We start from the raw sequence: 72,089 nt of genomic DNA, 5'->3' as shown, positions 1-72,089 counted from the left end.
TATTGGAACCTTGGAAACTTAGAAGAGAAAGTTGAATTGACATGGGGGGAGGGTTTGCTCTATCCATGATATATCACTGGGACATAACTATAAACAGAGAAGGGAGGTTTAAAATACTCTCTGTGCAAAATAGGAAAATAATTCTGTTACTGCTCTTCCTTAGCTTGGAGGCAAGAATAAGATCAATAATGAAGCCTCTCTACACTCAATTTAGGCACGATGATAAGTAATAAAAAATATCTGGAAGGTGTATTGGTGAGACTATAGGAAACTAAGTCAAATTACCTGAACTTTAGCTCTGAGAATCTTTAAATAAATATTCTTTGGTGAAAACATAATTTCACCCAGAAGATAATTTAGTGCCAATTGATTTTTTCGGGGCACTTTTCACATCATTATTCCTTAGGTTGTAGATGAGTAGGTTTAATATATGGATGACAAGTGCATAGAAAACAGAGGTCATTTTGTCTGTGTCCTTGGAGTAACTCGAGCTGAGTCAGAAATACTTGAACAGGAGTGTAACATGAAACATAGCCACAGTGCTTACGTGGGAGGTGCACATACAGAAAGCTTCCCTCAGCTGAGTTCATTCTATGGATGGTAGTTACGAGGTAGCTGTAGGACAGGGGGAAAGAGGTGATGATGCTGTATCCCAGAACACAGCTACCAAAAGCAAATAACACAATCTCATTGATGATTATGTCTGAGGTAGAAAGGTCTGGTAAGGGTGGGATGTTACAGAAAAATTGATTGATGATATTAGAATTAACAGAATAATAATTGAAATGTGCAACAGGTGTGGATTCCTGAATCTACCAAACCTTCAGTATACACAAAGGCCACTAGCTGGGTACAGACTCTCTTGGACGTGGCAATAGTATAAAGAAGTGGACAGCAAATGGCTACACAATGGTCACATGCCACAAGGGCCAACATGAGACACAGTCCACAGTTACAAAGGCCTCCCCCAAAATACATCTGAATGGCACAGAAATTATATGCAATCATCTTTTCTCAGATAAGAAATCAGCCAGCATCTTGGGAGTGACAGTAAAGGAGTAACCAACATCACAGAATGACAGATTGCTCAGGTAGTAATACATGGGTGTGTGGAGTCTGGAGTCTGTCTTGATCAGCAGGATCATCCCTAGATTGGCAAACACAGTTATGCCATAGACAAGCAGAAAGAGCACAAAGAGCCCCTGCTACACATCCTGTCTGTCAGAAAGTCCTAGGAATATGAAGTCAGGAAGCACAGTGAAATTCTCAACAGCCAACACTCAGGTCTGGAAATTGCTAGTTAAGAAAGAAGTGGAAGTGGAGGGTAACATCATCTTACTATCTCAACAGTTAAAGTGCCATTCCTTTGTATTTTTCAGTAATTAGAAAAAGAGATAGACAATGCTAAGTCTATTTTAGGTAAACTGATCTCCTGGAAATATAGAATTACATATAAATTGATAAAATAATAATAATACTGCTTACATTTGTATAGCACTGTAAAGAGTTTGTAGGGTACTTTCATCCAAATTAAACATGTTATTTCTAAACCAACCTATGTAGTATTTACGATAATTTTTGCTACTTCTAACGGATTAAGAATTTGAAGTCTTCAGAGTCATGGCAATAGTTCTTACAATTAGTTGGTCTAGATAATCCACATCTGATGACATGACAGTTTTTGTTTTCAAAGTTCTAGAAATGTTATATCCTGTAATAGAGAAGTATAGTTAAGTGACAGATGCAGGTAATGAGATATTTCTTTATTTTTCCCTCATTATTCAAAATTATGAACAGCAGAGCTATGGCAATTTCCTCTATATAACACATCCCCTCTTCCCCATTAACCCCTCAGGTCCTATCCAGCCTAATGAGGTCCTATTCCCTCATTAACAGGGGATAGAGATAATATGTGATCCAGGACCCACTGGAGAATGGAAGGTGGTGGCTGCTAAAGAAGAGGGTGGAAGGGTCTCCATGAGTGTTGCACCAGAGTGCACAGCAGGAATATGCCAGGGTTAACCAGGCTCCCTCTGACAGTTGCTTGGCTCAGGGACAATTATGAAGAATGTTTTGGACCTAACTGTAGAGATTCTGATAGCACAGATGACAGAGAGGCAAGAAAAGGGATATAGTTACTGTGTGAGTCCTCCCCACCTAATCAGAGTCCACATGATCTATTCGCCAACAGGTCACACAGGTAAGAGACATGATAAAAGTGCTTCTATGTCCACAGTCCCATGATATCAGAAAGAGTCTGAACTGTGCCCCATCCCAACCCTAAAAATTGTAACAATGTTTTATTTTTTTCTTTGATTTCTAGTTCTCTTGACTATCTCTGAAATCTGTCTCCTTTGGTTTAAACGAGTTGGTTGTCCTTGGGAAGATAATTGAATTCTATGTCCTACTGTTATATTTTACCCAAACCAATTATGTTATATATAATGTCATCCATGACCTCCTCTGTTCTGTGAGAATATAAGGAAGGTGGATTTGAAGGCAGATGAAGGACAGAAAAAGAACATCTGAATATTGATCTAGTGATCAATGCGCAGGTTTCCAAAAACTTGGTCTGAACTCACTAACACATCTGTCCCTATAGGTACATCTTTAAACAAATATTTTCCTTAAAAATAAAAATATTTTTAAAGTAATAAAAATGCAGATAAGAAATTTAAAACAAAAAAAATTTCCAATCACCTTCAAAACCCATGATTGCAATTTATCGTAAGCCCTGCAATCTATTTATATATATTTTAAAAATAAAGAAATCAATAGAAGTAATTGAAATAAATTTTGTGTTATATTTCATATCTTCCTTTGTTTTTATAACAGACTTTCAGTCAAAAAAAGATAAAAGGACTGAATAAATCTAAAATGTAAATCAGAGAAACCACAAAAAATATTGATACCTGGCCCACAACTACTGACTTCTTTGTTGCATGCAGTTCTATCTGAAGAAGGGTTCAGTGTTGTCTCCCGTTGACCCGGATTATATATCCATCTCTGTGTCTGATCTCTGGATGTTGAACAGTTGTTCTCTGAGGAATAAGTGACAGATGTAATAGTGTGATTTATCATCTGATATTTTTTACAGTCAAGGCGATTGTGAAAAATACAGACTTTAAAAAAAATCCATTTCATTACTATTTTTCTGCCCAATATTGTACCTATTTACCCATGGTAAATGAATCCAGTCCAAGGGCATCCTTATTTCCAGTTCACCAGCTCTTATATACGCATTTGGTTTCATTTCCATATTTTATACAAGAAATACATGCCCACTCACGCTCACATACTTTCTCAGGTAAACATACACAAACACTCTCCCTTTAAACATATTTACAAATAATAATTTTTGTAAAGACAGGAGCAATTGCTGATAATCTTGCTGCCTAGGGATAATTGTTTAGTTTTTAAACAAAAAAGATATCAGAGTATACATAGTTTATATATAAGAGTATTGTGAATAGAGGTAATATCCCTTTCTATTAATGTATATTAATTGATTCAATCTACACCCTGCTAGTGGCCGCTTGGCTTATATGCAATTCTTTGTCATATAAACCCTGATGTAAGTAAAATTTTACGTACATAATTTACCATAGCAAGAGTCTTCTTTGAAATAAATTCTGAGAAATGGCCTTTAAAAGCAAAAGGATTTAACTTTAAATAAAGGCAATTTGGCATTTTTAGTATAGTTAGATTTTGTATTATCTAACTATTACCACATATTATCATATATTTCATATATTATCACATATCTCCTAACATTTCTCTAATAATCTCATAATATTTTACAGAAATTGAAAACCAGTGGTCCAGTCGCATAGACAGTTTGATCGAATCCATAGAAATTTCTCACAATAGATTCCTGAATACAGTGCAATGAAACAAATTTGTCTGAAAAGATAATTCTCTCAAATATTCTAATGGAATGTTATGGTGAGTTCATATTAAAGTGACATTTTAAAATTCACGAAATTAATGACCCATATACTCCTATATTTCTGAGAGACTATTCAAGTCCCACATCTAAATTAAAACAGGATCTCAACAGCGAGGGAGCAAATACAAACAGTTGCTACATTGGGAAGTAATCCTTTTTGTTTATATCAACTGGGCGCTTGAACCTTATTAAGTTGGTGTGAAGCGAAAGTAATTCATCATCCCAGGAATCAAATAGAAAATAAAGAAATTGACGTCCATTGACATTGTGCAACCTGGCAGCTTAGGAGGATACTCTCTGTATTGCCCATTTATTGCGTAATGTTTTATCATGTGTGTGAATCGTTGCTGCACAGGCATAGATTGCTATGTGTTCTTTAAATGCCTACAGTTGATTAATGTTCTGAAAAAATGTACAATAATCTTATATATTAGTGTACAACTTGAGTCTTACTGCAGTTAATTTAATTGTCTCAAATATGTAAATGAAAATTTGTGCAAACCAGAAAAAAGTAAACTACACAAGGCATGCACCAGATCATACATTCTAATATCTCAGGTACGTTCACCTTTCTTCTGAAACATCACCTGGAGTAAATGGAAACATAGATTTGCAGTTATTTTTGTTTACTTGTTTGTTATTACAGAGTTTCTGCCTGCTTTTAATAAAGTTAAAATATTCTTCAGGTGAATTTCATTTAAATTAACATCGTTTTAATTTTGGTAAAGTGATTTGGTGACAATTTTTAATGCCTTTTCATAAATGTATTGTTGTTCTTTGTGTGATGATCCCAATACTAAAATATCAAATGTGCTCCTGTGGGAGATATTGATGCAAATCTCAAACCTCCTAAGCAATTGCTAGCAATTTTTCACCAGGTAAACTCAAGAAAATGATATATTTGTTGTACCTAAGAGATTTACTACCATTTTCTGGTGCATATTTTCAGGAAGAAGAGTGTTCCTTGGTCACTTATTTCTGATTCCCTTCCACACTAATTTTCTCTGAGGTGCTTTCCTGTCTCCAGTGAGGCTACACTCTGTATAAGCAGCATCCAAACTTAATCTTCTTAAACATGGCTTCCCCTCCAGACCATGAAGTCTAACTCCCACTCCCCATTAAAGCCGGTGCTCAGGCAACAATGTCTTGCTGAAAATTGTATAATCTAAATCATTTCCCAAAGGGTTTGTGTTTTAATAGAATCGTTTTCTTTAACTATGATGGGAAAATACTTACAGTAGAATTAAGACATCAGAGACACCAAGTGAGAAAAAATCTGTATGTACATGGCTTTCCTGGTATCACTGGTGCACCTACCGTAATACTACATAAACAACTGTCTACTTATAAACTCCTTCTTCCAGAAGATGGTTGTGTGGTCCCGAGGCATGGGCCATATCAAATAAGTGCAGGGCATAATAATGTTACCAAGGAAAACCAGGTTCACTAAGTCTCCCTCTTTGAGTTGTCAAAATTGACTTTAGTTAAGCCATTTAGAAATGGACTCAGGGGGGCTGGGCTGGTGGTGCAGCAGCTAACTTCACCCATTCCACTTCAGCAGCCAGGGTTTACTGGTTCAGATCTCGGGTGTGGACCTACGCACCATTTGTCAAGCCATGCTGAGCTAGACGTCCCATATGTAAAGTAGAGGAATATGGGCACAGATGTTGGCCCAGGGCTAATCTTCCTCAAAAAAAAAAAAAAAAAATGGAGTCAGAGCTGCCTTTCCAGAGACTGCCTTGCTGTCTTGAACCTTGGGATGAGCCAAACCTTTGGACTGGACCAAAACAGCAATTGTTACAAGCAATTGTTTGAGAAGTCAGGAAGAGAACAAACATCCTGATCACAAAGATTGATGATTTTGGACTTTCTGAAGATAAAATCAGTATTCAATTAATGTTTAGCTAAGACTAGGTTCTTTACCCAACTCCAATAAAAATTCTTTGTAATACAAATGTCTTTAAAAGCCGTTGACTTTTATTCCCTAGTGGGACACTATTTGAGTTTCTACCTGAATCTGTGCTCCCTGAACTGCTATTCTTTGATACCAAATAAACACTTTGCCCCTTAAACTGATTTCCATTTTTGTAGGTTTGCCGGGAAATGAGAAAAACAGGACCAGTGGGTTTCTCACAACATCTCAATTCTAAAGCAAGGTAGCACATTTTAGTAACATAAAGGATAAACATTTATTCTATAAAAGTTGTTTGTTTTATTAATTGTAAAAGAATATCTTGAAAACATATTTTATAAAAGAAGCTGCTAGAGATTTAAAAATTAATAATGAAATCATGCAGTTGCCTACATTGTGATAGTAAATACTATTTGATTTTAGAAAACCTTTTAAAGTTATACGTATATACATATATTTTTAAAGCAGTCAATTTTCAAAAATTAAAATATGTCTGCATCATAATCCTGACCAGAAAACAAAATACAAAGAGCATTGCAGAGAGTATCCGTGGGCCCTAAAACAAATTAATGTCCAGTATCCTAAGTAGTTCTGTATATACTTTAAAAAATATATAGAAGTGAAATCATTCATTTTTTATCCTTTAAGTCTGAATTCTTTCATTCAACAATATGTATACGAGATTCTTCCAAGTCGTTGCATATGATGAGGGTTCTTTCAATCTTTTTGCTATATAGTGTCCCAATGAACAAATGTATTCCAAATTATTTGCCAAATTACAAATAATGCTACATTGATCATTTTTTGCACAAGCTTTGGTGTACATACTCACTCATTTCTATTGACATAAAACTAGAAGGGCAATTTTAGGGCCAGCTATAGTAGATACTACCATAGAGTTTTCCGAAGCTGGATGTCAACTCCGACTTCCACTGACAATGTGTGAGAGCTGTACTTGTTCCACATCCACAAAAGTGCTTGATATTAATATTGTCAATCTTTTTAATTTTAGCTATTCTTTAAATGAGTCATAGTGCTTCACAGTAATTTTAATTTTTGTTTTCCTGAGCCCTAGTAAAGTGTATAAACATTTCTGTCAAGTGTCTATTAAAAGTCTGAATGCAAAATGAGGCCAGTTAGAAGAGCTGTGTTTAAAAGCATTTCTTCTTTTACAACGCATATTCTGTAGCTGATATTGTTATTGCCATTCAAATCAAATCAGCCTAGAGATAAAATGCAGTTCTTTTGTATGAAAACCAAGCCACTCTTTGTTTAGTTCATTTGTTTTTAAATATCTTCAATAGTGGAGGTAGGTTTACACAGCAGTAGAATCATAGATAAAGAGACATTGTGGGAACTGGAAAGAAACATATGGATACACTCTATGAGGCTCTCCTTTGCAGACAGGGGAATGAGGTCGAGTAAGGAAGAGTGATTTGTGAAACACCACAGTATTTGGAGTTGCACTGGGTGCCTGATTCATAGCATGTTTCCTGAAAGGAATTTCCATAGAGGTTAAAAGTTGCTGCCTCTGGCTTTAACACGAGGCCTCCCATATGGTAGGGCATTGAGCTTACTAATGGTGTATTTTACCAAATGTACTCATACAGGCTACCACCAGTATGTATCTATCTGTTCACTGTGTCATATGATGTTATATTTGGGCATATAGCTCAAATCTGTCATTGATATGCTGTTATTGTCTTTAGGGATTTCAGTGCCCAGGGTAAAGGAAAGGAGTCTAATAGAAGGATATTGATTCTTTTGTAAGTAAGTGTACCATTTCAGCCATGGTCCTTGGGATAGGGCCAAACAGAATAACATAAAATGGGGTAATTTGGGATTAATTATCTAAACTCATTTCTTGACAATGTGAAATCTGGGAGTTAGATGAGTTGAGTGGTTTCAGGCATTTGGCCTGGACATATAAATGGTGTGGACAGCATGGGGAGCCATGAGGAAATCACTGCTCAGCTCTAAGTAAGAATGAAGGCAGTGTGGTCAGTTTTAAAACAAGTCCAAAAGTGGCTGGAAGGGAGCTCCAAACATGACCTGATGCTTCAACTGGAATCTGACTGATTGGATGAGCAGGCCCTAAGGAGACAAAGATGGATCTTGGACACTCCTTTTCATGACATGATGCCATGAACAGTATCATTCTTTCCATCAATGCCAGGGATTTGATTCCTGATGGGGAGTTGGTAGGCTATGTATGATCTTAGCAACTCTCTTGAATGATCATATATACCTGATTTTATATATATATAGCCTATATAATAAACCCGTGATAAATAAATGAGGAAACTGAGGTTTAACAAGATTAACTAAAGTCACACAGATAACAACTAAATGCTAACATACAGACTTGAACTCAGGTGTCTCAATTCAAAGACCAGTTTTTATGTTAAACTGTCTCTCATCATGATCCTTTTCCTAAGATGAACGTAAAATGCAAATAAAACCAAAAGGTCCTGCTTGCCTGATCATGGGAAAAGGCTATTAAATGTGTCTTTAAAGTAAAATGTAAAGTAAACAAAAAGTAAGAGGTATCTTTTTTCCTTAAACACATATGTGAAAGATGGCAATCAAATCCAAATTCACATAACGTGAATAGCTTTAATTTCTGTACAAATGAATATAATTAGTATGTCTGTAATAAAGTACATTGAGTCTAGAAGGAGTTTGGACAATGATTAAGGAATCTTAATATGTGAATTATTCTATGAACAACAAATAATTTTTTGGAGATTATAAAATAAAATATTTAAGAATATCTAGGTATTTTATTCTTTTTGTTGCAATTGCAAATGGGATTGTATTCTTAATTTCTCTTTCTGCTACTTCATTGTTAGTGTATAGAAATGAAACTGATTTGTTCTGGGGGAAGATTAGCCCTGAGCTAACTACTGCCAATCCTCTTCTTTTTTCTGAGGAAGGCTGGCCCTGAACTAACATCAGTGCCCATCTTCCTCTACTTTATATGTGGGATGCCTACCACAGCCTGGCGTGCTGTGGGATCCAAACTGGAGAAGCCTGGGCCACCGGGAAGCAGAATGTGCGAACTTAATCCCTGTGCCACGGGCTGGCCCTGCAACTGATTTTTGTATGTTGATTTTGTATCCTGAAAATTTACCATATTCATTTCTTATTTCTAGAAGTCTTTTGGTGGATTCTTTAGGATTTTCTATATACAAAATCAGGTCATCTGCAAATAGTGACAGTTTCACTTCTTCCTTTCCAATTTGGATCCCTTTTATTTCTTTTTTTGCCTGATTGCTCTGGCTACAACTTTCAATACTATGTTAAATACGAGTGGTGAAAGTGGGCATACTTGTCTGGTTCTAGTTTTTAGAGGGATAGCTTTCTGTTTTTCTCCATTGAGAGTGATATTAACTGTGGATTTGTCTTATATAGCCTATAAAGCCTATATGTTGAGGTACTTTCTTTCTATATTCATTTTGTTCAGAGTTTTTGTCATAAATGGATGTTCTATCTTGTCAAATGCTTTGTCTGCATATTTTGAGATGATTATGTGATTTTTATTGTTCATTTTGTTAATGTGGTGTATCATGTTGATTGATTTGCAAATGTTGAACCATCCTTGAATTCCTGGAACAAATCCTAATTTATCCTGGTGCATGATCTTTTTAATGTGTTGTATCTGATTTGCTAGTATTTTCTTGAGGATTTTTGCATCGATGCTCATCAGTGATATTGGCCTGTAATTTTCTTTTTTAGTGTTTTCTTCGTCTGCTTTTGGTATCAGAGTAATTTTAGCTTCATAGAATGAGTTAGGAAGCTTCCCCTCCTCTTCAATTTTTTGGAAGAGTTTGAGAAGAATAGGTATTAAGTCTTCTTTGAATGTTTGCAAGAATCCACCATGGAGCTGTCTGGTTCTTGACTTTTATTTTTTGGGAGGTTTTTGATTACTGTTTCTATCCCCTTACTGGTGATTGTTCTCTTCAAATTCTCTATTTCTTCTTGATTCAGTTTTGGAAGGTTGTATGATTCTAGGAATTTATCCATTTCTTCTAGATTTTCTAATTTGTTGATGTATTGCTCAATTCACCCAGTATTGAAGACAAGTAACTTCATGAAAATTGCATGTTTTTAGTGTTGTTTTATTTTTATGATATTAAAGTACATAACTTTCAGCACACTTTATACACTAAAGGGTATATAAAATTAGGGAGACCCTAAGTGAAAAATCTTGTATAACCCATTACCCTATCCCCCTGGAACTAGAAAAGAGTGGCTCCATTTCTTTTCTCAAAAACGTCATAAAATGAATAGTCCTGAGAACCTGAATGGTGTTATGGTTTTTATAACTAGAGTAATTGTTAAATTTTTATAGTGAGAAAAACATAAGAAATTAACTTGTTATTGGAATAAAATAAGCATCAATTAACATCCAGCTACTCAGTGAGCACCACTATTAAAAGTGTGTTTAGAGTAAGCTTCTGGTTTATTTCACAGATGCACAGAGAGTGAATATAATTCATTACAAATGGAATACTACTGTATATACCACTTCTTTCTTTTTTTTTTCCATTGAACACATATTTTTGTTGATCACTATTCCTTTAAAATTTAAACTGTATCAATTGGGCTTTTTTTTTAACTTGCATGATTCTATGAATACATCAAGGGAGATGTAGTCCTCATTTCTAGTGCCCTTTGAGAAGGTCTAGGTGCATTATTCCCAACTTCCATTCATGCAGTTTCTGTATAGCTGTCAATAGCACCATTTCTGTACTCCAGAGTTCAGTAAGAAGGAAATCCAGAGGCTTATGTGAAGACTGTGTGGTGCAGTATGAACTTAGAACTTCTGATGCCAAGGATATTTGCTGATACAAGTGGGTTCAAACTGATGGGGAATAGGGGATCTGAGAAGCTCTCTACATCAAATGATCCCTATTCCTGTTACTTATTCAGCCTGGCTCATATGGATTTTGTCTAAGATGAACATACTGGAATAAAGAAAAAAAGGAGTCCTCTCTTTGTTTCATAAATTTACAAAGGCTCGTATTCACATCAATTTTCCAGGGGACACTCATCCATTTATTCAAGAAATGTTTTTGAATTACATCCTTGAGTCAAGCATTTTAAGTAAGAAAGTAGAAATATTGGTGAACAAGCAGGAAAGAACCTTGAATTTATAGAACTTTGAGTTAGGGAAGGAGTTTTTTATTTATTCGTATTGATTTATTTACTACTTATATACTTCTAAGAGTTATGATGCAATATTTGTAAGATGATACAAGTACATAAGAAAGATACAAACAACCTATTTTAATGCACTAACATTCCCTTCTGAATAATCAAGTTAATTAAACTCATTGTTTAAAAGAAAATTGAAACCTTGGCAGGGTGAGTTGAATTGACATGGGGGAAGGGGATAGTCTGATATGATATCTCACTGGATCACACCCATGAACAGAGACGAGAGGTATAAAAAGACATTCATTGAAAAATAGCAAAATAAAACTATTTCTACTCTTCCTTGGTAGAGTTCCAACGTGTAGGATGCAAGGATTTGTAACAGGTTTGGCAACATTATCTTGCTTCTTGAAATAGAACAACAACAACAAAAGAAAACATATTCATGGTGTATGTTTTATGCTTCCTTTCTATCACTGACCAATTAACATAAATATATTACTATTTCATATGGAAGCTTGAACAAGGGTATATATTAATTGTCTTTATCAAGACTCTCTAGGCAGTCTTCATAAAATAAGGGAATGGATTTGTTGTAAGTACTGGGAGCTATTTAGTTTCCTTGGATTTGATTGTTGCTTTATTTATAATCTAAACAAAGAAAAATCAAACCTAGACTACTGTGCATATGAAGAAGTATTATTTTTTCCTCTAACAATTGTAATATTTATTATAAGATGCCCTCATAGACAGGTATTTAATTTAGAAATTTTATAACATAATGTTGATTTTTTTTATCTCTTCTATCATTAATATTGCTTGACTTATTTAGGCATTTTCCCTTTTATGTTCTTTGTGTCTTAAGGAAATTCCAAATTTAGTTAGCAAAATATTGGGAGAACGAATTCTTGCTGTTTTTGTGAAGATAAAGTGAAAACTTGGCAAGAATTTTATATTGCTTCAATGAAATAACTTTAAAAGTTTATATGGTTTTACATTTAAATTGACAAATTAATATCACCTTTTTCTAGTTCTTTGGGTATGTAATGACAACATCATTTTATATATTTACAAACAAATTGTCTTTTTCTTGTCATTTAATTTTTCATTTTGATTACCTTTTCATTGTGCTTTACTTGATATTTAATTGAACTAGAACAATTGTGCCTAACTAGTAGAAAATTTGTATTGACCTTGATTCGAATCAGTGATGGTTAATCCATTTTCAGAGAATAAATCTTTATGTTTCTTTTCTATCTTGGCAAAGGATGATTAAGTTATTATGAAGTCACAGATACAATCTCTTTACTTTTTATTCTGAGGAAATGAAGATACATATTGTTTAAGTGCTCTGATGATTGTTTTAAAATTATTGGGTGGCATAATCAAGACAATAATTTGAGACTTTAACCTCTAGGCCCTAAGACTTTTCATTTAATACTGATGTAAAATTTCATATTCTTTCATTTTCTAACTTTAGGTTTCAAATTATCTGTAGTAACTTGTATAGATCACGATTTTTATTAGTGTCATTCGATCTTTATTAACTCATATGCTTCTTAACTAAATTAATGGAAAAAATCTATAGCACTGCTAGAATTTTCAGGACTTTCAAAATAACTCATCATAAATTTAATTGAAAAATAAAAATCTAATATCCAGTGCATACTATACCTATCTTATGTTTATAATAATTAATTTGTAATATATAAAGCATTACATTTCATATCATTTCTTTTTTTATTATTCTTTTATTCATTATTAATCCACTTTATTAAATGGGTTGAAATGGCTCAATAGTGCTATTTTCTTTTATTTATTTATTTATTTTTATTTTTATTTTTTTCGGATGTGCATCATAGTTCGAATTCTGTGTACATTATATCATGTTCACCACCCGAAAACTAATTATAGTCCATCCCCTCACATGTGAGCCTAATCACCCCTTTTGCCCACCCCTGCCCCCCTTCCCCAATGGAAACCACCAATACAATCTCCAATGTTATTTGTTCTTTTTGTTGCTGTTTTTATCTTCTACTTATGATTTAGATCATACGATATTTTACTTTCTCCCTCTGACTTATTTCACTCAGTATAATACCCTCAAGGTCCATCAATCTTGTCACAGATGGCCAAATTTCATCACTTCTTATTGCTGAGTAGTAGTCCATTTTGTATAAATACCACATCTTCTTTATCCATTTGTCCCTTGATGTCCCTAGGTTGCTTCCATGTCTTAGCTATTGTGTACAATGCTGCAATGAACATAGGGGTGCAAATATCTTTATGCCTTTGTGTTTTCAAGTTCTTTGGATAAATACCCAGCAGTGGAATCACTGGATCATATGGTAGATCTATCTTTAATTTTATGTGGATACTCCATACTGCTTTCCACAGTGGCTGCACCACTTTGCACTCCCACCAGCAGTGAACAAGAGTTCCCTTCTCTCCACATCCTCTCTAAAATTTGTGGTTTCCTGTCTTGTTAATTATAGCCATTCTGACCAGAGTAAGGTGATGCCTCATTGTAATTTTGATTTGCATTTCCCTGACAGCTAAAGATGTTGAGTATCTTTTCATATGCCTGTTGGCCATCCGTATATCTTCTTTGGAGAAATCTCTGTTCAGATCTTTTGCCCATTTTCTAATTGGATTGTTGGTTTTTTTGTTGTTGAGCTGTATCAGCTCTTTGTATATTTTGGATATTAACCCCTTATCTGATATACGATTTGCAAATATCTTCTCCCAATTGTTAGATTGTCTTTTCATTTTGTTGATGGTTTCCTTTGCTGTGTCATTTCTTTTGTCACCACATATTTAAATTCACTTACTCTCCAGAATTGTAGTCCCTTAATAATCAAACTAGCATATTAATTTGCAACAAAAATATTTGTAAATTGACCTCTTATTTCCTTTGTTAGTAAACATATAAGTGATTTTTATATACGCTGAATTGTCGTTATAACAATCATTACCTTACATGTATTCAACAAGTATCTTACAATTTTTTCTAAATTTTTAAAAAACAAAATATAAACTGTCATTAGAAAAACATCTCTTAATGATGTTGTTTGGGATGAATTTCCTTTTTATTTCAATTAGTAAAACTATCCATGGATGAATATTTTTATTGTTAGAATAATATATATTTCAGCACACCTAAACTTGATCATATTATAAAAAGAAGGATGGGAACAAGATAGTGTTTTTTTTGTAGTAGGGATGTTGCTCAATGTTTTTTAGCATCACACACATATTAACTCAAAAACTTCATGAGCCCAGAGGGGAAGATCCAAGATGGCACCATGAGTAGTCCTCTTTGTCTCTCCCCCTTCGAGTCTACAATTATTTGGACACTCATCGTTTAACAAAGGATATCCAGATAGCATCTCAGGACGTCTGAGAGACCCACGCGACTATACATCGGAAGGTGGATGGACTTCCCTCCAGCAGGAGGTGGAGATAGGTGAAAACTCTCTGACCCTGACCGAACCACCTAGTACCTGCAAGTGGCTTTCTTCCAACGGACGCCCCCAGAAGATCAACACACACCTAGGGCAGGAGTGAGCACACACCAGAGGAGCGACGGTGGAAACAGGTGACCAGAACCCTACCTAAACCCCCTGCAATTACTCCTAAACGCAGAGGGAAACTCTAGAGTTACACACTTGAGCCCACGGGGAGAGTCTCGCCCTGCCATTGGCGGGGAGATCCCGCCTGGTGTCCACAGCACCCGGAGGGTCCCAGAGAGAATCACAGAGGGCTTGGCGGCCCCCTGGCTGCCGTTGCCCGCCCCGTGGGGCAAGGGATTGCTGGAGATCTCAGAGAGGACTGGGGCTGGGTGAAGCTCCAGAGGCTGGCTCCGCGCCCCAGAGGGTAAGCTCCAGAGTTCCGCCCGGGCAGCAGACAAAACTCTCTGCCATTAGCAGAGGGGCCATTCCCAGCACTCACAACTCCAGGAAAGTCCCAGAGAGAATCCCAGAGGGTGAGGAGACCCCCAGCTGCCATTGCCTGCTCCATGGGGCAAGGGATTGCCGAAGATCTCGGAGAGGACTGGGGCTGGGTGGAGCTCCAGAGGCCAGCTCTGCGGCCTGGGGGGGAAGCTCCAGAGTTCCGCCCAGGCAGCAGACAAAACTCTCTGTCTGCCATTAGCGGAGGGGCCATTCCCAGCATCCACAACACCAGGAGGGCCCCGGAGAGGAGAATATCAGGCAGGGCAGCAGCTGACAAGCTACCACTGAAATTAGGATCTCCGGCTATCCCCCAGTCAGGGCAAAGGGCTCCCCGAGTTCCTGGGGAACAGGACTGGGGCTGGGTGGAGTTCCAGCGACCTGGCTCCGTAGCCTATGGGGAAACCCTACAGGCTCACAGCAGCCTCAGTGAAAGCCTCTGCACAGCACTAGTAGAGAGTACCCATCCAGCAGCCACAAGGCTGGAAGACCCCGGGACAAAAGTAGCATAGCTAGGTGAGCTAACCACAGACTGTAGAAGATGCCAATAGCTCTGCTGTGACCCATAGTGGACAAGTGAGATTTTGTGGGTGCCAACAGTGACGGAGTGGCAAATATAAGTGATCCTACGCCTGGCTGCTGGAAAAGCCCATAACACTGTTGCAGACCCCAAGGAGGGAGCATGTCTAGGTGGGCTGCAACAGTAGGCACCAGCAGCCTGAAAACCCCCCATGACGGCCCCCAAGGCAGAAGAGGGAATCCAAAGGACCACTGTGACTATGAGGAGGGGCCCAGGCCCAGTTAGCAACTGCGGATAGGGTTCCTGGTTAGTGCAGTATAAACAGCTGCTCCCCAACCACACCAGCAGAAACAAGTGGAAGGAGCAACTAATCTCTATCTCTATGCGGAGGCACAAATCTACAACATCAAGCAATATGAAAAAATACATTAAATCTCCAGAAGAGAAGGAAAACAACAAATACTCAAACAATCCCAAAGAAAATGAAATATATAACCTAAATGATGATGACTTCAAAACAGCCATCATTAAAATACTCAATGAGTTAAGAGAGAATTCAGATAGACAACTCAACTATTTCAGGAGCTATGTCACAAAAGAGTTTGATACGATAAAGAAGAACCAAACAGAAATACTGGAAATGAAGAACACAATAGAGGAGATTAAGAAAAATCTAGATGCACTGAACAGTAGGGCCGATAATATGGAGCAAAGAATTAGCAATTTGGAAGATGGGAATATAGAAATGCTGCAGGAAGAGGAGGAGAGAGAAGTAAGGCTAAAAAGAAATGAAGAAACTCTCCGAAAATTGTCAGACACAATTAGGAGATGCAATGTAAGGATTATAGGTATACCAGAGGGAGAAGAGAAGGAGAAAGGGGCAGAAAGCCAATTCAAAGAAATAATGGCTGAGAACTTCCCAAATCTGGTGAGAGAGATGGATCTTCAGGTGACAGAAGCCAATAGATTTCCAAACTTTATCAATGCAAGAAGACCAACCCCACAGCATATAGTAGTGAAGCCAGCAAAAGTCAACGACAAGGAGAAAATACTAAGGAAAGCCAGGCAAAAGAAACTAACCTACAAAGGAATCCCCATCAGGCTATCAGCAGATTTCTCAGCAGAACCTTTACAGGCTAAAAGAGAGTGGAATGATATATTTAAAAATCTGAAGGACAAAAGCCTGCAGCTGAGAATTCTCTACCCAGCGAAAATATCATTCAAATACGATGGAGAAATAAAAACTTTCCCAGATAAACAAAAATTAAGGGATTTCATTGCCACAAAACCTCCTCTTCAGGAAATCCTCAGGAAAACCCTCATTCCTGAAAAATCAAAAAAAGGAAAGGGGCTACAAAACCAAGAGCAGAGGAGATAAGTAGAAGGACAACAACAGAGAGTAGCAGCTCTTCATCAGAACAGATTAAACCATGGGACGAGAAACAAAGGAAATTGAAGAAAACCGGAAAACAAGACATAAAATGGTAGTGGTAGGCCCCCACATCTCAATAATCACTCTAAATGTAAATGGATTGAACTCCCCAATCAAAAGACATAGAGTGGCAGGATGGATCAAAGAACAAGATCCAACAATATGCTGCCTCCAGGAAACACATCTCAGGCCCAAAGACAAACACAGACTCAGAGTGAAGAGTTGGAGAACAATGCTCCAAGCTAATAATGAACAAAAGAAAGCAGGTGTCGCTATACTAATATCAGACAAGGTAGATTTTAAAGCAAAACAGATAAAGAAAGACAAAGAGGGACAATACATAATGATAAAAGGGATTCTCCACCAAGAAGACATAACACTTATAAATATATACGCACCCAACACAGGAGCACCAAAATTTGTAAAGCAACTCTTAACAGAAGTAAAAGAAGACATCAACAACAATACAATAATAGTAGGGGACCTCAACACACCATTAACACCAATGGACAGAACATCCAGACAGAAAATCAACAAGGAAATAATAGAATTAAATGACAAATTAGACCAGATGGACTTAATAGACATATATAGAACACTTCATCCAAAACCAGCAGGCTACACATTCTTCTCAAGTGCACATGGAACATTCTCAAGGATTGACCATATTTTGGGAAACAAAGCAAACATCAATAAATACAAGAGAGTTGAAATAATATCAAGCATCTTTTCGGATCATAATGCTATGAAACTAGAAAGCAACTACAAGAAAAAAGCAGAGAAAGGTGCAAAAATGTGGAGACTAAAGAACACGCTTCTGAACAAACAATTGATTATTGAAGAAATTAAACAAGAAATCAAATATTATCTGGAGACAAATGAAAATGAGAATACGTCATACCAAATCATTTGAGATGCAGCAAAAGCTGTCCTAAGAGGGAAATTCATCGAAATACAGGCTCACCTCACTAAACAAGAAAAAGCTCACATAAGCAACCTCAAACAACACCTAACAGAACTAGAAAAAGAAGAAAAACAAAGCCCAGAGTCAATAGAAGGAGGGAAATAATAAAAATAAGAGCAGAAATAAATGATATTGAAACAAAAAAGACAGTAGAAAGGATCAATGAAACAAAGAGTTGGTTCTTCAAAAAAATTAACAAAATCGACAAACTTTTAGCCAGACTCACCAAGAAAAGAAGAGCGAAGTCTCAAATAAATAAAATTAGGAATGAGAGAGGAGAAATCACAACAGATACCAATGAAATACAAGGGATCATAAGAGAATACTATGAAAAACTATATGCCAACAAATTGAACAACTTGGAAGAAATGGACAACTTCCTAGACTCCTACAACCTCCCCAAACTGAATCAGGAAGAAATGGAGAATCTGAATAGGCCAATCACAAGTCAGGAAATAGAAACAGTAATCAAAAACCTCCCCCAAAATAAGAGTCCAGCACCAGACGGCTTCTCTGGAGAATTCAACCAAACATTCAAAGAAGACTTAATACCTATTCTTCTCAAACTATTCCAAAAAATTGAGAAAGATGGAGTACTCCCTAACACATTCTATGAAGCCAACATCACTCTGATCCCCAAACCCGACAAGGACAACGCAAAGAAGGTGAACTACAGGCCGATATCACTGATGAACATAGATGCAAAAATCATCAACAAAATTCTGGCAAACCGAATACAGCAATATATCAAAAAGATTATACACCATGATCAAGTGGGATTTATACCAGGGACACAGGGATGGTTCAACATCCACAAGTCAATCAGCGTGATACACTACATCAACAAAATGAAAAACAAAAACCACATGATCACCTCAATAGATGCAGAGAAAGCATTTGACGAGATCCAACACCAATTTATGATAAAAACCCTCAATAAAATGGGTATAGAAGGAAGGTACCTCAACATAATAAAGGCCATGTATGACAAACCCACAGCCAACATCATACTCAATGGACAAAAACAGAAAGCCATCCCTCTGAGGACAGTAACAAGACAAGGGTGCCCACTTTCACCACTCCTATTCAACATAGTACTGGAGGTGTTGGCCAGAGCAATTCAGCAGGAAAAAGAAATAAAAGGAATCCAAATAGGTAATGAAGAAGTAAAACTCTTGCTGTTTGCAGACAACATGATCTTATATATAGAAAACCCCAAAGAATCCATAGGAAAACTATTAGAAATAATCAACAACTACAATAAAGTAGCAGGTTATAAAATCAACATACATAAATCAGTAGCATTTCTATACACTAACAATGAACTAACAGAAAAAGAACTCAAGAACTCAATGCCATTCACAATCACAACGAAAAGAATAAAATACCTTGGGATAAACTTAACCAAAGAAGTGAAGGATCTATACAATGAAAACTACAAGACTTTCTTGAAAGAAATTGACGACGACATAAACAGATGGAAAGACATTCCATGCACATGGATTGGAAGAATAAACATAGTTAAAATGTCCATACTACCTAAAGCAATCTACAGATTCAATGCTATCCCAATCAGAATCCCAAGAACGTTATTCACATAAATTGAACAAAGAATCCTAAAATTCATATGGGGCAGCAAAAGACCGCGAATTGCCAAAGCAATCCTGAGCAAGAAAAACAAAGCTGGCGGAATCACAATCCCCGATTTCAAAACATCCTACAAAGCTACAGTGATCAAAACAGCATGGTACTGGTACAAAAACAGGTCCACAGATAAATGGAACAGAATTGAAAGCCCAGAGATAAACCCACACATCTATGGAGAGCTAATCTTCAACAAAGGAGCAGAGGGCCTACAATGGAGAAAAGAAAGTCTCTTCAACAAATGGTGCTGGGAAAACTGGACAGCCACATGCAAAATATTGAAAATTCACCATTCTTTTTCACCACACACCAAAATAAACTCAAAATGGATCAAAGACCTAAAGATTAGGCCTGAGACAATAAATCTTTTGGAAGAGAATACAGGCAGTACACTCTTTGACATCCGTTTCAAAATAATCATTTCAGACACTATAACTCCTCAGTTGAGGGAAACAATAGAAAGAATAAACAAATGGGACTTCATCAGACTAAAGAGCTTCTTCAAGGCAAATGAAAACAGGATTGAAACAAAAAAAACAGCTCACTAATTGGAAAAAATATTTACAAGCCACTTATCTGACAAAGGGTTAATCTCCATAATATACAAAGAACTCACACGGCTTAACAACACAAAAACAAACAACCCGATCAAAAAATGGGCAGAGGACATGAACAGACATTTCTCCAAAGAAGATATAAGTATGGCCAATAGACACATGAAAAGATGTTCGTCATCGCTAATCATCAGGGAAATGCAAATCAAAACTACACTAAGATACCACCTTACACCCGTTAGATTGGCAAAAACATCCAAAACCAAGAGCAACAAATGTTGGAGAGGTTGTGGAGAAAAAGGAACCCTCATACAATGTTGGTGGGAATGCAAACTGGTGCAGCCACTATGGAAAACAGTATGGAGATTTCTCAAAAAGTCAAAAATAGAAATACCCTATGACCCAGCCATCCCATTACTGGGTATCTATCCTAAGAACCTGAAATAAGAAATCCCAAGAGTCCCTTGCACTGCTATGTTCATCGCAGCATTATTTACAACAGCCAAGACGTGGAACCAACCTACATGCCTAGAAACTGATGATTGGATAAAGAAGATATGGTATATATACACAATGGAATACTACTCAGCCATTAAAAAAGACAAAATTGGCCCATTCACAGCAACGTGGATGGACCTCGAGGGTATTATGTTAAGCGAAATAAACCAGTCAGAGAAAGAGGAACTCTATATGACTCCACTCATAGGTGGAAGTTAACATATTGACAAGGAGAGCTGATCGGTGGTTACCAGGGAAAAGGGGGGGTGGGGGGAGGGCACAAAGGAGGAAGAGGTATACCCACAACATGACTAACAATAATGTACAACTGAAATCTCACAAGGTTGTAATCTATCATAACATTAATAAAAAAAACATTTTCAGACAATTGGGGGAAACTGAACATGGACTGATTATTAGATGATATTAAGGAATTATTAATTTTGCTGGATATGATCATGAAATGGTGATTATATTATGTTTGTAAAATAAGTCTGTATGTGTTAGAGATTTTTACTGAGGAATTTACAAGTGAAATGGTACGATGTCTTGGATTGTTTTAAAACACTTCAGCTAAACAGAAAAAGTACTGGTGGGAAGGGTGAGTATAAATAAGAGCACCAGAATGTTGATAATTGTTGAAGCTGAGTGATAGGTGTATGGAAGCTTATTACAGCATTCTCTCCCCTTTACGTATGTTTGAAACTGTCCAGAATAAAAAGGTATGAATTCCCTCGCTCACTTGTCTCCCCAGGTGAAGGCATTGAACTCAAAAGAGAAAGATCAAGTGTTAGATCAAATAAAAATGTTATAATATAAATTAAAAAAAACTTCATCAGCCCTTATTATTAATGATTACTTTGATAATATACCACGTAAAATTATATTTACTTCATTTGTTAAGTTGCACCTGGTAATCTTCTAGTTTTAAAATGGAATTGTTCCTCAGTCATCAGAGAAATTAACTTCCTTAGTTTTTTAGAAGTTTATAAAAAGACTTTGCTATGATTTATTAAATGACAATTTTTTAAATGTGCTATAATTTCATTTATTTGAATCTTTCTTGAGCCAATATTTTCAGTCTTCTCATTTAATTGTAGGAGGTGGAAAGCTAGAGAAATATTTGCTCCCAATATTACAACACAAAGTGCTAGATACTCCACAAAATTTAAACATTTTGGGAATTCCCTGGATAGCTGGAGTCACTGAGAAAACAACTAACACAAGCATAGAGTTGCCAGTAATAGCATTCCATTAGGGGAGGGGGCAGGATGAGCAAGGAGATCAACTGTGGGGGACACGTGCAAAGGGAAGACTTAAAGTTTAAAGTGGGTTAGACATTGAAAATATAAGCCAAGTCCCGTTCTAAATATAACCTGTTATATTTAGAAATGTGAAGCTTATGGTGCACTGAGGTGGCCATAGTGTTAACACCACTGAAGTGCAGATTAATACCTACACTTAATGTTAAGCAAAAGAAGTGAGTTAATTTCCAGGCAAAAATGCCAGTTAATTCATTCTCTGTTGTCCTACAAATGATATATGTTCTTAAGCAAAAATTATAGGGCAACACAAATAAGCAGAAGAAAACAACCCACCACAAAAAGACAAACATATTGACAGAATTATGTTCAGATATAACCTAGGTATTAGAAACAGCAGACCAGCAACCTAAAATAAATATAATACTTATGGGCTCTAGTAGAAAAGGTAGACAACATGAATGAATAGATGGGGAATTTCAGCAAAAGTCATGGAAACTATAAGACTGAATCAAATAAAGATGCTAGATAAATTAAAAAATAACAGACAAAAAATATTTTAAAGGACACAACAATAAGTTCAATACAGATTAGGAAAGAATAAGTCAAATTAAGGATAGACAAATGGGGAACACTCAAAATTGCATGCACTCAGAAAAAGAGTGAAGAAAACAAAAACACTTAAGATCTGGGTAACAGTCAAATAGTAAAAATCACTATGACTTTAAACTCAGTAGAAAAACAGAAGAGAGATTGCTGGGAAGATAGTGGTGTGGGAAGACTGTGGGCTCATCTTCTCCCTGGACCCAAAAAAGTCACAACTACTCTTGGAATTACTCCTGAGAGAGAATTGAAAACTTGATGGAAAGAACACCTACAACAAGGGACAGTGCTGACTGAGGTGGGAGAAGCCGAAATTTCTTTCTGGAGAGTAAAAAGCCACCTTTTAATCACAACACTTCATGTCTTGGAGGAGAGTTAATGTATGAAGCATTTTCTGGAGGGGTAGGGGATCTGAGCCTGCCAGCTTTGCCACAATAAGCTGCTTTTGGACTCAGCACAAGCAAAATGAGTGTCATAATATTTGGCTTTGCTGGCCATTTACAACAACATGGAATACCCCTAGAAAAGCTATCAGACATAAGGGAAAGAAAAGCCTGCTCTTAAAGGGCCCAAGTACACATTCACCCATTTTGGAAAGCAACATAAAATCACCAGAAAGAAAGATGCACAGTCCTTTGGTGATAAGAGACTCATTTCATAGGCTCTGGGTGTATCTCAGTGATAGGTGAGATCTCTGAAGGCTGGGACCACGTCCCCAGGGATTGAGACCTTGATGGCAGCCATTGTTGTGATCTAGTACACGTGTGCTGACATAGATGTTGGTAGAAGTCATTAAAGTACTTCCCCTGGCCTACTAGGGCAGGGGGCTGTTCCTCTCTCTAGAGCACTGATATAAGATTTAATCCAGCTCAGCCAGGGAAGGCAGCCCACCTTAGGGACTAGCTCAAACCAACAGAAAGCTTTTGTGCAACTTATGGGCCAAACAGGCAGGGTGCATTGGATATTTGAAGTAGGGTGAGTAGGTCTGCCTCTGCAGGGCATAGCGTGCATGAGGGTATGATATGTTTGAGGGGTGGGCGTATGTTGGAAGAGTGTGTGTGGCCTCTGCAGCAGGGTGACTGAGTCTACTTCAGTTTGTGAAGGCATATGCACAGGCCAGGTCTAGCTGATGGTGTGTGTGGGCCTGGAGGTGGTGAAGCTTGTTGGCTGAAGCAGACTTCTGCTCCTCAAATAACCACATAGGCATCAGCCCCACCTTCCAATGTCTGAAACAATTCTGTGCTGCCACACCTGGGGCTGGGCCCACTCAGCTGCACTCCTGAAAGAGCTGACAACAGCCTTTCAGGCTGGAGACCTAGAGCAATTGTAAGCCCCTGAGCCTAGAAATAAGCCACACTGGAGGCTTGCTTACTTAAAGGAAAAACCATAGCAGGAATGAGCTATTAGAACTTGCAGCCAACTCTGCTAGAGTTCCCCATGCCCAAGAAAGTGACTGAAGGGACCATAGCCAACACACACAGCTGAACATTGCAACCAGCAAGCCAGGGCAGAAGCCTAGCCTTCCCATGTACCTGCAGCAAGAGCAACCCTATCATAACAAAAAGACATCAGTAGCCCACACAGAGGACACACCTGAAACATTTGAAACTGGTGATGAGAGGGAAGTACACTCCTGGGCCTTATAAGGCATTTCTTACATAAGGCTACCTCTCCAACTTCAGGAGACACAGCTCATATACCTAATACATAGACATAAGCACAGAGAAAGAGACAAAATGAGGAGACAAAGTACTATGTTCCAAATAAGGGAATAGAATAAATCCTCAGAAAAATAACTAAATGAAACAGAAATATACAATTTTCCCAATAAAGAGTACAAACTAATAGTCATAAAGATGCTCACTGCTCTTTGGAGAAGAATGGATGAATTCACTGAGAACTTCAACAAAGAACTGGAAAATATTAAAACAACCAATCAGAAATGAAGAATACTACATCAGAAATGAAAAATTCACAAGTAGGACTCAAGAGCCAGTAGATGATACAGAAGAATGGATCAGTGAGTTGGAAAAAAGACTAGAGTAAATCACCCAAGCTGAAGAGATAAAATAAAAAAGAACTAAAAAGAATGGGAACACTTTAAGGGACCTCTGGGACATCAAGTGCAATAACATCTGTATACTAGGTGTCCTAGAAGGAGAAGAGAGAGACAAAAGAGCAGAGAATCTATTTGAAGAAATAATAACTGAAAACTTTCCTAACCTAAGGAAGAAAAAGGCATCCAGGTAGAGGAAGCACAGAGAGTACCAAACAAGAGAAACTCAAAGAGGTTCAGATCAAGACACGTTATAATTCAAATGCCAAGAACTAAAGATGAAGACAGAATCCTAAAATCTTCAAGAGAAAGGCAACAAGTTACATACAAAGGAAAACCCATAAGGCTATCGACTGACTTCTCAGTAGAAACCTTACAGGCTAGAAGGAGTGGCATGATATATTTAAAGTGCAGAAAGGAAAAAAAAAAGCATAGCCAAGAATGTTCTACCCAGCAAGTCTATCATTCAGAATGAAAGGAAGGGTAAAGAGCTTTTCAGACAAGCAAAAACTAAAAGAGTTTGCAGTGAATAAAAGTCTTCCAAGAAATGCTAAAGAGACTTATTTAAGTAGGAAATAAAAGGCCAGAAACAGGAATAAGAAAATTATTTAAAAAAAAAAATAACATCACTGATAAAGGCAAATAGACACTAAAGGTAGCAGATGAACCAGCAATGAAGCTAGTATGAAAGGCAAAAGTCAAAAGTACTAAAATTATCTATTTCTATGATAAGAGGGTAATGGAGATACAAACAAGAAAAAGAGGTTAAATATGATATCAAAAACAAAGTGTGGGAGGAGTAAAAGAGTAGAACTTTTATCAAAAGGTCAAACTTAAGAAACAATCAACTTCATATAGATTGCTATACACATAGTTATTATATAGGAACACCATAGTAGTCAGAAACCAGAGACCTATAATAAATATACAAAAAAATTAAGAGAATGGAACCCAAACATAATACTAAGTAAAGCCATCTAACCACAAGTGTAGAGAGCAAGAGAAGAAGAAAGGAAGATGAACTACTAAAACACCCCCCAAAAGTAACAACATGACAATAAGTGCATATTTATCAGTAGAAAATTTAAATATCAATGGACTAAATGTTCCAATCAAAAGACATAGGGTGACTGATTAGATTAAAAAATCAAGACCCATATATATTCTGCATACAAGAGACACACTTCAGACATAAAGGCACTCACAAACTGAAAGTGGAGTGATGGAAAAGATACTCCATGAAATTCCAAAGAAAAGAAAGATGGGGTAGCAATACTTATATCAGACAAAATAACATAACAGAAACTGTTAACAAGAGACAAAGAATGGCACTACATAATGATAAAGCAACAATCCAACAAGAGGATGTAACACTGAAAATATTTAAGCACCCAACATAGGAGAACCTAAATACATAAAGCAATTGTTATCAGACAAATAAAGAAAATAGACAGTAACACAGTAATAGTAGGAGACTTTACCAATCCACTTATACCAATGGATAGATCATCCAAACAGAATATTAACAAGGAGACATTGACCATAATGACACATTAGACCAGATGGACTTAATAGATATATACAGAACATTGCATCCAAAAACCATAGGATACACAGTCTTTTGGAATGCACATGGAGCATTCTCCTGGACTGATCGCATATTAGGCCACAAAACAATTCTCAATACATACAAGAATTAGAATAATACCAAGCATCATTTCTGACTGCAATGGTATAAAACTAGAAATCAACTTCAGGAAAAAAATCAGAAAAGCCACAAATATGGCTTTTCGATGGCAGCATTTTTAGAAAATGCTACTGAATAACGACTGGGTCAGCTAAGAAATCAAAAGAGACATCGTTAAATATCTGGAGACAAATAAAAATGAAAATATGTCATGCTATGGAACACAGCAAAAGTGCTTCTAAGAGGGAAGTTTATAGCAATACAAGCCTATCTCAACAAACAAGAAAAACATCAAATAAACAAACTAACAGTGCTCCTAAAAGAACTAGAAAAAGAAGAATAAACAAAGGCCACAATCAGTAGAAGGAAGGGAACTATAAAACTCAAACAGAAATAAATGAACTAGAGGCTAAAGCATAATAGAAAAAAACAAATTAAATGAACAGCTTGTTGTTTGCAGAGATAAAATTGATGAGCCTTTGGATAGATTCATAAAGAAAAAGAGAGAGCAGGCTCAAGCAAATAAAAGCAGATATGAAAGGGAAAAAATACAATGGACACCTCAGAAATACAAAAGGTTGTGAGAGACTACTCTGAAAAGCTATGTGCCAACAAATTGGATAATCTAGAAGAAATGGATAAATTCTTAGAATCATACAACCTTTCAAAACTTAATAAAGAAGAAATGTAGAATTTGAGTAAACCAATAACCAGTAAGGAGACTGAAACAGTAATCAAAGACCTTACTGAATCTAAAAGTGCAGAACCAGAGAGCTTCCTTTGTCAGTTCTACCAAAGATTCAAAGAATACCTAATATCTATGCTTCTCAAATTCTTCCCAAAAACTGCATATGAAGAGAAGCTTCCTAACTCATTGCAAAGGCCAATATTACCCTGTTACAAAAAACAGACAATAACAGAATAAAAAAAGAAAATTACAGGCCGATATCACTAAAAGAATAAAATACATAGGAATAAATTTAACCAAACAGGTGAAAGACTTGTACAATGAAAAATAGAATACATTGTTGAAAGAAATTGAAAAATAATCAAATAAATGGAAAGATAGTCTGTGCTCTTGTATTGGAGTAACTACCGTAGTTAAAGTGTCCATGCTTCCTAAAGAGATCTACAGATTCAGTGCAATTGCTATCAAAGTTTCAACGACTTTTTTCACAGAAATTGAAGGAAGAATCCTAAAATTTATATGGAACAACAAAAGAACCCAAATAGTCAAAGCAATCCTGAGAAAAAAAAATTAGCAAAGCTGGTAGTAACACACTCTTCATTTCAAAATGTATTATTAAGCTATAGTAATCAAAACAGCATGGTATTGGCACAAAAACAGACACATTGATATCAATGGAATGGAATCGAGAGCCCAGAAATAAACCCACACATCTATGGACAGATAATTTTCGACTAGGGTGACAAGAACATACAATGGAGAAAGGAAAGTCTATTCAATAAATGGTATTGGGAAAACCAGACATCCATATTGAAAAGAGTGAAGGTAGATGGTTATCTTATACCATACACAAAAGTTAACTCAAAATGGATTGAGGACTTGAATGTAATACCTGAAACCATAAACCTTTAGAAGAAAAGATAAGCAGTATCTTCAGCTCCTGAACATTTGTCTTAACAGCATAATTTCAAATAGCATTTCTGTCCTGGCAAGGGAAACAAAAGAAAAAATAAACAACGGGGACCACCTCAAACTAAAAATCTTCTGCATTAGAAAAGGAAACCACCAATAAAATGAAAAAACAACCTAACAATTTGGAATACATATTTGCAAACCATATATCTGATAAGGGGTTAATATTCAAAATACGGAAAGAATTCATACATCTCAACAACAAAAAAGCTAGTAACACAATTAAAAAATGGAGAAAAAATCCACACAAACAGTTTCCAAAAGAAGATATCCAGGTGGCCAATGGGAATGTGAAAAGATGTTCAACATCACTAATTATTGGGGAAATTCAAATCAAAACTACAATAAGATATCACCTCATGCCCATCAGATTGGCTATAATTAACATGGTAAGAAATAACAAGTGTTGGAAAGGATGTGGAAAAAAGGGAACTATCTGACACTACTGGTGGGAGTGCAAAAGGGTGAGGCCACTATTGAAGAGAGTATGGAGAGTCCTCAGAAAATTAAGAATAGAACTACCATATGATCCAGCTATTCCACTGCTGGGTATTTACCCAAAGAACATGAAAACACCAATGTGTGTGGTTTTTTGTGTATGGTGTAAAATAATGGTCTACATTCATTCCTTTGCATGTGGCTTCCCAGTTTCCCCAACACCATTTATTGAAAAGACTTGCCTTTCTCCATTATACGCTCTTGTGTCTCTAGTCAAAAGTTAGCTGTCCATAGATGTGTGAGTTTATTCTTGGCTCTTGATTCTGTCCCAGTGATCTGTGTGTCTATTTTTGTGCCAGTGCCAAGATATATGCACCCTTACATTCATTGTGGCATTATTCACAGTAGCCAAGACTTGGAAGCAAGCAGGTACTCATCAAGGGATGAATGGATAAAGAAGAAGAGGTCTATGTCTACAATGGAATACTACTCAGCCACAAAAAGATGAAATCTTGTCATTTATGACAACATGGATAGACCTTGAGGGTATCAGGCTCAGCAAAATAAGTCAGATAGAGAAAGCCAAATACTTTATGATTTCACTCATAAATAGAAAATAACAATAAATAAACACATAGAGACAGAGATTGGATTGGTGGTTACCAGAGGGGAAGGCAGAGAGGAGTGTAAAAGTGGTGACTAGGTACATGTGTTTGATGATGGATGCTAACTAGTCTTTGTGTGGTGAATATGATGTAATCTACACAGAAATAAAAATATAATGATTTACACTTGAAATTTATATAATTTTATAAACTAATGTTACCTCAATTAAAATAATAAATAGAGTGAGAACATGTTCAACATACACACACACACTAGGAAATTAAAGTTAAGTGTCATATATCTATTTTATTCCATAATACATCCTTTTGAATTTTAAATGTTATAGGTATTTAATTTAAAAAATGTCTCTTTATTTGAAATAAAAATCTCTTAGAAAAACAACAAGAACAAGCAAACAAACAAACAACCAAGAAAAGAAGTAAAAGTGAAGGAAGTCATGGCAAGGAATATGTGTAGAGACAATGACTAAGAAAATTCTGAAATTAATGAAAGACACCAAACCCAGATCCAAGAAGCTCAGAGAACGAAAGCAGAAAGAAAACACACCCATACCCCAGAGAAAAAAAGAAAAGAAAAGAGAAAATGTTGAATGAAAGAATCATTACATTGTGAACACGGATTTTCAACCTCAGGAATACTGACATTTTTCACTTGAAATTTTTGTTGTGGGGTACTATCCTGTGCATTGTAGGCTGTTTAGCAGTATCCACGGCCTCTACAGACTAGATGCCAGCAGTACTGCCTTGTAGTTGTGATATCAAAGATATTGCCGGCATTGTCATCTGTCCTCTGTTTGTTGGAGGAGGGGAAGGCACAATTGGGTACAAAACCAAATCTACTTTAGAAAACTGGTCTAAAGGAAAAAAAAGGCAAGCATTACAGCAGATTTCTTGTCAGAAAATGTTAAAATCCTAAAAAATGGAGAGAAAATTGAAAATGTTAAAAGGGAAACAACAAAAAGTCAGTCACTCTAGAATGGCATCCATGTGAAAATATCTTTCACAAGGGAAAGACCAAACAATGCTTTTGGGAGTAACAAAAACTAAGAGAATTTATTAGCTGTAATACTGTCATGTACTACCATAAATATTAACATAAGTTATTCAGGGACGAGGAAAATACTACCAGACAGAAAATTAAAGCTACACGAAGAAACGAACACTGGTAATTATATAATTAATAAAAGTATTTATTTTTTCACATTTTTAATTACTCTAAAGGATATCAGACTGTCTGCAGGAAAACATATCAGTGAAATGGCATTTACAACGTCTGTAAAAGTTTACTTATATATATTACTTATATATAGTAATAGAATGATGGATAAGAGAAGACTTAGAGTTTTACTGCTTTACGATCCATGGAAGATCTACGATTTATTTAAAAGCTTATTTTAAACTCTTAGAAAATCTTTATAATTTTAAAGAAGTAAAAATAATGTCAAAAGAGAAGGTAAAATAAATGGAATCACAGAAAAATTCTTTCAATAGAAGACAAAAAATGAAATAAACCAGTAATAGATTAAACAAATAGAGATATTAAAACAATGATTTTAATTCAGCCATAAAATTACATTAACTATAGAGAGTCTAGACAACTAAATTAAAGATGGAGGTTGCCATATTGGACATATAACAAAACAAATCTCTGCACTATCTAAAGAATTTTCCTTAATTATAAAGACATGTTGAGTTAAATAGAAAAAAATAGAAAATATATCATACATGGATATATTAACATAAAACAAAGTAGAACAAAATAAAACAAACAGAACAACACAAAATCTGAATATATATATATACATATAACAAGTTAATAAACTGAACTTGTAATTAAAATATTCTCCCCTCCTACCAATAGCTAGACACAGATGGATTTATTGGTTATTTTTATTAAATGCCTATGTAAATATAAAATACCAATTGTTAATTAACCTACGTCAAAAATGAATGAGTCTATCCTCTTTCAGTTCATGTTATTAAGCCAGTATTACCCTGATAATAAAGTGACAAAAGAAACACAAGGAAAGATAAAATACCACAATATCCCTCAGGGTCCTAGATATAAAAATTCTCAGCAAAAATATTAGCAAAATAAATCCAATAAAATATATAAAAGCATAATAGACCATGACCAAATGAGATCTATCCCAGGCATGCAAGGTGGGTTTAACATATAAAAAGCAATTAATGTAATAAATTATTTATAGACAATAAAAGAAAAACCATATGGTCAACTCAATAAACAAAGAAAAGTATTGGACACAATCCAACATCCATTTGAGCTAAAAATTCTCAATAAAGCAGAGAGATAAAATTACTTCAACCTACCAAACTTACTTCTAGCATTACTCTTGATCATTAGGGAATGATTGATTTCCCCCTAAAGTAAAAATCAATGCAGATGCCCACTCTCAGTACTAATGATAGATAGATAGATAGATAGATAGGTAGATAGATAGATAGATGATAGATTAATAAATAAGTCAGTCATCTTGATTTGAACTAAAACTAATTTTATTCACAGATTATATGATCTTTTAAGTAGAAAATTGTAACCATTCCACATACACATGCGAAAACCACCAGAATAATTGAGCCAATCACAGTCACACGATACAAAATCAATATACAAAAACTATTTTTGTTTTAAATAGCAGCAAAATAATATCTTAACATGAAGTTAATAAAACAAAGTGGGGGGGGGGTGTTGGCCCGGTGGGTCAGCATTTGAGTTCACATGTTCTGCTTTGGAGGCCCAGATTTTGCTGGTTCAGATGCTGGTTGTGGACCTACACACCGCTTGTCAAGCCATACTGTGGCAGGCATCCCACATATAAAGCAGAGGAAGACGGGAAGGAATGTTAGCTCAGGGTCAGTCTTTCTCAGCAAAAAGAGGAGGATTGGTAGTAGATGTTAGCTCAAGGCTAATTTTCCTCAAAAAAAGAGAGAAAATCCTAATATTAAAAAAAAGAAAACAATGTGATTCATGACAACATAAAAAAATAGAAATGAATTTAACCCAAGAAGTACAGCACTTAATACTGAACATTACATAACATGGTAATTGGTATTGGAGTAAGACAGATAAATACATCAATATAATAAAATTGATGATCCAAAAATAAATGCGTTATGATTAATTGATTTTTGACGAAGTTACCAAGGCTAACTATTGTGGAAGGATGATGTTTTCAATAAATGGTGAAGAGTAATTGACTATTCATATGCAAAAAGATGAACTAAAACCTAAACTTCACACCAAACACAAACACTAATTCAAAATGGACCATAGATCTAAATTTAAGAAGAAAAATCATAAATTATATATCTGATAAAAGTTTTATACCAATAATATGTAAAGAACACTTACAACTAGGATACCATCATATGCCACATAAGGATGTTTTGGTTAATGACAGAACACATACAAGAAGCTGGTCCCATAAGATTAGTCCCATATAGCCTAGGTGTGTAGTAGGATATACCATCTAGGTTTGTGTAAATACACTGAGGTTTGCACAATGATGAAATTGCCTAATGACACATCTCTCAGAACATATCCCATCATTAAGTGACATATGACCGTATGGAAAGTCAAATACAGTTATTAAAAGTCAAAATATTTGAACTGATATTTCAACAAAGAAGATATTATCTAAAAGCGATATTATGAGATACAAAGAGGTAGAAAGAAATGCTTTGAGTTCAAGGTGTATTGTTCGAGGAGTAAAAAAATCAAAGACAGCCTTAAGAACAGCAATATTCCAAGTTATTCCTTTTTTTACCCACAGGTTTCTACTCATGGGGGGAATACACCAAAAATGAATTGGTGAGAGCTTTTATTTTCTTTCGTTAATTGTGAAAGATGATGTGGGAATGGAGATCCGGAATGTCTCCTCAGCCTTGCATGCAGTCTTTGGCACATCAATTTTAGGAACATATTATATGGTAGTTGAGAATATAAACATGATTTTCTGGAAACTGCTTTTCCTTGAAAAATATCTGTGTTCACCCAGTGATACACAGAGTCGAGTAGAACACTGTGGCCTAGGATAACATTATAAAGTCAAGAAGAACACACCTAGAACAGGTCATTGAAATGATCCCATTTGATGCCTTCTAGCATTGGACATGAATTAGAGAAAATGCAGCCTGGGAACTGACTCTGGTTCTCTTCTTTTCCCCATTCCATCATTTAAGTAGGAAAAACTCAGAGAGCATTCTGGGGCCTTTCCCTGAAATTTATTTTGACTTTGTCCAAGCTATAACTCAGTGTCTGTGCCTCCATCATTTTCTTTGTAACATAGGCATAAAAACAGAATTAGTCTCTTGGCTGGCTATCATGAAAAGTAAATAAGTTAATACTTGTATAATATTTAGAACAGGCTGTATCACATAACTGTCCAATAAATATAAACTACTATATACTTTTCTGACCAGTAGATTTATTTTGTTCCCAGTATTTGAAGAAATTCTGCTGTGGCTTCAGTCACTGTGACTTGCAGGAATTTAGGAGATATTATTAGAAAGGGAGAAGTCATAAGAAATATTCATGATATTTCAGAATTGCAATATGAGATGTGACCCACACGTATGATACCAGGATGTAATATCATAATGCACTATGAAGTCTGGAAAAAGTCATGTTTGGTTTTAAACAATTGTTTCAAAGATTAGTGTATTAAAACAAATTACTCATAATATTCCATAGGGAATGTTATCTGTGCCTTATTTCACATATAGTATTAGTTTAATTTTAACTTATATTTTCTTATTTGTGTGTATATGTGTATGAGGATGGTTGGCCCTGAGCTGACATCTGTGCCAATTTTCTTCTGTTTTTTGTATGTTAGACGCTACCACAGCATGGCTTGATGACCAGTGTATATGTCCATGCCTAGGATCCGAACCCGTGAGCCCCAAGCTGCCAAAATGGAGCATGCCAACCTATCCACTGTGTCACCGGGCTGGCTCCAATTTTAAATTATATTTATAACATAAAGATTATTGATTGATTTGGAATTCGAAAGACCCATTCCCCAAGAGCTTAAATTACAGTATAAATCTCTAACTGTATACTACATACACACTAACATCTTCAGGACCAGAGAGGAGATGCTTTTCTCAGGTATGTTAGCTAAAACTAGGCCCTGGTTACTTGAAAATGAAAATGGATATATTTTCCCAGCAAATAATTATTTTAAAAATATGCCTACCACTTCTGTCTTCTGATTAGAGAATGTTTAACAGAACCCATGTTCCTGTGCATTTACCATTTACAATGCTGTTGTCTTTTAGTATTGAGAAAGAATTGATGGTGAAATTAAAACAACTTCCTCTGTAAAATCAAACATTGATGTGTATGAAATAGAGAGTAAACAAAATGATAGTGTATTTTTCTCTTTCCTTCTCTTTCTACCATTTTCCACCACAAATTCTGTCATGGAAGCTAGAATTTATGACTGTGGAGGAGCTCCCTAATTGTCACCATAATTCTGAGTACTGAATTAATGTCCTTGAGCTGGTCATGGGGAATCAGGACATATGAACTATGTCTGCTCTGCGCTTAAGCTGAATTATTTTGGATTTAGCATAAACTAGTTTCTTATTATTGGCCTAGGACATTAGGAAGAAAATTTTCCAAGTTGATTTTTCTGCTTTAACTCTGAAGTAGGGAAATAACTCAGTTTTTTTTTCCACTTCACCTAATCAACAACTCCAGAGAACCTGGGAAAATTTTCACTTACATCCTTTTTAATGTGGAGAAAGGATTCATATTTCTAGGATTGTAGCCAAATCAAAGTGATAATACATGATTTCTCTGTCATATTTATTCATATCTCTATGCATGCATCTGCATTCACACCTACATATATACACCAACTGTGCTATCGGTATCCTTTTCTTAAAAAAAATTAACTGTCTCCAAAATGTAATTTCAAATTGCATGATAATTTCCTACCCTAGATTGTTAGCATTATAAACAATTTTTAAATGTAGCTTTGGACTCAGTTATTTCCAATTTTATCAATGTAATTAAATATTTATTATAATAGCTTACAAAGAATAAAATCTCTCATAAAAAATATCTTATAGCTTTTACTGTTGTCAAGGTTGAGTTTGGATATATGTTGCCTAATTGCTTTCCAGAAAAGTGTATACAAGAGTTATAATTTTCTGAGTCATTATTGACAGTGATCACTATCAACACAATTAAATTACATTGTTAATTTCATAAGTAAAAATGGATGATGGCTTTTAGCATATATTTTAAGTCTCTTTTTATCATTCTGCATAATTCTAAATGTAAAGAATCCTTGTGAACCACTAATGCCCAAAAACTTAGTCAGACTCCCCAACAAGGGAATTGTTTAGGACCTCCTCACCTGCTGCAAATTTATGCTACTGACAAACTGAACAAAAAAGTAGTGTACATTATATAGGATCACAATAGCCATTACCCTACTTGACAGAGCTTAGTACATTTTTCAGGAAAAAGAAGTTTATTTCCAAGAGGCTTTAAAATATATCATTGAATCTATTTCGGATTCCAACAAAACACCTATTTTAATTTATCAACTTAATGTATTGTTGTAGATAACAGTTGGGAATCATATAAGTTTTTGCTGATACTTAAGTTAATTTGGATATAAGTGGGATGAACTGAGACATTGAGCATTTTGAATTATTTGACATTTTTTTAAATACACTGTTCTATATTGATGTTATATTTTAAAGTTAATATAAATGTATTGTTTTCTCTCTTGTTCTCTTTCTAAAACAAACACAAAATTTATCATTTAGCTTCCCATCTTGATATATGGTGGAAATGGGGGAGGCGAATTGTACTACTGGGACACAGTTCATTCTTCTTCAATTATCTGATGCCCCTGAGCTAAGAGTCTTTCCCTCCTTTCTGCTCCTTCTCATATATGGAGTCATGGTTTTGGCCAAGCTGGGCATGATTGCACTGAGTCAAATCAACTCTCAACTTTACACTCCCATATTCTTTTTCCTGAGCAACTTGTTCTTTGGATTTTTACTATTCCATGACCATCATGTCAGAGAAGCTGTCCAATATGTTAAACAAGGTGAAAGCCATTTCCTTCCTGGGATGCATGGTGCAATTCTACTTGTTTTGCACATGTGTAGTTATTGAGATCTTTCTGTTGACTGTGTTGGTTTATGACCACTTCTTGGCCATCTGTAGCCCACTGTTGTACATGGTCTCCATGTCCAAGAAACGTTATATGGTTCTGGTTTCTGGCTGCTGCCTCTGTGGAACTGTGTGTTCTCTGGTTCACTTGTGTTATCTCTTGAAATTCCATTATATAGGCTGAATGTAGTTAACACTTCTTTCGTGACTTACCCCCTCTCTTTACTCTTGCTTGCTATGAGATCTATATCAATGAACTCACGCTCTTCATTGTGTGCACTTTCAATGACATTGTCGCCATCATGATATCCTCACCTCCAGTTGTTTATTCTCATCACCATCCTGAGGATAAGCTCTGCAGAGGGAAGGTGTAAAGCCTTTTTCACCTGTGCATCCCACCTCACAGCCCTCCTTGTCTTGCAGGGAACAGTCTTTTTCATTTATTGCCAGCCCTGTTTTGGCAACAGTATGGATACTGAGAAAGCAGTCACAGTTTTCTATACTGTGATGATTCCCATTCTGAAACCCTTGATCCAACTGAGGAAGAAGGATGTGAAAGAAGATCTCAAAAACGTATTGGGATGCAAATTGCCTCTTGAAAAGCTATTTTCTTAACTAGACTCAGGGTTTTATTGAAGACCTTTAATGAGGGGCTTGTTTTGGGTGGATGTTTTATTAAGACAAACCTTACCCCATTTATTGGAGAGTTCAAGTGCGTCTGCTACCTTCACTGATCTTCTCCAATGTCTAATTGCCTTGAATGGGTTTTTGGGTGATATTGTTAGACTCACATTTCTTGGTGTGAGATAACATCAATATATTTCTCACAAAGTACACATAAAGAGATACATCTTTTTATTATCCTTAATGCATGCAACCATTCTTATTAAATTGACGTTAGTTTTTACATGGAATTAGCATACATTTGTCTCATATTCTCTTTTTTCATGAAAATTTGAACTTAATTTCTTATATGTTTATTTCCGAGTGTTATTTTTTTAGTTTTTTGGTTAATTTCTATTACTTTTCCAACTGCAAGGTAATAATTTAGAACGTTTAAAACCTTCTCTTCTTCAGAATAGTAATAATAGCACTCTAATTTTCTAATACAAATTTTGTGAAAATTAAATGAATATCTTAAGTTCTTAGCACTATATATGGTATATTATAACTGATTAGTAAATTATCTGCTGTTATGACCGTTGTTTTTGCTTTTATCCTTTATTCTCTATTTTACCTTAAAGTCTTGATTAAACGAGTAGATCATATATTTGATCTATACCTGTTTGTTTCCGTGCACTTGTTATTTTTTTTTCTCTATCTCATACTATTGTAAGCATTCCCTATATTTTCTAAACCTATCATATTTTAAACCAATAGCACTAGTTTCCTGTGGGTCAGAAAAAAAATTGTTAAAAGTTTGATGGCTTAAAACAACAGACATTTATTCTCTTAAAGTTCTGGAGGTCAAAAATTTGAATTCAACATCAATGGGCCAAAATCAAGGTGTCAGCAAGACTATACTCCTTCAGGTGGTTCTAGGGGACAAATCTTTCCTTATCTCTTACAGCTTCTGGTGGCTGCAGGCTTTTCTTGACTTGTGTTCTTATTACTTCAGCCTTCAAGGCTAGCGTCTTTAAACCTCCCTCTTCTCCATTTTCACTACATATTCTATATATGTGAGTGTGTGTATGTGTAAAATAACCTTCAGTTTCTCTCTTATGAGGACACTTGAGATGGGATTCAGAGCACATCCAGATAATCCAGGATCCTTAGCCTAATCACATCTGTAAGCAAACTTTTTTCAAATAAAATGACATTTACGGGTTCCAGAAATTAGCATCTGATATATATAAGGGGGCCTTTTTCAAGCTTAACACACCCATCTTTTAAAGGCCAACTCAGGGGCAGGCCCAGTAGTGCAGCGGTTGAGTTCACACATTCAGCTTCTCCGCGTCCCGGGGTTCACCGGTTCTGATCCCCAGTGAGGACATGGTACCGCTTGGCAAGCCATGCTGTGGTAGGTGTGCCACATATAAAGTAGAGGAAGATGGTCACGGATGTTAGCTCAGGCCCAGTCTTCCTCAGCAAAAAGAGGAGGATTGGCAGTAGTTAGCTCAGGGCTAATCTTCCTCAAAAAAAAAAAGAAAAGAAAAGGAAAAAAGGCCAACTCATCATGTACCTTTCCTATATTCCTCCAATATTAACACTTCATTTGTTTTCTTACCTTCCAAATATTTCATTTCATATTTTTATTGTCTACATTTTTAATCATTTAAATGCAACATGGGTCTCTGTGAGTTTAGTGAAGTAGGAAGGAAGCTGGAGTTGAGATTATACACCAGGGTCCAGATTCAGATCCAGATGAGTGATTTTCAGGAAGACACTTAAACTTGCTTGACCTCAGTGCTCAGTGCTTTCAGATGATAAGCTGCCAGCCTCAGAGAGTTTTCTTGGACTTAAACATAATAACAAAACCACAAGGACCTGTCCCATAAAATGTATTCTTAATGATTCTTAATTCTATAAGGAATTCTTTGAGGTTAAGGATCATTTTGAAATATTCTAATATCCCAGTTGACAATATCTACTCATCTTTTCCTTAAATAAATGAATAAGTAATAGCTAAAAGAATGGAGGAATATTATGCCTATGATGAAAAAATGGCTTTGTATCGGTTTTCAAATGTTTTAAATGGAGTGAGATTTCCCATTTCACCGTGAGTCTATGCATTTTAAGATGACGGTGGGAGAAACATCTTTACTTTTTGGTCCTCCAATTAGAACAGGGTTTCTCAATCTTAGCACTGTTGACTTTCTGAGACAGACAATTCTGTGATGTAGGTGTCTATCGTGTGCATTATAACATGTTTAGCAGCATCTCTAACCTCTACCCATCAGCTGTCATGTCCCACTCCCACAGTTTTGACAGGAAAAATGTCTCCAGGCATTGTCAAATCTCCCATAGGGAGCAAAATCACCTGAGCTGGGAGTCACTAAACTAGAAAGCACTCTGCTAGAGGTCTACTTTCTTCAGATGAACTTTCAATATTAAACCTTCCTGTGTTCAAGAAGTCTTTTCAGCTACAGGTGTGCCTTCATTTTAGTCAGTTACTAATTTGATCTCTCCAGTATCTACAATGTCCTTTTCAGAGACCCTGGATGTTAGAGCTTCAGGTACACAGAGTTACTCTCACTTTAGCATGGATAACTATCAGTCTCCAGAACCTACTAAGATACAGACACTTTTCATATCTAAAGACTGGTTGTTCTGTTAGCAGGAAGGATGTCTGCTTTACATTCAGCTTCACAGAAACTTGAAATATCAAATTTCTCTTTTCCTTCCAATGTTACTGCCTAGGCAACACCCTTAGTTGTCTTGGAACTATAAACTATAGGGGTAGATATGTTTTTCTCATTCTCTAACTACTAGCATCTCAATTTTCTGGTGGGGATCCAGCTTTTCCTATTCTTAGTGGTCTCTGTCTTGGCATCTAATGGGAATTGGGGAAGTGTTCATGGCTAGTCATCAAGAGATCCAGTGATTGGTTTCTGGGTGGACACTAGTAAGCAAATGACTTAACTATGAGATTTTGCTAAAATTATCAGAGAAGAAACATTTCTTTCTGCTGAGATTAATCCTCTGAGCAGATATATGCTCAAAACTGCTCATATCACCCTTTGCCAGGATCTATCTACCTACCTATCTATACACACACACACACACACACATATATATATATATATTTAAAGTATTATCTTTCTTCATTAGGCAACATATTCTCTATAAATCTCATTTCCAGGTCTCCAATCATGCCATGAACTTTCCAAGCTCCATGTAATTGCTTATGCTGTTTCCTCTACCATCTCTCATTCATTATTCTATACTTGACAAAATTATTAATGTAGAGTCCAAGTTATCGCACTTTTCTCTGTTTCTTACCTAGAATAGTACCAGGCACAACATATTTACAGAACAAATGTATTTAGTGCATGAAAACTCTGATCTATTCTGGCCTTGAATGGCCAGAATTTCATTTGAAAATAAGTGCACATATAGCACTTATCAGAGTCATTAACTTCATTCATAATTGACATTCCACCTACAAGTGGACTTTCAAGATCTTCTAATTCTCAATAGCTAGATAGATATATTTTTGCCTCTTTCTAGTTTATTCCACCATGCTATCCCATAGAACAATTTGATAGTTGTTAGATAAATTGCTTTGATCTGACTGAATCAAATTATATAGCAAAGATCATCATCCAGTCTTATATATAATAATCTACCATTTTGAGAGCCAAATATATTTTTCTATGAGACATTCTTAGAATCTAGAAAAACACATTTCATCATTTCATTTTTGTTTAATCAACTCCTCAGTAGAACTGTTTAATTGCTCACGTATCTTTTCCCACTGGGATTTGGAAGTCAGGGTGAGTGTGTTCCTGGGATCTGATGTGAGATCAGAAGCTAATCTCAAAAACCTCAAAGCAAAATATAAAACATCTCGCATTATCTTTAGGAGCTACAGTCTTCCTAAGGGAGGCACAAATTTCTTCTATGAAGACAGAAAGCCTGTCTAAATGGATTATGGAAAATTTTGCAATGGGGCAGTTTTTTTAAATGTTTAACTGCCAAAATTGATTTTTCCAATGAAAAGTGAACTTGCATTAACAACAGTGTAGTAATAAGGTGAATGAAAGAAGGATAGTGATCTGGTAAGTGTTCTTAACATTATCCGAGGATATTAGAGCCAGATAGGATTTTAAGTTCTCATCTTCTTATAGTCACTAATTTTACACACGGGGAATCGATGTTTTGAGAATAAATCCACCTAGAATAACAATTTTTAAGTACTTAAGGTAATTGCAGCAAAAACAACAGCAATAACAAAAAAACACATTTAACTCATGATATCCTTAAGACAATCCTCAGCATTATTGGACTCTGATTCAGAATATAAATATAAACACAATTCTCATGATCTATCATTTCTTTTTAAAAGTTGAGTAGGCTTAGATATAAATTTAAGCTGACCCAATCTGTATATTATATTGTTTATTCTCACCTATGGTAATGCATTGGTATCAACAGTTGTCAATACACAAGTAAAATGCTTTGGATGAGGTTAAATTGTTGGCCTTAAGGGATAGAAAGAAAGTTTACAAAAGTGATGAATAGGGCTCAATATAGGGAACTGACTGCAGGAATATGCAAGTTTGCTGAACACTTTCTTCAGAAATCTCCCTTTTCATTCTCACCTGCCAGTTGCATAGAAGAACAGATGATTTGTCTCACCTTGAACTCCTCTTAAATTTTGTTTCTTGTATTTTTTTCCCTTTCATTATTCCTTTTGGCTTTTATATTTCATCTTTGAATCATGCAAGTTTCTTTCAGGCTTGAAATATATAACATTCTTGAAAGATTATTACAAGTGTTGTATATCTGCTCCATTTCCAAGATTGAATCAATGGTTCTTGGTTGGTTTTTAGTTAAGGGGGATTTCCTATTTGGACAAGCAATGTAGTTGGTATAAATGTATACCAAGTTAGGGATTATAGAAAAGGTTTTTTCCTTTTTTTTTTGGAGGAAGATTAGCCCTGAGCTAACATCTGCTGCCAATCCTCCACTTTTTGCTGAGGAAGACTGGTCCTGGGCTAACATCCGTGTCCATCTTCCACTAAGTTATATGTGAGATGCCCACCACAGCATGGCCTGCCAAGTGGTGCCACGTCTGCACCCAGGATCCAAACCAGAGAAACCCCGGCCACCGAAGTGGAATGTGCAAATTTAACTGCTGCGCCTCCGGCCCAGCCCCCATAGAATAGGTTGTAGGAAGTGATATTAATTAAATTTTGTTTTAGGCATGCTGAAATGCACATGTGGCTAATTGATAGACAACTTTGCATTGGACAGATGGCTTCAGAAAAAGTATAAGAAAGTTAACACTATATAGATGGTATTGTTTTTAAAAATGCATAGAATTATGTAGGAAGAGTGTACATGGTAAGGAGAGAAGTAGGTCAAGAACGAAGCCTAAGGAAAGTGCCATTGTATGTGAAGGAAGCTGACTAGGGGCATATTGAGATTAGGAGTGAAGTCAGGAGATGTGTCTAGAAGCCAAGAGAGGAGGAGATTTTAAGAAAAAAAGGAGAGGTCAAAGCTATCATCTGGAATAGAGAAATAAAGTTTATTACATGTTGAAAAATCTTTGGATGTTCAGCTAAGATATGATTCAGAATGTGGAACAAAAAGTGTTAAGCCCTTTGTTCCTTTGTTGATACAAAAGCCTATCTCTGCTGGCCAAAGTGAAAAAGAGGAAAGCACTGTAGATGCCTGTAAGAAAACATGGCAATGAAATGAAGGAAAACAAATGGAAGTAGATACAGGGTAATATTTTTAAAGAGGAAATTGACTTGAACTTTGTTATGTACTGAAAGTTTATGAGAGGAAGATTAGTAGTAATAGCATAAGTACCTTAATTGATACACATGGTGTTGGGTGCACTGTCGACAGGATTAACCTCAGAGAGGACGAGCACATTTTTCCCATGAAAGGAAGAGAGGGAGAGAGAGAGTCACTGATGAATCCAAATGCTTATATGATGACTTAATGACATAGTTTAGGATATACTTATTTGCTATTTTATATTTTTCTTCACAAAATAGAAATCATTTTCTGGCAGGAAGAAGCAGCTCATAGGATGAAACCTAAACAGAAATACGGTTTGCAACAGCAATTAAATAAGGGAAATATCTAGTTGTGTGTAATATGAGATATATATATATATATATATATATGTACATATGTATATAATTTTAAATTCTAACTTTTATAGACCTATAAAGTGAACATGTGTCAACGATTTTATTAAATCCATTAATTTATTAAGCTGTTATAATTGCTATACAAGAGAATTCAAAGATGTATAGGTCAGAAATTCACAAATAAATATACAAATAGATACAAAACTAGCTTTTTCCACAGGGTAATCAATTGTTTCTATGCAGGACAAAATGTGCATGTTGATAGACAAGTAGGACTTGCATTTCTATCAGTTACCTACATGGTATAGATTTGTAAAAAAGGGCAAGGGCAATAAAAAGCAGAGATAACTCAGAGAAGTAGGTAGGTAAGCCTTTTCAACGTCTTTTAAATTTTTCACTACAGAGGGCATGGAAACACTCCTGGATATCATTATCATATTGCCTGGATTGAATTTAATAAATTTGTAAACATGAGAATTTCTCTAGTTGTATTCCATAGCTTGGATTCTAGATAAAATAAAATAGATTTCTGGATTGACTCAGAATTGCCAATCTAAGAACAGTGAAGGAACAAGATGGTGGTGATATTGAAACTGTAAAAGGAAATTCATCAACAGTTTTAATTTTATGAGAAAGGTACTATCATTCTCATATTATAGGTGATGAAACTGAAACTCAGTGATTAATAAGCCTGCCCAAGGTTTCAGAATTACTTAGTAGCACAGCTAGGATTCAGTCACTTATGTAACTAAATCAGAATCTTTCTTCTTTCTATTTCATTATTGGATTTCAAACACCTCCAAGGAGTTCTTGTTCCTCAGAGGCGAAACCACGTCACAAGGTGAGAAATTCAGGACTTCTGCTCCTCTGTCTATACAAGGCTTCACCTGGAAGAGTAATGCTTTTATCTGTTGTAGAAATAAATACAACAGAAATGGGAACAGAGGCTACTTGTTAAGAGTTTGCTATTTAGCCCTGTGGATAACCACAATCACTTGACGTTGACGGAAGACGAGAGAGTTGAAGAAAGTGAAGCCCAGGCTTAAAGCTCAGCAACTGATTTGATGGTGGTGCCATTTAATGTGGAAAACAATTTAAGAAATAGAAGTGGTGAGTTATCAATTCAATAAAAAAGTGAAAACTTATGCCTTATACTACACTAACTGTATATATGCCTAGGTACTATCAGGATGCCCAAGTGGATTTAGAAGTACTGTTTTATTTATTTTAGCATTTTAAAATTTTTTTTCTGTTAATGTTGAGGTTATCATTAACATTGCCAATATTACTCTGTCATAACTTCAGAAATCCAGGAGCACTGAAGAGAATGGAGGTGAAGAATGGCACTGTGAAGGCTGAGTTCTTTCTCTTGGGATTTAGTGACTGTCAAGAACTTCAGTATTCTTTTTGCTGTTTTCTTTTCATCTATTCTGTTACCCTGATATGGAACCTTGGGATGATTTTGTTAATCACAATCAGTTTCCACTTGCACATCCCTATGTACTTTTTCCTCTGCATATTTTCCTTTCTAGAAACATCCTCCTCTTCTGTTATTGCCCCCAAATTACTTGTGGACTTGGTTTCCAGTAAGAAGACCATTTCTTACAATTGCTGTGCTACACACATATTTTTTCTGCTCTTTGATTGGCACAGAATCTTTCCTCTTGGCTGTCATGGCTTAAGACCAGTACATAGCAATCTGCAAACCACTGCTTTATACTGTTATTATGTCCAAGAAGATTTGCTGTCAGCTTGCAATTGGAGCATTTTTGGGGGACACCATGAGCTCAATTATTCACACTACTAATACCTTCCATCTGTCTTTCTGCTCCAACCATTTCTTTTGTGATGTCTCCCCACTCTTCTCTCTGCCCTGCACTGCCACTTGCAAGCATGACATTGTTCTGGTGATATTTGCTAGTTTGGTGGAGACTATCTGCCTTCTAGCACATCTTCTTTCTTACGTCTGTATCATAACAGCTATTTTAAAAAGAGTTCCTGTTCAGGGAGAAGAAAAGGTTTCTCTACTTGTGCTTCCCACCTCACTGTGGTCACCAATTACTGTGGTACCCTGATATTCATTTATCTGTGCCCCAGGACTCATCATTCTCTGAATGTGGAAAAAGTGACCTCTGTGTTCTACACACTGATTGAACCTATGTTGAACCCCCTAATTAACAGTCTAAGGAACGAAGATGTCAAAAATGCCTTTAGGAAAGTGATTAGCCAAAAATTGCTTTCTTAAGAAAAGATGAAACTGAGTTTGACAATATTTCAACTTGTCTGTTATTTGACTTTTGATTCTAACTGATGGAAAAGTCAGTTTAATATGGATGTTCCCCGATTCTGCAGGGAATGAAGCCTCAACTTCAGAATAGGGTCAGCACCAGGTCCTCTTACATCACTTGTATTATGTTTAATTCTCTATCCTTTTAAAGTTGAAATTTTTATCACACTCCTTCATTGTTGCTGGAATTGTAAATTAGTATTGTCTGTAGAGGATAATTTGCTAACATTTTATATGGAGGATAATGCACGTAAGTTATGAAAATTAAATATACATGCACCATTTAAACCAGTAATTCCACTTCTAGGTATTGAACATATAAAAGTTCACCACTTTCAAAAGTATCCATTGCATCATGGTTTGCAGTAGAAAATGACTGAAAACAAACTAAATGTCTATTAACAGGGGACAGGATAAAAAGTAAAGTTAATTTTTTAAATATTTATTCCAGGGGTACATTTACCCTGCACATAGTGTTCTAAATTTCATATTCTTACTCCTTTTTTCTCTCCATTCTAAATTTTTAAAATTTTTTTGGTGAGGAAGATTGCCCCTGAGTTTATATCTGTTGCCAATCTTCCTCTTCATGCTTGAGGAAGATTGACCCTGAACTAACATCTGTGCCAATCTTCCTCCATTTTGCACGTGGGATGCCGTCACAGCATGGCTTGATGAGTGGTGTGTAGGTCTGCGCCCGGGGTCTGAACACATGAACCTGCTCCACCAAAGCAGAGTATGTGAACTTAACCACTATGCTACCAGGCTGGACTCCCCATTCTAAATTTTTAAGACAATTACTCCCAATAGGGGATAAGCCATTGACATATCACAACCCTCTTTTTGTGAAAGAAAATAAATGCAATTCACTGCGACTCCTTTTCAATTAATTATTTCCATGTGAATACATGCACCTTGTAAGCTTAGCAGTTCAAATTGTACTCACTCTCAAAATCCTTCCTCAAATATTACTTCCCATATGATTTTCCTGACTACTCTTCAATTACAGATAACAAATCAAGTTCTAAACCTCACTAGGTCCTACATGTTTCTTCTAAAATTCTCAGCATTCTCTGCATAATCATGTAGTTATTTTTGACTACTTTATCCCTCTACTAGATTTATTCATTAATTATGATTCTTTATTTGATGATCACAGTATCTCTCCCAGTATAGATACTGAGTAAATTCTATGAAATAAACAAGAGTAAGTTTACTATGTTATTTATAATTTAGATTACATGCCTATAAAAGGCAGAAATTAAATATTTCTCTTGCGGTTTTTTTGGTTCATTCTCCAGAGCAGTACTCATATGTGTGACAATTACAAAGTATTGTCAAGTATAGTGGGATTTTTAAAAACAATTTGCAAATATCAGATAAGCAAAAATGTGGCTGGTAAAACATTTTCTCAAGAATATATTCAGTCTGAAGTCTCTTGATGGGTAGGCAAGTAGCCAAAATGTCTGAGGGAGACTATGATCTGAGCGCTGGAGATCTGAACTGAAACTAACAAATGATGGAACGATAGTCTGGTCAGCTTCTGGGGCATGACACATACAAAGAGTATTGATGGAAAGTCTAAAGTAAGTCCTAACATAAATGTGAGATTGAATAGAGGGAGAGAGAATCAACTAGAGAGTAAAGCCTTCTGACAATCATAATATACCTTGGATTCTAAAACTAGACCACGTTTCCATTCACCACAATGGAACTAACTTTACAAGGAGAGGTTTGTCCATACAGATCAGTGGTAAAGTCTGGCTCTGGCCAATATGGGCTTTCAATGGGGAAGAATGGAATGGTAGCTTAAGAAGGATGAGAACCAAGTGCTTCTACCTAAACACGGAGCCGGAAATATTCTCTGAAGTGCATGGGCTCATCACAATAGATAGACGTCAGATCCTTTGCAGCTAAGTGTGCCATTTCAGCTCTGGCCTTGGGATAGGGACACAGAATGACATAAAATGAAGTACTATGTGATTGATTATATAAGCTTATTTTTTGGCATTATGGGAGGTGGGACTTAGACCACCCGAGTGTTTTTAAGAATTTGACCTGAACATGGGAATGATGTGGCCAGCTTGGGTAGCTATAAAGAAATCTCTACTAAACCCTAGCCAAGAGTGAAAGCAGTCAGGAAAAATAATTCCTAAGATCACTGAGCAGACAGCAACAAACATGACCTGAGGCTAGGATGTGCAACTGGAATCTGACAGACTGGGTGAACAGGCTCTAAAGTGGATAAAGTTGGATCCTGGAAGTTCCCTGTCATGGCATGGTGCCCTGAGTGATACCATCTTTTCCTTCAGCACTGGAGGTTTTGTCTCTGATAGGGAGTGAGTTGACTAAGGTCACAGAGCTAGCAAGTAAACAATACTATACCTATTTAAACTCAGGATAGTCTCACTTCGAAGTCTAGTTCTTATCTTAAACTCTGTCCCATCTTTATCATTTTCTTAAAATGAATATAAAATGAAAACCAAAGAAAACCTGGTTTCCTGACTATCTGTAAAGACTATTAAGTCAAACTCTTTAAAAGAAAAGGTAAAGGAAAAAAAAAGGAAATGTCTATTTTCCTTACACATTTTTGTGAAAGTTGGCCAGTAAAGCTAATTTTGCATAACGATAATAGGTTTAGTTTTTATAGATATGATTATATTTAATACAATTTTAATAAAGTACATTGAGTTGGGGAGAAGTTTGGGGAGTGAATGATAGGTCTTACTATGTGATATCTTCTATAAAAAAACAAATAAATTGACATTGTGAAAGAAAATCTTTATGAGACAATGAAATATTTTTTCTAACACTGTTCAATTCATAATGCAAGAAAAGTAACCTGTTGAAAATTGCATGTTTTTAATATGTTATTTCATTCCTGTAATGTTTTGACTGCATAGCACTCTGCCCATTTTATACATTAAACGGATATATAAAATTAAGGAAGAGGACCTAAATGAAAAACCTTATATAACCCATTACTCTCTTCACCCAGGAACCAAAAAATGTGTCTCCATGTGCCTTTTAGGACAGCAACCTAAAATACAATGAACACCCTTGAGAATCTGAAATTGTGTTATGTTTTTCACAGATTAATTACTAATTGATTACAGTCTGAACAACATATGCAATTAACTTAATTAGGCTTTTGAAATAGATTACAGGATTACCTAACATCTAACCACTCAGGATGACCATTAAAATTTTGTTTAGCATATGGTTCCAGTTTATTTCACAGATACATGGAGAGTCAATACAAATCATTACAAATGGAACTCTAATAAAATACTGCTTTTCATGGTTTTCCCCCAAGAACATATATTGATGTCAGTAATTCATTTACATCATAACTCTTCGGTTACAACTTAAACTGTACCAATAGGTCATTTCAGTTTTTTGTTTTTTTAACTAGCATCATGCTTTGAACACATCAGGCAGATAGAGTCCTGTTTTCAGTGGCTTTTGGAGAAGTTCCAAGTCCTTTACCCCTAACTTTCATTCATGTAGTTTCTGTGCCTTCGTCAATATCAACATATCTTTTTTCCAGGGTGAGGGAAAGAAGGGCAATCCGGAGGCTGAAGTGAAAACTGTAGGGTGCAATATAAATCTAGAACTGCTGATCGTGGGGATGTCCTTTGATATAACTGAGGCAGAATGTTGACGAATAGTCTGAGAATATTTTTACATCAAATAATCCCTGTCCCAGACTCTCATTTCAGCCTAGGCCAAAAGACAACAAGTGTAGATGAATTTCATCTAAAATGAATATACTTGAATAAATTAAATAAAGGAGTTCCTTTGGGGTAAATTCACAGATGTGCTTTTTTGCATTAGTTTTTCAGGATACACTCATTTGTTGATCCAATAAATATTTTTGAATGGCATTCTGGAGCTGAGCGCTATAAATAGCAATGCAAAATAAATGGTACACAAGACAGACAAGGGCTGTGTCTTTATGGAACATTTAATCTATGGAAGGAGATTTCTTAACTCCTAATTATTCATGTACTAATTATCGACTTCTAAGTATTATGATAGAACCTTTTTAGCTTGATACTAGTACATAGGAAATATATAAACAAAACTAAATTATCCCACTATTGTTTCCTTCTGGCTAAGCAAGTTTATTAAACTCTTTGTTTAAAAAAAGCTATTGGAGCCTTAAGGAGGATGAGTTAAATTGCCATGAGGGTTGTGGTTCTATGCCCATTCTGTCTCACTGGGGCATATCCATGAACGTAGAAGGGAAATATAAAAGGACCCTCTTTGCAAAACAGCAAAGTTAACTTACTAGTGCTCTTCCTTAGATCTGAGAGAAGATTAAGTTAAATAACCACTGCTCCCTACACTCAAATTTAGGCACAATGATAACTAAAAATAATATCAAGGGTGTACTGATGAGACTACAGGAATGTATGTTGAAGTGACTGAACTTTAGCTCTCATAATCTTTAAATAAATACTTTTGGATGAAGACATGGTTTCACCCAGAACATCAATTGCTTTTGTCAGGGCACCTTTCACATCTGGGTTTAACATAGGGATGACCACTGTGTAGAAAACAGAGGCCATTTTGTCCATGTCCATGGAGTAGCTTGAACTGGGTCAGAAATACATGAACAGGAATGTGCCATGAAATACAGCCACAGCAGTTAAGTGAGAGGCACATGTAGAGAAGGCTTTTTATCTCTCTTCAGCTGAGTTCATTCTAAGGATGGTAGTTATGATGTAGCTGTAGGACAGGAGGACAGGGACAATGCTGGACCCCCATAGCACAGCCAATGAAAGTGAACACCATTATCTCATTGATGGATGTGTCTGAAGTGGACAGGGCTAATAACAGTGAGATGTCACAGAAAAAGTGATTGATGATATTGGAATGGCAAAATGACAATTGAAATTTGCAACAGGTATGAACCGCTGAATCTATCAAGCCAACAATGTAGGCAATAGCCACTAGTTGGATACAGACTCTCTTGGACATGGCAGTTGTATAAAGAAGTGGATTGTAAATGGCTACATAATGGACATACGCCGTGAGAGCCAACACGAGACATTCCACATCTGCAAAGGCCCGAAAATAATAAATCTGAATGGCACATAAACTATATGGAATTGTCTTTTGCTCGGATAAGAAATCAGCCAGCATCTTGAGAGAGACAGTGGAGGAGTAGCAGATATCAAAGAAAGACGGATTGCTCAGGAAATAATGCATGGGTGTGTGGAGTTTAGAGTCCATCTTGATTAGCAGGATCATGCCTAGATTGGCAATCACAGTTATGCCATAGACCAGCAGAAAGAGCACAAGGAGCCCCTGCTGAACATCCTGTCTGTCAGAAAGTCCTAAGAATATGAAGTCAGTAAACATAGTGCAGTTCTCAACAGCCATCACTCAGGTCTGGAAATCCCTGTTTGTAGGAGAAAATGGAATTGGAGGGTAACATCATCTAACTAGCTTAACAGTTAAACTGCTGCTGTTTTCTGTTTTTCAGTAACTAGAAAAAGATAAACAATGCTAAGTCTGCTTTAGGTAAACTGACTCTCCTGGAAATATATCCAATTTAATATAAATCAATAAAATGATAATGATAATAATGTTCCCTCCATCTATATATCATTGCAGAGAGTTTGTAGGAGCATTTCATCAAAATTTAATCATGTTATTTCCATACCAATATAAGTAGCATTTATTATCATTTGTGCTACTTATATCTAATATCTTATATCTAATATTAAGATTTGATGTCCTCAGAGTCTAGGCAATACTTCTTGCTATTAGTCGGTCCAGATATCCCCCATCTTCTGACAAGTTTGTTTGTTTTTTCAGTGTGGCAAGAATGTTGTTATTTTCTGTAATAGACAAACACGTTTAAGTGAGAGGTGCAGGTAATGAACATATTCCTTTGCTATTCTCTCATAATCCGATATTGTAGCGTAGGCAGAGCTATGGCACGTTCCTGGATACTGATATGTCTCCACTTCTCTATGAACCACTCAGGTCCTATCCAGTCTCAATAAACAAGGGATAGAGATAGTCTGTGATCAAGGACTCAGTGGATCTATTCACCAAAAAGTCCTCATGTGTGCATAGCCCCATGATATCAGAGAGAGTCATGTCAGAACTGTGCCCTCATCCCAATACCAAGAAATTAAAATTTTGTTTTATTGTTTTATTTAATCCTGTTTCTCTTGAGTATCTCTGAAATCTGCCTTCCTTTGGTTTAAAAGAGATAGTGGTCCTTGGGAGGCCAATTGAATTCTATGTTCCACTGGTGTTTTTTACCCAAACTGATTGTCTTATATATAATGTCACATATGACCCCCTCTGTTCTGTAAGGATAGAAGTAGAGTGGAGTTGAGGGTAGATGAAGAACAGAAAAAGAAAATATGAATAATGATCTAGTGATCAATGTGCAGGTCTCCAAACATTTGGCCTAAACTCACTTAAATACCTGTGCCCAGAGAAACAGCATTAAAAACAAAAAACCGCTTTCCTTTAAAACTAAAAATATTTTTAAAAACACATAAAAAGTGCAAGATTTAAAATAATAAAAAATATCCAACTAGCTGCAGGAACCATCCTTGTATTTCATTATCTTCCCTCGTCTCTATGTATGTATGTTTAAAATAAATAGATCAATGCAAGTAATTAAAACAAATGTAGAATATTGCATGCTCTCTTTTCCTTTTATAACATGTTTACAGTAAAAACCAATGATAAAAGAACTAAAGAAGTATAAAATATAAATCAGAGAAACAACAAAAAATATTAGTACCTGGTCCAGAACTACTCTTTTGTTGAATGCCATTCTGTCTATGGGAGGGTTCAGCATTGGCTCCTGCCTGACCTGGGTTATATAACATCTTTATCTGGTCCCGGATGTTGAACACTTTGTCTGTCAGGAATAAGTGACAGATATAATAATATGGCTTATCATCTGATCTATCATACAGTTAGGGTATCATGAAACACATACAGAATATTTAAAAATTTTTTTCTTCTGTCCTTCTCTACCTTAAAGCCCAATATTGTGCTTATTTGCCAATAGTAAACTTACTCCAGTCAATGCTGCAATTTATTGCTAGTTCACCAACTCCTTTCTAAGCATTTTCTTTTAATTCTGTAAGTTACAAAACAAATACACACCCCTCATGTTCATACACTTACAGACACATGCACAAACACCTTCCTTTAAACGCAAAATAAAGATTTTTGTAAATAAAACTTAGGCGGTAAATAATTTTTTTAAAAAATAAAGACTTTTGTAAAAACAACAAATATCTAACCATATTCACACTTCCTGGGGATAACTCAATTTTTTCCCATATTATTTGATTTTTAATTTTTAAATAAAAATGATTCCAGCAGAAACATATATTCTCTACTAATGGCCATTTGATGTATATGCAATTCTTCATATCATAAAAATTCTGATATATGTATAATTCTACCTAAATAATTTATCATAGCCAGGTGTTTCTTTAAAATGAATTCCAACAAACAGCCTTTCAGAGTAAAGAGATTTGACTTTAAATAAAGGCACTTTTGACCTTTTTACCATTCTCAGTTGTTTTATATTATTTAACTATCACTACATATTATCATATGTTTTATAAATTGTCACATGTGTTCTGAGTTGTCTCTAACAATCTCATACTACGAAACCAAAGTTGGAATGCAGTGGCAATAAGTAAACTTCTACAGTCCCATAAAGTTTCCTTGAACCCATAGCAATTACGCACAATAGGTTTCTGAATAAAGTGCAATGAAACAATTTGTGTTAAAAGACAACTCTGTTAAATACTCTCATGCAGTGTTCAAGTGTGTTGATGTTAAAGTGACATTTGAAAATTAACAACATTAATGACTCATTTGAAAATTAACAACATTAATGATTCATGAGCTCCTAGATTTCTCAAGAGCACTCAATTGCCACTTCTAAACCAAGCATCTCAAGTGATTGATAGTAAGAGTTGTCACATTGGGAGTTAACCTATTTTAGTTTTTTCAGCTGGACATTTGAAAATAATGTTGGTATGAGAAAGTGAAGAGGGCAGCCACATTGCACAGTTCCAGAAACCACATAGAAAATACAGAAATTGGTGCCCTTTTATGTCATGCAACCTGACAGCTTTGGGGATAATCTCTGTATTGTGCATTTTTTGAGTAATATTTTATCCCGCTTGTGAATCGTTGCTCTACTGTTACCAGCATAGGTTGGATGTGTTCTTTAAGTGCCCACAGTTGATATTCCAGGAAAATGTATAATAATCATGTACATTAAGCCGTACAACTTGAGTCTCAATGCAGTTAATTTATTACTACAAAATCCATAAATACAAAATTTGTATAAAAAACAACAAAAGAAAGATGTGCAAGGCATGTAAGACAGTGTGTATTTAAACATTTCAGTTGCTTCCTTTTTCTTCCCAAACCTCTGGTGGAGTAACTAGAAACAGATTTTGCAGTTATTTTTGTCTCCAAATAGTGAGTTTGCCTAATTTGTTGTTATGGAGTTTCCTCACACTCTCTATAAAGCTGGATTACTCTTCAGGCAAAATCCAATGAAATTCATGTATTTTTAACTTTTGGAAAAGTGATTTTAGGGATAATTGTTAATGTCTTTTCATAATGTGTTGCTGCTATTTGTGTGATTATGCCAATACTAATATACTAAAATAACAAATGTAATCCTGTGGGAGATATTGTTGATGCAAATCTCAAAACACCTAAGTAATTGCCAGTAAATTTCCATCAGGGAAAATAAGAAAATGATATATTTGTCGTACATAAGAGCTTTACTGCCATTCTCTGCTTCTCTGGTGCACACTTGGAGAAGGAGGCAGAGTCATCTTTGATCACCTTCTTCTGATCCCTTTCTACACTCATTTTCCCTCAGCTCTTCCCTCTCTCCAGGGATGCCAAATTTCCTCAAGCTACAGTCTGTGTAGGCAGGATCCAGACTTTATTTTTGTAAACATGGCTTCCCCTCCAGACCATGTGGTCTAACTCCCACTCCCCATGAAATCTGGAGCATGAGTAGCAATATACTGATGAAAATTGGATAATCTAAATTACTTCCCAAAGGGCTTCTTTGTTAATAGAGAATAGCCGGTGTCACTGGTGCCTCTAAACATAACAGCACATAGGCAACTATCTACGTATAAACTCTTTCATTTGGAAAACAGTTGTACAGCCCTGAGTTATGGGCTATTATGAATAACTTCATGGCATGATAATGGTACCAAAGAAAACCAGGTTCACAAAAATCTGCTTATTCTTGGAAACAATATTAAAAGTGTATAAGACATCTTTGCTTTGGGGAAAAAAAGGCAGCAAGGTTTAATAACAAAAGAGATAAATATTCTATGAAACATTCTATGAAAATTTCACCATGTATTTCACAAAAATATACTGAACTTTAATGTGAGGCATTACTAGAGATAAAAATTTATAATAATAAAGATCTGAAGTTTATTATATACTAATAGTGTATACATTTTGCTTTTGGAAAAACTTTTTGATATATAATGCACATATAGAGAAAACTTAAGTAAGTATGCAGCTAGATAAATTTTCAAAAAAAAAAATATACTCCTGTAATCAGGACCCAGACCAAGAAACAGAACATTAGCAGAATCATCAAAGCCTTCTGCATGATCCTTCTTGTCAGTAATCTCTTACCCTCAAGAAACAATTACTTTCTTGACTTTTATCATGATATGTTAGTTTCTACTTTTTTAAGCACACATAAGTGGATGCCTACAGTATGCACTGTTTCATTCCACAACATATTTGTGCAATCCATCCAGGTTGGATGGATGCAATTGCAGCACATTCAATCTTACTGCTGTTTAGAATTGTTTTGTACAGATATATTGTTATTTATTTATATACTTTCATGCTGATAGGCAGTTGTTTTTCCTTTTTCTATTACCAATAATATTATGTAAGCATTCTTGTGCATGTCTTTTGTTAGAAATAGACACTCATTTATCTTGCATATAAAATCAGGAGCTGAAATTATTTGTGAGTGTCAGTGTATGCAAAATTTAGATTTAGTAAATTTTTTCATACAGTTTTCCATGAAGTATGCCAATCCACACTTCCATTATGAAATTTTCATTGGTGAGTCTTCTGGATTTTAAATATCCTTGCCAATACTAATGTTGTCTTTCATTTTAATTTTAGCCATTTTATAGCGTATTATATTTCCTGATGACTAATAAAGCTGGAAATCCACTTTTATGAGCTGTCTCTTAATGTCAAAAAACAGAATAAAAAGGCAGTTAAATGGGTTCAGCTTGATGGTTTTGAGGGTCCTGCAACTCATGCTATCAATCTTTCATCATTGACAACTCCATTTTGGATCAAATGGCATAGAGATGCAATGTCTTCCATTGATATGAATATATTCTCGCCCATATGCTATTTTTTAATCACTCCAAATAGAAATGACTCTATACATTGATACATTTATACTAATATAGGTAATGTGATAGCCATATTTTTAATAAAGAATATTCATTTTAACCCTCTCTTTGACAAGGTGGAAACTGAGGCCCAAAGAGGAAAAGAGATTTGTTGAAGGTCACAGTTATAGTGAGTTGAGAGTAGTGATTCAGGTCCCCTCTATTGCCATCACCTGTCGACAGCATGTTTCTACAGAAGATTTCAAGCTAGGTTAAATTTACTGCCACATAAGAAAGAGCCACACACATTCATATAGTGGGAATTATTACTGAATTATTTTAAAAGTTTTGCCAAGCAGTTTTCATCAGTATGGAGCTGGTTGTTTGTATCATTATACATAGACACTAATTGTCATCACTGGTTGTGTTTATGTTTAGGGATACCAAGGCCTGAGCAGAAATAAGGAACTATGGTAAAAAATTGATCTGTGACACTGACCCATTACACAAATTACTGAAGGAAACAAGGCACTGGGAGCCAGAGATGGGAAATGGAACCTACAAATGGTGGGATGATAGTTTGGTCAGAGGCTGGGGCCTGACCCGTGAGGAATATATGGCTGTAAAGTCTGGAGAAAGTGTCATATCTGAAGATGAGGTTGAGTCATGAGACAGAGGATAAACTAGCAAGGAAGACCTTCCAACAGCAAAACTATATGCTGGGTTATAAATTGAAATAACAGCTCCATTTACTGCAGTGAAAACTATCTTTAAAAGTAAGAGTTTTTGTCCATACAGATCAGTGGTGAGGTAGGGCTCTGGCCAATGTAGGCTTTCAATAGGGAAGAATGGAATGGCAGCCTGAGGGTAATAAGACCAAATGTTTCTTCCCAAATACTGAGCAAGTAATGTTCTCCAACGTGCACGGGTTCATCACAACACATAGACATTGGTTCCTCTGCAGCTAAGTGTGCCATTTCAGCCATGGCCTTGGGATAGGGCCACACAGAATAAAATAAAATGAAATACTCTGGGATTCATTGTCTAAATTCATTGTTTGTCAATGTGTGTTCTGGGACTTGGATCAGTAGAGCAGTTTCGGGCATCTGGCTTGGACATAAGAATGGTATGGCCGGCATGGGTGGCTGTGAAGAAACCTCTAGCCACCTCTAACCAAGAGTGAAGACAGTTTCAGGAAAAATAAGTCCTGAGGTGGCTAGACAGAGAGCTCCTAACATGACCTGAGGCTAGGATCTGCAACTGGAATCTGACAGACTGGGTGAGCAGACTCTAAAGTCAATAAAGATTGATCCTGGAGACTCCTTTTCATGACATGATGCCATGAACAATACTGTCATTTTTCAGCACCAGGGGTTTTGCCCCTGATGGGGAATAGGGTTTGTACGATCTTAAAGCTTTCCTTATCAACTTCATATATATATATATATTTTTTTCATAATGCATATTTAAAATGTATATATATCCTTATGTTGCATATATTAAATCCATGTTAAAGAAATGAGGAAACGGGTGTAGTAAGATTAAGTAATCTAAGGTCACCTAGCTAACAAGTAAATGGTAGTGCACATTTCCCCTGCTATCCAAAAGTTCACTTTAGGCCAATTTGCTTTTATGAAAGACCTACGTTAGTACCTGCTTTCACAAACTGGAAGGAAATTTAAGAGGCTTTTTCCTTTAATGAAAAAAGGCATAAGGCCAAAATCGCATTCAGCACTTGTTTTGCCAGCAGCCCTTATGGAGGCAACAGACACCCTGAGCAGCAAGAGTGGTGCCGCTAAGCTCCTTCTCCAGGGACTGCACTCAGCATGTCAGCATCAAGTGCCATAGCTTTGAATCGTGTCTGTGAGCATCTGGGCTTTATCTCTACTTATCTTGGGTTATTTTTGGAGTGGTGGAATGCTCAAAAATTTTTCCAATATATACTAATGATAATTTCTTCTTCTATTTATGCCACTTCACCTTACAAAAATTTCATAGGGGCATTCTACTTCAGATCACAGGGAGAAGGATACAGATTGGAACTCAAGTCTATCTGACTTCAAAGTCCAGTTCTTATTTTAAAATGTCTCCCTTCTTGATCATTTTCTTAAACAAAAACAAAATAGAAGCAAAAACAAAAATATCCTGCTGTTCTGACCTTCTTAAAGGCTATTAAATCCGTGTTTTTAAAGGAAAAGGTATAGAAAGAACAGTAAGAGATATCTTTTATCCTTAAACATACATATGAAAGATGGCCAGTGAATCCAATTTTACATAACATGAATAGGTTTAATTTTATAGGTATGAATATATTTAGCATACTTTAATAAAGTTGATTAAGTGTGGAAGGGGTTTGAACAATGATGTAGAGGTCCTAATGTATGAAATATCTTATGAACAACAAATCAATTATTTGAGATTATAAAATAAGTTATCTAAGAGTAATAAATATTTTCATCTGTCTTAAAATTCTGTTCAATTATTAATTGAAGATATTTAACTTGCTGAAAACTGCATTTTTGTTTTTACTGGGTTGAAAGAATTTTCAGTTTCTTTTACACAAATAATAAAGAGTAGTTAAATAGAACAATAATCATTTGTAAAATAGACTAGTATAGATAAAAATATCCTCAAATGTTGGTATATTAATGTGATATTAAGGTAAAATAAATAGTATGCAAAAACTAAACAGTGTACTTTCTGTATTTGAGTCTTTAATACTGCAGTGAGAGTGAGTTTATATTGGAGAAAACATAGGCAATCAGTGGAGATTGTTCTCAAGGTTATGTAGAGACTTTGAACCCCACAAAGATACATTCTCATACGTAGATAAGTTGAAAGACTTCAAGTGATATGCCCCTTTTTATTGACTATGTCCCAATGTGTCTTTTTACATTGATAAGCTTCACCTGTGACTCACATAAGGAAGTGATGAAAGGTTAATTGTGTAGATTGGAGCTGGGCTTCATTGATTTCTCTGACACCACTGATTTCTTGTTTTCCCCAACTTCCCCTTCTCTCCATAGCCCCTCCGGAAAGGTCTCTATCAGCTGTTAAATATTAACCCACAAAAACCCTGAAAGCTGGGAGAGTGTGTGTTTACTCATGCTAATTAAAATATGATATTGATCATTCATCTGCAATCCAACTAATTAAATAGATATGATTTCTGTCCATGGTTTTGGAGAGATATCATGCAATAATATTTCCTCTGAAATGAGACAATTCCACTTTGAAATTAAAACATCTAATTGTGGTGAAAGTCTTCGGTAGTGTTGAGAAGCTGGAGCCAGAAATCACTTCACATTGGCTTATTATGAGCTGTGACAACTCCAAATGGGCAGAAACAAAGATGAGAGTAGAAGCACACACACCCTGCCCTAGGTAGTTTTTAATGTGTTTCATTCTTATGATATTTGATGTGCATAACACAGCACATTTTATACACGAGAGCAATATATAAAATTACATAAGAGGATCTAAATGAAAAACCTATATGACACATTACTCTCTCCTTCCAGAACCAAAAAGAGTGTCTCCATGTTCTTTTCTTGACAACAACCTAAAATAAAATGAATAACTTGACAACCTGAAATAATGTTATGTGTTTCATATTTGGATTACTTGTTAATTGATTACAGTGAGAAAAATATAAGAAATTAAGTTATTAGAACAAATATTAATATAATCTAACATCCAGATACTCAGCAAAGACCACTATTAAAGTTGTTTTAGAATAGGATTACAGTTAATTTCACAGATACACAGAGAGCCAACATAAATAATTGCATAATGGAATACTAATATAAGTACTACTTTGATCTTTTGTTTTTATTAAACACATATATTAGTTAATAACTGTTCCTCTCAACTTAAATTGTATCAATTGACCATTACAGTTTTTTAAAAAAATTTTAACCAGTACAATGCTATGGACATTCCAAGGGAGATACAGTCCTCTTCTCCAGTGCCGTTTGAGAAAGAAGGTCCAGATACCTACCCCTAACTTCCATTCATGAAGTTTCTGTACAGTTGTCAATTGCACCATGTCTGTTCTCTAGAGTGAGGGCAAGAAGGAAATCCACAGCCTGAATGTGAAGACTGTGAGATGTAATATAAATCTAGAATGGCTGATCCTGGGCATCTCTGCTGCTATAAGTAGGGCGGAATGATGAAGAATATAGAATCCAAGAAGTTCCCTACATTAAATGATCCCTGTTCCTGATACTTATTCAGTCTGACCAAAGGACAGAAAGCACAGATGGATATCATCAATCATGAACATACTGGAATAAAACAAAATAAAAAGAGGCTTTCTTCTTTTGGTAAATTTACAAAGACCTTTTTGCATCAGTTTTTAAAGGATGCTCATTCATTTAGTCAATATTTTGAATGGCATCCTGGAGTCAAGCATTGTAACTAACGAAGTAAAAATATGGGTGAACAAGACAGACAAGTGCCTTGCAATGATGGAACTTTGAGTTAGGGCAGGAGTTCTTCATTTACTCATATGTATTAATTTACTACTTGTATACTTCTTAGTGTTATGATGGAACATTCATAGGGTGATATTAGTACTTAGGAAGGATACAAACAAACCTAAGTTAATCCGCTAATCCTCCCTTCTGTCTGAGCAAGTTTGTTAAACTCATTGTTAAAAAAAATAATACTTGGGAGGGCCCGCCCAGTGGCACAGCAGTTAGGTTTGCACATTCTGCTTCAGCGGCCCGGGGTTTGCCGGTTTGGATCTTGTGTGCAGACCTATGCACGGCTTGTCAAGCCATGCTGTGGCAGGCATCTCACATATAAAATAAGGGAAGATGGGCACGGATGTTAGCTTGGGGCTAATCTTCCTAAAAAAAAAATAATAATAATTGGAGCTTTAAGAGGGTAAGTTGATTTGCCGTGGATGGAGGGGTTGCTCTACCAATGATATCTCACAGGGGAACAACCATAAACAGAGATGGGAAATATAAAAATATCCTCTTTGCAAGTTAACTTATTACTAGTCTTTCTTAGCTTGCAGAGAAGATTAAGATCAGAAATGACTGCTCCCTAAACTCAATTTAAGCACAAAGATAATTAATGTAAAATATCTAAAAGATACGTTGGTGACACTATAGGAATCTATGCCAAAGTAACTGAATTTTAGCTCTCAGAATCTTTGAAGAAATATTTTTTGGTGAAAACACAGTGTCACCCAGAAGATAATTTAGTGCTAATTGCTTTTTTCAGGGCACTTTTTACATCATTATTCCTTAAGCTGTAGATCAGTGGGTTTAACATAGGGATGACAACTGTGTAGAAAACAGAGGCCATTTTGTCTGTGTCCATGGAGTAACTCGAGCTGGGTCGCAAATACGTGAACAGGAGTGTAAGATGAAATATAGCCACAGTGGTTAAGTGGGAGGTGCAAGTAGAGAAAGCTTTGCGTCTTCCCTCAGCTGAGTTCATTCTAAGGATGGTAGTTATGATGTAGCTGTAGGACAGCAGGACAGTGATGATGCTGCATCCCAGAACACAGCTACCAAAAGTGAACAACACAATCTCATTGATGGTTGTGTCTGAGGTGGACAGGGCTAGTAAGGGTGGGATGTCACAGAAAAAGTGATTGATGATATTGGAATTGCAGAATGACAATTGAAATGTGCAACAGGTATGGATTACTGAATCGACCAAACCTTCAATGTACACAATGGCCACTAGCTGGGTACAGACTCTCCTGGACATGGCACTTGTATAAAGAAGTGGATTGCAAATGGCTACATAACGGTCATATGCCATGACAGCCAACATGAAACATTCTGCATTGGCAAAGGCCCCAAAAAAATACAACTGAATGGCACACAAATTATATGGAATTGTCTTTTGCTCAGATAAGAAATCAGCCAGCATCTTGGGAGTGATAGTAGAGGAGTAGCCAACATCACAGAATGACAGATTGCTCAGGAAATAATACATAGGCATGTGGAGTCTGGAGTCCGTCTTGATCAGCAGGATCATGCCTAGATTGGCAACCACAGTTATGCCATAGACCAGCAGAAAGAGCACAAAGAGCCCCTGCTGCACATCCTGTCTGTCAGAAAGACCTAGGAATATGAAGTCAGTAAACATAGTGCAGTTCTCAACAGCCATCACTCAGGTCTGGAAATTCCTGGTTAAGAAGGAAATGTAAGTGGATGGTAATATCACCTCAGTTTCCTAAGAGTTAAACTGCCGGTCCTTTCCATTTTTTAGGAATTAGAAAAAGAGATAGACAATGCTAAGTCTGTTTCTGATCTCCTGGAAATATACAATTGCATATAAATTGATAAAATTATAATGATAATAACACCACTTATATTTGTATAGCACTGTAAAGAGTTTGTAGACACTTTCATCCAAATTAAACATTATTTCTACACCAACCTATCTAGTATTTATGATAAATTTTACTAGTTCTATTGTATAGATTAAGAACTTGAAGTCCTCAGAGTGGTGGCAGTAGTTCAATTAATTGGTCTAGAACACCCACAACTTATGGCATGATAGTTTTTGTTTTAATTGATCTAGAAATGCTTTTATATCCTGTAATAGAGAAGTACAGTTAAGTGACAGAGGCAGGTAAAGAAATATGTCACTGTTTTTCCCTCATCGTCCAAAATCGTGGAGCAGCAGAGATATGGCAGTTCCTGGATAAAACACACCCACACTTCCCCATTAATCCCTCTGGTCCTATTCAGCCTCAATTAACAAGAGACAGAGATAATCTGTGATCCAGGGCCCACTGGAGTAAAGAGCGCGGTGGTTGCTGGAGAAGAGGGTGGAAAGGTCTCTGTGAGTGTTACACTACAGTGTGCAGACTAGAATACGCCAGGGCTAACCACACTCCCTCTGACAGCTGCTGTCACTGAGGGGAGATTATGAAGAATGTTTGAGACCTAACTGTAGGGATGCTGGTAGCACAGACGACAGAGAGGCAAGAAGGGAGTTTGGTTACTGTGTGAGTCCTGCTGCCCTAACCAACTAGAATCCACATGATTTATTCACCAGAGGATCAGATGTGTAAGACACATGATAAAAGTCCTTCTGTGTCCACAGTCCCATGATATCAGAGTGAGTCTGCACTGTGCCCAGTCCCAACTCGAAAAATTATAACAATGTTTTATTGTTTTCTTTGAACTCTATTTCTCTTGAATGTCTCTGAAATATGTCTCCTTTAGTTTAAATGAGTTGATTGTCCTTGGGGGGGGTAATTGAATTTTATGTCCCACTGTTATATTTTGCACAAACCAGTTACGTTATATATAATGTCATCTGTGACCTCATCTTTTCTGTGAGAATCTAAGAAAAGTGAATTTGAAGGGAGATAAAGGACAGAAAAAGAACATCTGAATATTGATCTAGTGATCAATGTACAGGTCTCCAAAAACTTGGTCTAAATTCATTAAAATATCGGTCCTTGTAGACACATTTTTAAGCAAATATTTTCCTTAAAAATAAAAGTATTTTTAAAGTAATAAAAGTACCAGTAAGAAATTTAAAACAATAAAAACTTTCCAATCATCTCCACAATCCATGATTGCAAATTATTGTAAACCTTGCCTATGTATACATCATTTAAAAATAAATAAAGAGGTCAATAGAAGTAATTTAAATAAAAGTTTGTATCATATCTCATATCTTCCTTTGGTTTTATAAAATGATTTCAGTCAAAAAAGGAGAAAAGGAATAAAGAAATCTAAAATATAAGTCAGAGAAACCACAAAAAATATTAGTACCTGACCCAGAACTACTGACTTCTTTGTTACATGCAGTTCTATCCACAGGAGGGTTCAGTGTTCTCTCCCGACTGACCTGGATTATATATCTTTGTGTCAGGTCCCTGGGTGTTGAACATTTGTTCTCTGAGGAATAAGTGACAGATGTAATAGTGTGTTATATCATCTGATGTTTCATACAGGCAGGGTGAATGAGAAAAATGCAGAATCTAAAAAAAATTTTCCTGTTATTACTATCTACCTTTCTGTCCAATATTGTACCAATTTACCCATGGAAAATGAATCCAGTCAAAAAGCATCCTTATTTCCAATGCACCAATTCCCATATAGGCATTTGGTTTGCTTTCCATTATTTATAAAATAAATACACTCATTCACTTATACAGATTAATATACAGAAACACTATCCCATTAAACACATTTACAAATAATGATTTTTGTAAAGACGGGAAAAACTAGTGAAAATCACATTGCGTAGGGATGGTTGTTTAATTTTTAAGCAAAAAAGATGTCAGAGTACACATACTTTATATATAAATAAGAGGTAATATCTCTTTCTATTAAGGTATATTAATTGATTCAATCTATACTCTGGCACTGGCCACTTGGTTTATATATAATTCTTTGTATCATATAGGCTGTAATAGAAGTAATTTGGTTTTTTTTTAAGATTGGCACCTGAGCTAACATCTGTTGCCAATCTTCTTTATTTTTTGCTAGAAGTAAAATTTTACATACATGATTTCCCATAGCCAGGATTTTCTTTAAAATAAGTTCTATTAAATGGCCTTTAAGAGCAAAGAGATTTAACTTAAAATAAAGTCAATTTAACCTATTTATCATAGTCAGATTTTATATTACCTAATTATCACCTCATATTATCATATCTTACCACATACGTCCTGACTGTTGTCTAATAACCTTGTAATATTATACAGAAACTGAAAATCAGTGGTGATAAGTAAACTTGTATAGTCCCATAGACACTGTTTCACGGAATCCATAGAAATTTCTCACAATAGATTCCTGAATATAGTGCAATGGAACAAATTTGTCTGAAAGGATAATTCTGTCAAATACCCTTATGGAATGTTATGGTGAGTTCATATTAAAGTGGCATTCAAAAATTCCCATAGACCCCTGTGTTTCTGAGACATCATTCAAGTCCCACTTCTAAACCATGGCAGGACCTCAACAGCAAATAGGAAAAATTGCTACAATGGGCAGTAATCTCTTTTATTTATATCAGCTGGCCACTTGAACCTTATTAAGTTGGTGTGAAGTGAAAGTGTTGCACCATTGGAGGAATCAAATAGAAAATAAAGAAATTGGTGTTCCTTGACATTGCGCAACCTGGCAGCTTAAGGGGATAGTCTCTGCACTATCTATTTATTGAGTAATGTTTTATCATGTGTGTAAATCACTGCTGGATAGGCATAGGTTGTTGTGTGTTCTTTAAATGCCTACAGTTGATTAATGTTCAAAAAATGTACAATAATCATGTACATTAGCTGTACTTCTTGAGTCTTAAGCCAATTAATTTAATTGCCACAAATATATAAGTGAAAAATTTGTGTAAACAGACAAGAATTACAGCAAGATATGCAAGGCATGTGCCACATTATACATTCTAACAGCTCAGGTAGTTTGGTATTTCTTCTGAAACATCACCTGGATTAAATAGAACCATAGGTTTTCAGTTATTTTTGTTTACTTGTTTGTTTTGTTTGTTATGGAGTTTGTCCCTGCTTTTACGAAAGCTGGAATACTCTTCAGGAAAATTTCATTTAAATCAGTATCTTTATAACTTTTGGTAAACTGATTTTAATCACAATTTTTAATGCCTTTTCATAGTGTATTGCTATTCTCTGGGTGATGATCCAAACACAAAATATGCAATGGACCCCTGTGGGAGATATTGTTGATGTGAATCTCAAATCACATAAGGAATTGTCGATAATTTTCCACCAGGTAAACTCTGGAAAATTCTGTATTTGTGGTACCCAAGAGCATTACAACCATTCTCTGCTTCTCTGGTGAATATTTGGAGGAGGAAGAGTCTTCCTTGGTTGTCTTCTTCTGGTTCATTTCCATACTCATTTTCCCTCAGAACCTCCCTGTCTCTTGGGATGCCAAATTCCTCAGGCTACACTCTGTTTAGACAGGATCCAAACTTAATCTTCATAAATATGGCTTCCCCTCTAGACCATGTAGTCTAATTTCCACTCCCCATTAAAGTCAGTGCACAGGTAACAATATGTAGTATTAAGGGCAGAGGGGTTGTCACATTGGGAGATAATCTGTTTTATTATTATTATCTGTACAGTGGAACATAATTAATATTGGTATGAAGAGAAAACCATATGGAGAGCGGTTATATTGCACAATTTCAGGAAGTACATAGAAAATAAAGAAATTGGTGTCCTTTGATATTGTTCAATGTGAAAGTTTACGGGGACAATCTCTGTGTTATTCAATTAGTGAGTAAAATTTTATCATGTCTGTGAGTCATTGCTGCACAGTCACAAACATAGGCTGCTGTGTGTTCTGTAAATGCCTAAAGTTGAGTAATGATCCAAAAAATGTACAATAATCACATACATTTGCTGTACATCTTGAGTCTTAATGCAGCTAATTTGATTGCCACAAACCCATAGATGAAAAATTTTCATAAACAACCAAAAAAGTAAGATATACAGATCATGTACCAGTTTATGCCTTACAGCACTTCAGATAGTTTCAAATTTCTTCTGAAAAATCACCTTGATTAACAGAAACATAGATTTTACAGTTAGTTCTTTTTACTTATTTGTTTTTGCTTTTACGGAGTTTGTTCTTGCTTTCTACAAAGCTAGAATACTCTCCAGACAAATTCATTTAACTTAGTATCTTTTCAATTTTTGGCAAAGTGATTTGAGGGACAATTTTTAATCCCTTTTCATAATGCATTGCTGTTCTTTGTCTAATGATCCCAATACTAAAGTACCAAATGGACTCCTGTGGGAGATATTGTTGTGGTAAATCTCAAGTCACCTAAGTAATTGCTAGTAATTTTCCATCAAGTCAACATAAGAAAATGATATATTTATGATACCTAAGAGATTTACTACCATTCTTTACTTCTCTAGTTCACATTTGGAGGAGGCAGAGTCACCTTTGGTCACCTTCTTCTGATTCCTTTTCATACTCACTTTCTGTCAGGTCTTTCTTGTCTCCAAAGGTGCATATTTCCTCAGGATACAGTCTGTTTAGGCAGGACCCAGAGTTTATCTTCATAAACATGGCTTCCCCTCCAGACTATGAACTATAACTCACACACCCCATTAAATCTGGAGGATGGTTAACAATATCTTGCCGAAAATTTGATAATCTACATTACTTCCCAAAGGGTTTGTGGGCTACTAGAGAATGACTTTCTTTAACTTTGAAGTGAAGGTACTTAAGGTAGAATTTAAGAGATCAAAGACAAATAAGAAAAAAAATCTGTATTTACATGGCTTTTCTGGTATCACTTATGCCCGTGAACATAATACTATGTAGGCAACTCTCTACCTCTAAACTCCTTCTTCCAGAAAATAGTTGCCTGGCCCTGAGGCATGCCATTATCATATAAGTTAGTGCAGGATAATGCTACCAGTAAAATCACCTTCACTACCTCTGCACTTCAGGAAACAAGAAAAGCAGTGCCTGTGGGTTATTAACATCTTTGTTGTGTAAGCAAGGAAGCACTTTTTAGTAACACAAAGGACAATCATTTGAAGAAATATCCTGTGAAAGTTGTATGCACAGAAAAGGGCACTGGAGCTCTGCAGACAATCCCCCTGAATTACTTGACAGATGGCAGATCAGCATATGCAAGTGGAAACAATTCATGCCTGAAGAAAGAACCATCTGAAAGGATTAAAGACAGCAGGGCCCAGAACTCAAATAGAGGCAGGAATTGTTCCAATTTGTTACACAGAGGGTAGAAAAAGTCACACTTCATGGGGCTTTAGGTAGAGTACTTAAGAAGGTTTACTCCATAGAGGAGAATAATTAGCACTGCTCTGGACCCACCTAAGAAATCACGAAAACAATATCTGAAAGGATTAAAGTATTTCTAAATAAATGCATCTCAAAACAAAGCTCAAGAATATTTGTAAAATACAAAATTATATAGCACGCACCAAAATAAAATTCACAATGCATGAGATAGCTTTTATAATTAATAGGCATACAGAGATAGAAAAACGTGATCCATAATGAACAGAATAACCAATTAATCAAAATCAACCAAAAACTTACATGTAAGTTTGAAATATCAAACCAGAACAAAAAATGGTTATTATAACTGTATATCATATTTTCAAAAAGGTAATTAGAGTCAGAGAGGGTATTAAGAAATTGAAATTCTAAGATAAAATGCACGATGTTCAAGCTAAAAGATACATGGGATTGTATTCACAGCATATTAGATATTACAGAAGAAAAGATTAGTGAACCTGTAGATGTAATAGAAAGTGTCCAAAATGAAACACAGAGAGTGAAAAAATCAAAAACATGAAAAAAGCAACAATAAGCTGGGAGACAACTTTAAGCAGCCAAGTGTGCATGTAGTTGAACTCCCCAAAACAGAACAGAATTAAAACTATTCAGAAAAATATAAGTGAAAAATTTTAAATATGGTAAAAATAAAAAAACTCAGATTCAAGATCCAAGATGGCAGCGTGAGCAGACTTCTTTGTCTCTCCCCCTTCAAATCTACAACTAATTGGACATTCATCGCTTGACAAAGGATATCTATATAGCATCTCAGGACGTTGGAGAGACCCACACTGCTATACATTGTAAGGCAGATGGACTTCCCTCTGGGAGGAGGTGGAGATAGGTGAAAACTCTCTGACCCCGACCCCCGAACAGCCTAGAGCCTGCGGGTGGCTTTCTTCCAGCAGACGCCCCCAGAACATTGCCACACTCCAAGGGCAGGAGGGAACACACACCAGAGGAGCGATGGTAGAAACAGGTGAACAGAGCCCTACCTAAGTGCCCTGCAATTATACCTGAGCCCAGAGGGAAGCTCCAGAGTTATACACCGGAGTTGGTGGGGAAAACCCCTACCCGCCATTAGCAGAGAGGTCCCACCCAGCATCCACAACGCCTGGGGGCTCCCGGAGAGAATCCCAAACCATGCGGTGGCCCGCCAGCTGCTGCCGCTGGCTCCACTGACCTGGCTTTCGCCGGGGAGGGGCTTGGGACTACCGGAGATGTCCTGGGAGAGGACCGTGGCTGGGTGGAGCTCCAGCGGCTGGCCACACGGCCTTGGGGAGAAACTCTAGAGCTCCGTCCGGGCAGCAGGCAAGGTCTTTACCTGCCATTAGTGGAGAGGCCCCGCCCAGCATCACAACGCCGGGAGGGTCCCAAAGAGGTGAATCCCAGGCAGGACAGCAGCCGACCAGCTGCCACTGAACTCAAGGTATCCGGCTATCCCCCAGAGAGGGCAATGGGTTCCCCGAGATCCTAGGGGATAGGACTGGGGCTGGGTGGAGTTCCAGTGACCTGGTTCTGTGCCCAGGGGGAAACTCTACAGTCTCACAGAAGCCTCAGCGATAGCCTCTGCAAAGCACTAGTAGAGAGCACCCACCCGGCAACCACAAGGCTGGAAGACCCTGGGGCAAAAGTAGCATAGCTAGGCGAGCTACCCACAGACTGTAGAAAATGCCCATACCTCTGCTGTGACCCATAGTGGACAAGTGAGATTTTGTGGGCACCGAAAGTGACAGAGCTGAAAATATAAGTGATCCTGCCCCTGGCTGCTGGGAAAACCCATAAACCACTGCAGACCCTAAGGAGGGAGCACGTCTAGGTGGTCTGCAACAGTAGGCACCAGCAGTCTGAAGCCCCCCTGTGACAGCCTCCACAGCTGAAGAGGGAACCCACAGGATCACTGTGACTGCGAGGAGGGGCCCAGGCCCAGTTAGCAACAGCTGATAGGGTTCCTGGTTGGAGCAGTATAAACAGCTGTCCCGCCACCACACCAGTAGAAACGAGTGAAAGCAGTAACTAAACTCTATCTCTATGTGGAGGCACAAATCTACACCATCAAGCAATATGAAAAAATATGTTAAATCTCCAGAACAGAAGGAAAATGCAAACACACAGAAAACAATCCCAAAGACAATGAAATATATAACCTAAATGCTGATGACTTCAAAACAGCCATCATTAAAAAACTCAATGAGTTAAAAGAGAATTCAGATCGACAACTCAACGAGTTGAGGAGCTATGTCACAAAAGAGTTTGATAGTATAAAGAAGAACCAAACAGAAATACTGGAAATGAGGAACACAATAGAGGAGATTAAGAAAAATCTAGACGCACTGAACAGTAGGGCCGATAATATGGAGCAGAGAATTAGCAATTTGGAGGATAGGAATATAGAAATGCTGCAGGCAGAGGAGGAGAGAGAGCTAAGACTAAAAAGAAATGAAGGAACTCTCTGAGAATATCTGACGCAATTAGGAGATGCAACCTAAGGATTATAGGTATACCAGAGGGAGAAGAGAGGGAGAAGGGGGCAGAAAGCCTATTCAAAGTAATAATGGCTGAGAACTTCCCAAACCTGGGGAGAGAGATGGAACTTCATGTGACAGAAGCCAATAGATCTCCAAACTTTATCAATGTAAGTAGACCAACCCCAAGACATACGGTAGAAAAGTCAACGACAAGGAGAGAATACTAAGGGCAGCCAGGCAGAAGAAATTAACCTACAAAGGAACCTCCATCAGGCTTTCAGCAGATTTTTCAGCAGAAACTTTACAGGCTAGAAGAGAGTGGAATGAAATATTAAAAAATCTGAAGGACAAAAACCTGCAGCTGAGAATTCCCTACCCAGTGAAAATATCCTTCAAATACAATGGAGAAATAAAAACTTTCCCAGATAAACAAAAATAAGGGAGTTCATTGCCACCAAGCCTCCTCTTCAAGAAATGCTCAGGAAAACCCTCATTCCTGAAAAATAAAAAAAAGGAAAAGGACTACAAAACCAAGAGCAAAGAAGATAAGTAGAAGGACAACAACAGAGAGTAGCAGCTCTCCATCAGAACAGACTAAACCATGGGACGAGAAACAAAGGAAATTTAAGAGAACCAGAAAACAAGACATAAAGTGGCAGAGGTAGGCCCCCACATTTCAATAATCACTCTAAATGTAAATGGATTGAACTCTCCAATCAAAAGAAACAGAGTGGCAGGATGGATCAAAGAACAAGACCCAACAATATGCCGCCTTCAGGAAACACATCTCAGCCCCAAAGACAAACACAGACTCAGAGTGAAGGGATGGAAGACAATACTCCAAGCTAATAATGAACAAAAGAAAGGTGTTGCTATACTAATATCAGACAAAGTAGACTTCAAAGCAAAACAGGTAAAGAAAGACAAAGAGGGACAGTATATAATGATAAAAGGGACTCTCCACCAAGAAGACATAACACTTGTAAATATATACGCACCCAACACAGGAGCACCAAAATTTGTAAAGCAACTCTTAACAGAACTAAAAAAAGACATCAACAACAATACTTTAAAAGTAGAGGACCTCAACACCCCATTAACACCAATGGATAGAACATCCAGACAGAATATCAACAAGGAAATTATAGAATTAAATGAAAAATTAGACCAGATGGACTTAATAGATACAAATAGAACACTTCATCCAAAAACAGCAGGCTACACATTCTTCTCAAGTGCGCATGGAACATTCTCAAGAATAGGCCATATTTTGGGAAACAAAGCAAGCATCAATAAGTACAAGAGAGTTGAAATAATATCAAGCATCTTTTCTGATCACAATGCTATGCAACTAGAAATTAACTACAAGAATAAAGCAGAGAAAGGTGCAAAAATGTGGAGACTAAACAACACTCTACTGAACAAACAATGGATTATTGAAGAAATTAAAGAAGAAATCAAATATTATCTGGAGACAAATGAAAATGAGAATACATCATACCAAATCATTTGGGATGCAGCAAAAGCAGTCCTAAGAGGGAAATTCATTGCAATACAGGCTCACCTCACAAAACAAGAAAAAGCTCACATAAACAACCTCAAACGACTCCTAACAGAATTAGAAAAAGAAGAAAAAACAAAGCCCAGAGTCAGTAGAAGGAGGGAAATAATAAAAATAAGAGCAGAAATAAACGATATTGAAACAAAAATGACAGTAGGAAGGATCACTGAAACAAAGAGTTGGTTCTTCGAAAAAATTAACAAAATCGACAAACCCTTGGCCAGACTCACCAAGAAAAGAAGAGAGAAATCTCAAATAAATAAAATTAGGAATGAGAGAGGAGAAATCACAACAGATACCAGAGAAATACAAGGGATCATAAGAGAGTACTATGAAAAACTATACGCCAACAAATTGAACAACCTAGAAGAAATGGACAAATTCCTGGACTCTTACAACCTCCCCAAGCTGAACCAGGAAGAAATGGTGAATCTGAATAGGCCAATCACAAGTAAAGAAATAGAAACAGTAATCAAAAACCTCCCCAAAAATGAGAGTCCAGGACCAGACGGCTTCTCTGGAGAATTCTACCAAACATTCAAAGAAGATTTAATACCTATCCTTCTCAAACCATTCCAGAAAATTGAGAAGATGGAGTACTCCCTAACAAATTCTATGAAGCCAATATCACTCTGATCCCCAAACCTGACAAAGACAACACAAAGAAGGTGAACTACAGGCCAATATCACTGATGAACATAGATGCAAAAATCCTCAACAAAATTCTGGCAAAC

At 36.2% G+C, this 72,089-nt stretch overlaps 1 protein-coding gene and 1 pseudogene across 1 annotated transcript; both read right to left on the bottom strand.

Moving 5' to 3' along the window:
• Positions 1-14,774: 14,774 nt before the first annotated feature.
• Positions 14,775-50,519, bottom strand: LOC139040515 (olfactory receptor 8U9-like; annotated as a pseudogene).
• Positions 50,520-60,739: 10,220 nt separating this feature from the next.
• On the bottom strand, positions 60,740-61,678 carry LOC139040514 (olfactory receptor 5AR1-like). The gene has a single exon (XM_070487281.1). The coding sequence runs from the start codon at positions 61,676-61,678 to the stop codon at positions 60,740-60,742; it is 939 nt and encodes a 312-aa protein (XP_070343382.1).
• Positions 61,679-72,089: the final 10,411 nt, after the last annotated feature.

Source organism: Equus asinus, chromosome 17, assembly GCF_041296235.1.
Source record: "Equus asinus isolate D_3611 breed Donkey chromosome 17, EquAss-T2T_v2, whole genome shotgun sequence".
Lineage (NCBI taxonomy): Eukaryota > Metazoa > Chordata > Mammalia > Perissodactyla > Equidae > Equus > Equus asinus.
Note: the sequence above shows the minus strand (reverse complement) of the source record. Positions and strands in the feature narration are given on the sequence as shown.

Coding starts and splice junctions, on each gene's coding strand:
- LOC139040514 (XM_070487281.1), bottom strand. CDS start 61,678: ATGGCTGTTGAGAACTGCACTATGTTTACTGACTTCATATTCCTAGGT.